General features: G+C 35.8%; 7 protein-coding genes, 2 long non-coding RNA genes and 2 pseudogenes across 12 annotated transcripts; 8 read left to right on the top strand and 3 right to left on the bottom strand.

The window, feature by feature from the left end:
- The first annotated feature begins 800 nt into the window (after positions 1-800).
- Positions 801-3982, top strand: LOC142545734 (serine/threonine protein phosphatase 2A 57 kDa regulatory subunit B' beta isoform-like). The gene is made up of 2 exons (XM_075653088.1): positions 801-2336; positions 3401-3982. Exons 1-2 carry the CDS (start codon positions 1173-1175, stop codon positions 3698-3700), a joined length of 1464 nt encoding a protein of 487 aa, XP_075509203.1. The 5' UTR covers positions 801-1172; the 3' UTR covers positions 3701-3982.
- Positions 3983-5593: 1611 nt separating this feature from the next.
- LOC142545736 (uncharacterized) lies at positions 5594-8372 on the top strand. Its single transcript, XR_012820352.1, has 3 exons — positions 5594-5909; positions 6333-6479; positions 7107-8372. It is a non-coding gene; the product is annotated as an uncharacterized LOC142545736 (long non-coding RNA).
- A 208-nt stretch (positions 8373-8580) lies between these two features.
- On the bottom strand, positions 8581-11795 carry LOC142545735 (E3 ubiquitin-protein ligase RZFP34-like). Of its 3 annotated transcripts, XM_075653091.1 has the most exons (14): positions 11651-11732; positions 11307-11341; positions 11056-11172; positions 10814-10901; positions 10658-10717; positions 10135-10167; positions 9951-10028; positions 9821-9864; positions 9691-9731; positions 9522-9604; positions 9342-9433; positions 9200-9269; positions 9066-9107; positions 8581-8970 (listed from the first exon to the last, which is right to left on the bottom strand). In XM_075653091.1, the coding sequence occupies exons 3-14, from the start codon at positions 11139-11141 to the stop codon at positions 8818-8820; spliced, it is 870 nt and encodes a 289-aa protein (XP_075509206.1). In that variant the 5' UTR covers positions 11142-11172; positions 11307-11341; positions 11651-11732; the 3' UTR covers positions 8581-8817. The 3 variants fall into 3 exon arrangements, with proteins under 3 accessions (XP_075509206.1, XP_075509205.1, XP_075509204.1); XM_075653090.1 differs by lacking the exon at positions 11307-11341 and having other exon boundaries at positions 11651-11795; XM_075653089.1 differs by lacking the exon at positions 11651-11732 and having other exon boundaries at positions 11307-11632.
- Positions 11796-14527: 2732 nt separating this feature from the next.
- LOC142544618 (uncharacterized) lies at positions 14528-15984 on the top strand. Its single transcript, XR_012820070.1, has 2 exons — positions 14528-14644; positions 15664-15984. It is a non-coding gene; the product is annotated as an uncharacterized LOC142544618 (long non-coding RNA).
- A 1461-nt stretch (positions 15985-17445) lies between these two features.
- On the top strand, positions 17446-20846 carry LOC142544617 (zinc finger protein ZAT5-like). Of its 2 annotated transcripts, none has more exons than XM_075651648.1 (2): positions 17446-17599; positions 19843-20846. In XM_075651648.1, the coding sequence occupies exon 2, from the start codon at positions 19891-19893 to the stop codon at positions 20710-20712; it is 822 nt and encodes a 273-aa protein (XP_075507763.1). In that variant the 5' UTR covers positions 17446-17599; positions 19843-19890; the 3' UTR covers positions 20713-20846. The 2 variants fall into 2 exon arrangements, with proteins under 2 accessions (XP_075507763.1, XP_075507764.1); XM_075651649.1 differs by lacking the exon at positions 17446-17599 and adding an exon at positions 19150-19256.
- Positions 20847-25993: 5147 nt separating this feature from the next.
- Positions 25994-28006, bottom strand: LOC142545733 (uncharacterized). The gene is made up of 3 exons (XM_075653087.1): positions 27713-28006; positions 26431-26761; positions 25994-26247 (listed from the first exon to the last, which is right to left on the bottom strand). Exons 2-3 carry the CDS (start codon positions 26710-26712, stop codon positions 26143-26145), a joined length of 387 nt encoding a protein of 128 aa, XP_075509202.1. The 5' UTR covers positions 26713-26761; positions 27713-28006; the 3' UTR covers positions 25994-26142.
- A 2458-nt stretch (positions 28007-30464) lies between these two features.
- Positions 30465-33057, top strand: LOC142545732 (pentatricopeptide repeat-containing protein At5g03800-like; annotated as a pseudogene).
- A 2086-nt stretch (positions 33058-35143) lies between these two features.
- On the top strand, positions 35144-37962 carry LOC142544616 (putative glycosyltransferase At5g03795). Its single transcript, XM_075651647.1, has 4 exons — positions 35144-35792; positions 36226-36473; positions 36787-37135; positions 37222-37962. Exons 1-4 carry the CDS (start codon positions 35463-35465, stop codon positions 37891-37893), a joined length of 1599 nt encoding a protein of 532 aa, XP_075507762.1. The 5' UTR covers positions 35144-35462; the 3' UTR covers positions 37894-37962.
- A 751-nt stretch (positions 37963-38713) lies between these two features.
- On the top strand, positions 38714-40764 carry LOC142545731 (uncharacterized). Its single transcript, XM_075653085.1, has one exon. The coding sequence runs from the start codon at positions 39184-39186 to the stop codon at positions 40621-40623; it is 1440 nt and encodes a 479-aa protein (XP_075509200.1). The 5' UTR covers positions 38714-39183; the 3' UTR covers positions 40624-40764.
- A 5970-nt stretch (positions 40765-46734) lies between these two features.
- Positions 46735-51460, top strand: LOC142545730 (uncharacterized; annotated as a pseudogene).
- Positions 51461-52239: 779 nt separating this feature from the next.
- On the bottom strand, positions 52240-55735 carry LOC142545729 (leucine-rich repeat receptor-like protein kinase PXC1). The gene is made up of 2 exons (XM_075653084.1): positions 54036-55735; positions 52240-53957 (listed from the first exon to the last, which is right to left on the bottom strand). The coding sequence occupies exons 1-2, from the start codon at positions 55360-55362 to the stop codon at positions 53284-53286; spliced, it is 2001 nt and encodes a 666-aa protein (XP_075509199.1). The 5' UTR covers positions 55363-55735; the 3' UTR covers positions 52240-53283.
- Positions 55736-58252: the final 2517 nt, after the last annotated feature.

Raw genomic sequence — 58252 nt, 5'->3', positions numbered from 1 at the left:
TATTGATTATGATTGCAGAAGCCCAAGCCCTTTAGATTTTATTAAAAATCTATAAATAAAGGAGTTTCCGGAGAATTGGAGGTATGCTCTCATTTTTGTAAAATTTCTCTTGTTCTCTGAGTTTTCTTTGAACTGCTTACTGACTTGAGCGTCGGAGTGTCTACGTCCGGAACCCTCCCGACGCCCACTTGACGAGTGTTCGTGACGTAGGTGACGCCCCGCAAATTAACTGTGTATTGTCTGCGTGGATTCGTTTACCAGCCAGATGAGCTTATTTACAGGCCAAGTAGACAAGTTTACTAATAAGTCGGATCTCGTGTACGCAGTCTACGTGACTCATTTATTTTAACTGCATCAAAATGATTAGTATGATTTTCAGCACATTTATTTTATTTTTATTGTACACATTTGTTGCTATTTTTTTTTAAAATAAATATCAATTCTATTTTATTAAAGTTGAGGATATGATAGTAACCACCTAGAAAAGACACCAACTTTTTTTTTTCAATTTTATCCTTATATTATACTAATATTACATTTTTATTTTTTGTGTTTTTGTTTTAATCTCAACACATACTTTTATTTTTATTTTTTTTATTTCAACAATTCAAATATAAATTTAATCTCTACGTGGTTTATCAAAATTTATTTTAGTCAATCGACTGCACACACATACAAATCCAACGTGGAGAATAACTAGTATACGATAAAATACGAGGGGACGATTTAATATTAATATTAATAAGTAATATATGTTTAAAACGGAGGGCGTAAATGTAATAAATATTAGTTTATCCACCACCTCTCTAACAAATATAGATGGTGTGTATATATATACCTGCACCGCTCGATTGTGTCCCTCTTCCATCATTTGGTCGCCGGAATATTCGGTTGCCGGCGATTCTTGATTGGCTCCCCGTCCCATCCTCCGTTCCCGTATTCGTCATCTTCCAGCTTCTGCTCCCCGTAGATTAATTTGTTGGCTCGTTTGTCTCCGCAGTTATCATTTTTATTATTATTAATATATCTCTTTTGATCGTTACCCTTTTTCTCTCCCATTAATTGTTTGTCAAATATTCTGCGCGGAATTATCTGTTCATTTGAATTTAAGATGAGAGGGTGCAAATGCTTTGTTTAGGGTTAGGGTTCTGAATGTAATTCGGAGGGCGAGGATGTTTAATAAGATAAAGATAATGAAGAGAGGCCACCGAAAGGTGGCGAAATCCGACGCCGATTATGCCTTTGTGTCCCCGAACCGGAGCTCCGGCTCGGTGTCTACATCTGACGTCGTAGTGAACCATGCCTCTCGGGGCGGTGCGGTTGCGAATTCACATCAACCGCATCATATGATTTCTGATGCAGTGCCTCCTCCGGGTTCCATTGAGAATCAACCTATGTTTAGGGATGTCGCTGTCACCGAGCGTCAGAGTTTGTTTATGCGGAAGCTGCAAGTTTGCTGCTTCCTCTTTGATTTCTCGGATACACTGAAGATTGTGAGGGAAAAAGAGATTAAAAGGCAAACCCTTGCGGAGCTTGTGGATTTTATTCAGGCTGGGTCAGGTAAAATAACCGAATCTAATCAAGAGGAGATGATTAGAATGATATCTATTAATATATTCCGTTGCTTGCCCCCGGCCTCCCATGAATATACGGGTTCTGAGAATGCTGACCCTGAAGAGGAGGACCAGTACCTTGATCCATCATGGCCACATTTACAGCTGGTCTATGAACTGCTCTTGCGATATGTAGTCTCATCCGACATTGATACAAAGATTGCCAAACGGTATATTGATCATTCTTTTGTTTTGAAGTTGCTTGATCTGTTTGATTCTGAAGATCCGAGGGAGAGGGAGTATTTGAAGACTATTCTGCATAGAATATACGGGAAATTCATGGTGCATAGGCCATTCATTAGGAAAGCAATAAACAATATCCTTTATAGGTTCGTATATGAGACAGAGAGGTTCAGCGGGATTGGAGAGCTTTTGGAGATACTGGGGAGCATAATTAATGGTTTTGCCTTGCCAATGAAGGAAGAGCACAAATTGTTTCTAGTTAGAGCTTTGATACCACTCCACAAACCCAAATCGGTAGCCACGTACCACCACCAGCTGTCATATTGCATCACGCAGTTTGTGGAAAAGGACTACAAGTTGGCTGATGCCGTCATTCGGGGTTTGCTGAAATATTGGCCCGTCACCAATTGCCAAAAGGAGGTTCTCTTTCTGGGCGAACTTGAGGAAGTGTTGGAGGCGACACAGGCGGCGGCATTTCAACGCTGCATGGTCCCTCTTTTTCGACAGATTGCTCGCTGCCTCAACAGCTCTCATTTTCAGGTGTAAGAATTTACCCTAAGTATTTTGTGTTACAGTTGATTTCTGCTCACATCAATTCCAATCTTGTGTTTATTTAATTTGTTGTTTTGTAGCTACATTTTTCTTTAGTTTGTTGTCTCACGTAGCTTGATCAACGCTGCTCTTTTTCCAATTTTATATGAGTCATTTTCTTAGAAATGTGAACTTAGTTTCCAGTGTTGTTTATGTACTTCTTACTTTTTCCTTTTAGATGTTCCAAAAACATATGTTTTTTTTAAGAAGAATTAAGGTGTGGTTAATGCTTTAGGTAGTTTTCTTAACTAACTTGCATTTTTCTTCCCAAAAAGAGAATTGGAGATTCATATCTTGGAAATCAATCACGCATACATGCCTCCATTGTTTTCACTTTTCATCCACCTTGTTGCAATGAATTTGGATTTGCTTTAATGATTATGCCCATATAGGAGATAGTCCGGTAAGAGCTTAATAGCATGCCCCTCCAATTGTTAATCTTCTGGCTGAGAGTAGGAAATGTGATGGCTATAGGATCGTTTCTGGTGCTTTTGGAATCACTTACATGATGAAAACGAGTATAACTTGATTGGAAGCTGCTTGCACGAATGTGAGAGATGGTTTATGGAAACAAAAGAATGCCGATTAACTCACGTGGCTTTTGTAGAAATTTGGATTAAGCTTGTTATGACGACTGAAAGGTTATGTTTGTCAAACTATAAGTTAAATTTTTAATTGGTTTATTACTGTAGTCATCTTCACCAAATTTTCTTGGATCATCGTTGCGCCATTCACTTTTACCGGTTGGAAGAATTCGAGTGAAAACTGCAATTTATATATGGTACAGAGTATGTAATTTGATTATTGGTTTTGCTTGCCGCGCTATCATTATTCTGTGTTAAAAGTTATCCACTGAAAAGCTATTCTCAACTCTTCTTCCAGAACTTAATGGATATGGCTACATGCCTGATCATAGCTAATTGATTAATAAAGAGGCTGCATTACCATTATTTTTATCTAGCATTGCGTCACCGTGATGGTATTTATGTGTTTATGACTTATGAACGTTGCAGGTTGCAGAACGAGCTCTCTTTTTGTGGCATAATGAGCATATTGTGTCCTTGATTGCTCAGAATCGTGGTATCATTTTACCTATCATATTTGAGGCTTTGGAAAAGAATATCCAATCCCACTGGAACCAGGCAGTGCATGGCCTAACTGTTAATGTCCGGAAAATGTTCTTGGCAATGGATGCCGAGTTATTTGACGAGTGTTTGAGGCATTATGCACAAAGGGAGGCGAAAACCAAGGAACTGGAGGAACAACGAGAATTCACGTGGCAGAGATTGGCAGCAGCTGCTCAAGGAGGCTGAAGTCAAATGATCAATGTCCCTGATGGATGTGTGTAAACTATGGTTACTCTTCTTGGCTTCTGTGGTATCCATTTATAAATCTTTCAAAAGATGAGTTTTCCTAAATCTAATGTGACAGGCAAAGCAGCAGGCCAAGTGAGGACATACTTTATATGTAAAATGTGCTGCATATTAAGATTGGCTTGTGAAGTGCCTTCATATATGTTTAGCGATTTTACTCTCGTATGTTTAAGTTCGATTACGATTATTTTGAGGTTGATAATTCGGTACCTCCTTGCGCGATTTCCTGCCAATGCCATGGGCTTTGCTCCAATTCTAGCAACTTTTCCTCTGAATATTCGTGGGTTTTAAGTTGTGAAAAATTTATTAATAATCGAACTTTTTAATTTATCATCTAAATAAGTGGTGCATTTTGTTATTTATTATTAATAATATGTTAAAGGAAGTGTCGATGTTATCGAAAGTATATATTCTATATAATCTGTATATTATGTAAATCTCTTTATATCAGAAAGTTGTTGGCAGAATGCTGTAGACGTCTTCCCGTGTGTCTCCCGCGTCCAGAGAGCGGGACAAAATAACTTAGCGTACTTGGAGAACATGGTATGTGGAGCCGAAATGTTTTTGGTTGCGGCTGTGAAAATAAGAGAGTAGAAGACGGGCCCTGAAATTTTATTTGTTATTGTGTACTCACAGCATAGATTTTCTGTATTATGTAAGTCTCTGTATGGAAAAAGATAAATCACCTTCGGATATTTACCATAACATATACTTAAAGATCACAATTGTACGTCTCGTTTGAATAATTGAGTTGCGAATTTACAATTCCCTTCGTTTCTGGCGGGGTTCCTTCTTTAATGAATACTCTGTCTGGTTGGTTAAATAAAAAAATGGAATTGGAATTTCGTATGTTTGGTAAAAGGTTAAAGTTTAAAATTTATTTCAAATTAGGGTCCCACGTTTAAAAAGTATTATCATATATTAAAAAATTATTTAAAACTATTTTAAATACCTGCTTTAATTAATTATAATATTTATATAAATACGCATATTTGTTTATTAAAACATAGAGGACAAAACTATTTTCAATTATATGAAGAAAAACCATTTGTTAATTAAAGTTTGTTTTAAGAAATAAAATTTGAATTTATTAAGTTATTAAACATACAAAAAAACTCTATCCGAGAGTCAATTTTGTGAGATGAATCTCTTATCTAATATGATATATTAAAATTATTATCTTTTTAATGTCAAAAGTAATATTTTTCACTTCAAATATAGACCGAGTCGATCCGAAATAAATCCGTGAGACATACTTAAAATTATGAAATTTTTGAGGGGAAGAAATAAATTATAGAATTGTTTAAAATAAAAATATTTGTAATTTGTTTTAAATTAAATGTATCGAAATACATGATAAAGTGCGTTTGAATTAATAGTATAATATTTTGTGGGAAAATTAATACTTTAGAAAATTTGAAAAGTAGATTAACAATTTGTAAAGAATAAATATTTAGCGTTAAAAAGAGTTTTGAAATCCAAATTTCATGAAATCAATTCAATTTTGAAGGATTTCACTCAAGGTAAAAACTTATGTGAGACGGTCTCACATGTTGTATGTTGTGACACAGATCTCTCGTTTGGATCATTAATGAAAAATTATTAATTTTTATGCTAAAAGTATTATTATATTTTATTGTGAATATCGGTAGGGTTGACCCGTTTAACAGTCAAAGATTCGTGAGATCGTATCACAAGAGACTTACCAGTCTTCACTTAAATCCCAATCAAATTCCAATCCTGTTTAAGAATCTCATGTTCCCAAACAACTAAAACGATATTTCAATTCCAAAACCGTCAATCTCCCAAATCATTATTTTATAATCCAACCGGACCCAGACCGAAACTAAACATATTTCAGTTTATTTTTTTAAAAAAGAATTTTTTAAAAAACGGAAGCTCTCCCCGTTCATAGATTAGGTACCACTCGCTCGCTCCAAGTAAAAATTTGCTTGAGCAAGTTGGAATAAATTGCTGTTTCTAGATTCATACACATATACAGATTGCAGTATTTATTGGTTCAAAATCTATAAACAATGTCAAAGAAAGGAGCAGCCACCCTGCAAAGCCTGTTCCGAAAATTCATCACTCGCCTGTTCTTTGTGTACCTCAGACTTCCTATTCAAACTGTGCTCTATCTGGTATGAAGGTGATCGTAGTTGTATTATATTTTTATTTGTATTCGATCTTTTTTTGTAAAGTCGCAGTCTTGCTTTGTGTTTTTGTATTTTTTTCACATGGGTTTTTTAGTTTTTGAATCGTAAAGGCGATTAAAAAGTGTATAAAGATTGAGGTTGATCGGTATTCATAAAAGATGAAAACTTTTGATTCTTTGAAGCTCTATTTTCTTTTCCGGGGAGTTGGGAAGTAATTTGAGTGTAATCACTTCTCATTTCTGAGATTTTATTTGGCATTGAAGATAATTACCATGTATTGAGTTGTGGATGATACATTATTATGTTTTTGAAATTGCAGTGTAATGCTGACTGTTCGGTTCCCTTCATACATTTCTTGTGAAGATTCTTATTTATTTGATAATACGGTTGCGTAAATATACATTCTTTGATAATAGATCGAAATGTAACGAGTTTGAGAAGATCATTTTTCAGCATCCAGATCCCATTGGAAATAGGCTAGGGATGGAGGCTGTAGTGGAAGCTGCAGGGCAGGATTACATTGTGCGAGGACAAGTGCGCCTATCAAGCTTCTTGGTCTCAAGGTGTGTTTTTGCCTCCGTCTGGTTTCATTCTCATTTTGACACCATCCCTTATGTTTCTGAACTGTAATATGTTTAAGAGGAAGAACTTTTTTCAGTTTGGTTATAGAACTTCTGATGCAATATAAACGTAAAGTGAGTGACACCATTTTGTATAACACGCGATGTTATATGTCTACGGCTCCGCTTATGGTGCATCAGTTGTCTCTTGCGTATATCTGCTATCTGTTTGTCATCAAGATATATCCTGTGTTCATAAGGATTTTGTTGTTTTGTGTTAATTATTTTTTTTTGTTCTTCTTCTTTTGCTGAGTGAATTTAGGGAATTTTGTAATCCATGGGATTGCTCATAATCTACATCGCCCTCATTCAGTGACACCTTTCAGTCTTGTTTAGTAGAAATGAGCAAGTGCATCATGTAAATCTTGTGGTGATTCAATCAGTCATGGTTCTTCCCCTACTTTTTTTCTGCCTAACTTGGTAATTTGGGCTCGAATCCAATTTCCTGTGTATACTGTTTTGTGTTTGTGATCTTCCTTTTAGATTTTCAAGTTTTCATGTATTGCATGTCCGTTATGTCCAATTCAATTTTATCCATACTTAGATACTCCACTATTGACCTTATTCCAGGCTTGAAGAACTCACTAAAATTTCACCACCGCATTTGAACATGAATTTATTTGACTTGAAATTATTCAACCGGTTTCGCGGGAACTCAAATCAATCGATAGGGCAGAACTTTTACTATTTTATTATTTTTTGTGAGCAAGCTGTTAAACTGTTCAATGCAGGCTACATATCAGCAAAACAAGGTTGTTGGGATTTTTCAAAATGACATTAATGAGAAAGGAGGTCGCGAAAAGCTTTATTCTACTTGTCATGTCATAAAACATGTAGCTAACAAGGAGCAAGAGTTCATCTTCCTTAAGTGCTTAGGTACAATTAAACATAAAAAAATTTCGACCACAAAAAATCATAGAAGACAAGTTTAATGTACTTATTCAGGGGATGACACAGATTAAGTTCTATATAATGAATATGAAGATCATACGACTGTAAAAAAAATTATAGGGGAAAGCTTGCCTCTAATGGCCATCATTCTCTCCACCATCTGGACAAAGCAGCATTTAAAAAATTCTGAACCTATGGTATCCTATGATCAGAAATCTATATCATGCAGGGAAAGAAGTCTATATCATGTAGTTAAGGTGTTGCCCAAATTGGATAATGGCTCACCCTTTAGCTAGATGATGAGGAACAAAAGTGGATAGTGCAACTTGATGGTTTTTTGAGTAACTATGGAATGCAACAAATTCTAATCCTGTCCACGAGTGGATAGTTTGTGAAGATAATTTAAGTATCATGAAAATTCATGTCCCGATCCCTTCTAGCATCCCTTTTCAAACGTGTCATAAATTGCTGGATATCGCTCCACATGCCACCACTCCACTCTTATATGTTATGTCTATACTTTTTCTTGTGGTTGCAGTTCATGGATTCGGCTGTCAATCTTATGAACAAATCGTTTATACTAGAGCTTGGATAACTGTGAAATGTGCTATGCTTGTGGTGCGAGAATAGTTAGTAATATGGCGTGTTTGGATCCTGGAAGCAGACATTCAAGGAAGTCCCTTCGAGTCTCCTCCTTGCACGGCTCCATTTTTCCTAGACATTATGTACTGTAACTGTCCGGACTCTGTACATGGAAGATTTCTATAAAATTTAATGAGATTATGGAAATCTTTCCTCTACTTTTATCTGTCGTCTGGTTTTTGCTCTCAACCTTTCGAGTGAGACTTCTCGGTAGGGATATGATTGTGGTTCCAGTCGCTCCCCAAATAATTTCTTTTTTCTAAAAAAATATTATGGGTTTTAATTAAAAAATCTAAGAGTGAATACTGTTTTCGCGCTCTGTTGCCTGGTGATGAAAATTTTAAATAAATTATATCATAATCGATCACGATTTTTTGGTGCGAATAAACTCACATTTAGTGCTATATTTTCTTTACGACATTCACTGATACACACACACGTATCACGTACAGAAACGTATCTGCGTACGTGTATGTATACACCAGCACATGCGCATGTAACACACCTCAAATCTTGAAATGACTAGGATAGATCTTCATTTCATATATATACAAGTAAAAAGGAAGTACTGCAAACGTGTGTTCTCCATAGGAAAGTTAAGCATACTGAGATAAACTTGGAAATTAGTAACCAACAAAGAAACAAAGTAACAAAGAAACAAAGTAACAAAGAAACAATTCGATAATTCACATCAACGGGTCTTGTCTCCATCTTCCTTGGAATATATTAATGCCGTCAAATTTGCTTGTCATCTAACAATCTCTGCTATTCTCGATGAGCAAGAAATATGGCTTCCTCTGGTCTGCCTTGTATTATACGAGTTGCAATTCATACATTTGTTCGCCAGAATGTGATAGTTCACCTCAGACGTTTCTCCACAGTCGTTGCAAAGGATCCAGACCTGAATCATCAAGAATTATTCATAGGCGAGTAATCACGTCTCCCACACAAAATAAGTCATAGGTGAGATAGGCAACGGCTAAAGATGTTTCTCACCATTTTGTTTTGATAAATTTCAGGCATAGGAGTAGCAGCAACCTGAAAATTGAGGCATACACGAGAGATGATCAGAATACAGTGATTAAATTACGAGTGTTAAACATTAATAGCTGTATCATTCGTGTATATACCTCTTGATCAAGTTTTTCCCAAACACGGGTCATATCACAATAAGACTTCGAGCAAACTGGGCAAGAATACCTGCATACGTATACTGTTAGCATAATAGCGCTGAAAAATGGGAGGAGGCCAAAAAGTACATTAAAATCTTACTGAAAATGGCGTTCCATTTCCTTGATGCAGTCAAGATGTATAGTGTGACCACACGGCAACACAGTGACGTCTCTTGTCGTGTCAAAAAGATACTGCAGTTGTGGATATTGGAAGTTAATAAAAAAGCGGTTCGGTTAGAAATATAATTTTCTTAGTACATTTGAACCTGCATGTATTTACCTCGAAGCACACGGGGCAATTGTGATGCATTGCTCTCTCTACACAAACATGTGAATCTCTCAATGAGTTTGAATAGCAACATTCTGAAAAGGAGAGAACATGCTTTCAACTCGTCTATATTACATCCAATGATTTAGTGAGCTAAATCCGAAAATTTAAGAAAACTTACCACATTTGTCGCAATGGAAGAAGTTTTCTTCACCGCCAGTTCTGTTTTAACCAAAAAAAGAAATATTACATAATGAAACAAAGTTGCAAGAAGGAAACGATAAAAGGCACAAGGAGGATAATATTTTCACCTGCAAATTCCACATTTATCACAGTGAAATTGTTTCTTGGAAACCTACAAAAATAGGTAGTGTGGTTAAAATGAATAACCAACAACAAATATTTCATTGTTCAAAAAATCATGACCAAAGAAGCGCTTACATCATCGTCAAAGAATTTGCATTTTCGGCAATAGTAATTCCCCATAACGACACCACAATTAATACACGTTTTTTGAACCTAAAAGGTAACAAAAAAAAATCAATAATTGAGCAAACTGATCCAAGTATGCTTTAAGCAATATGACAAGAATTACACCCTTATGAGTTTAGGGTATGAGACTTACTTGTTGTTCTGTGTGGCAGAGAGAGCAGACAACCTGAATACACATATTTATCGAGTCAAGTTAATCAAATCACAAATATACATACCATTCGAGAAAATTCATCTGTGTATGTGCACATCAAAACAATACAAAGTTGAGAGCGATCCCAATCAAATCAAGAATCAGACCAAGAAAATAACCGTGTCGCTCTGCTACAACATAAGCAAAAAGGGAAAAACAAGCTAAAATGAGTATCCATGGCTCATGCGCAAGAAGCTGCGGCATTCTTGTGAATCGGTGACGATTGCCATATGCTTATTCGCGCATCGAATCATTTTTGGACATGTAATCCAGCTGAAAAATTGACAGAAATGAATAAAATTTCTTTTCTTCAATTCCTCTTTCTACTCTAGATGACCAAAACGCAAAAACATTTCAATTCCTCAAATATTCAACATAGATGCTCTTAATGCCTCATAGTATTCAAAACACATCCAAGAGAACATTACTTATACGAACAAGAAAAAGGAAAACAAAAACTAACCCTCTCTATATCATGCCGCGGGATATCATGTCGTTCCAGTGGATCGACGTCTATTGAATTCTGTTTACCGAGAATACAAAATTTTAAGCTCTATTGAAAACAATAATAGCACTTAAATTTATCATGAATAAAAAGATTTGTAAACAGAAAATGGACCTTTGCATCATTGTGGCAGTGCCTGCAAGCAAATATCTCATTACAACAGGGTGCTACGATCTTACACTTCCTCTGGTAATGAGAGCACCTGAAATCCAGTCAAATATTTTCCCAAATGAATATTTATCTTCTATACACAAATTCATCTTACGAAAATGTGTATAACCGATCAAACATTATTTAAAAACAAAACTAAGATAAGAGGCTAGAATATTTAAAAATACGGAGACCGAGATACAAACCCATATTCAACAAAATCCATCTTCATCATGTACTCATCATTTGCTGAAGAATGAGAAATCATCTGATTCTTCAAACCACAGTCCATTCTGAATCCTTGTATGCTCACAGAATTTGTCCTGAAAAATCGCAAATAAACTAATAAAAATCACCAGTCTTCGCACAAAGCAACCAAAACAAGAAAATAACACACCCACAATAATAAAGTAGAAAAAAAAGGAGATTTGAAAAAAAGAAAGTTAACAAATCAGACCCTTAGTGGAGTTGCGATCAAGATTTGCTAAAATCCTGATGGGGAACACAAGAACCCTTCAATGATACAGCAACAAAGAAATGATTTTTATAACACTAATTGCAATATTATAAAAATATTATCAGGAGGGCCCCTTAAATTTCTCCATCTTTTCCGTTGAGCGTTACATTTATAATCCCACTTAGCCATTAATAAATACGAATTTAATTAAAAACCGCAATGACAAGGACTCACTAGGCAACACGCCAGCAATTGCCAGGCGCCATCTTCAATTATATACTTACCAACGCAACAGAAAAATTAAATAATTCAGAAATATTGGAGGCGGTGAAGGAAATGCATACCAAAACAGAGGGACGACGTCTTATTTACGGGAGTGGCGAGACGTTATTACAGTTGGGAAATCGGGATGTTCCACGGATGATGACAAACTCCATTGTTAGCGTAGTCGTATTTATATGCGGAAGAAGAAGCGCGTACGCTTTTTATGTGGGCCCTGTACATTTAAAAATCTTTGAATTTAAAAATATGTGTTTATTACCTTTTTTTGATTTTCGAAGAAAATACATTTACGTTGCTCCATCTTTTCCCACCATCCACGTGTATTTTAGTAGACACGTAAATTCATACTATCGAAACTTCGTGGTCTAATGTCATTTTTTATGAATATTTTTTTATAATTAATTTAATTTATACTAAATAAAAATAATATTGACGGATTAAGTTGAAATTATTATATATTTTTTTAATTTGAATTAATTATATTTAAATGAGGGTCATATTACCTGTAATTTTGAAATAATGAATTTAAGGAAAAAAAATAGACCTGTGATACCAAGTATTTTAGCTTTATTATGCCCATACTTAATAAATAGAAGATATTTTATCTCCCATGGTGGGATATTTTAGAATTTAGAGATTGTTATTAAATATCATACGTCAATTTTTTTTTCCATTTAAAAGAGAATTGTTGTATTTGTCATTTCAAAAAAAAAAGAAAGAAGAAAGAGTTATTGTATTTATACAGAAGCGTCTTCATCATTTTAATATTATTAATTATAATTATAACTATTGTTGTTGTTGTTAATTTATATATTTATATTTTATTAATAAAATATAACATTTTGTATTATTTTCATCATATTATGCGATTTTTTATAACTATCATAACAAAAAAAAAACTAATATAATGTCCAACATAAAATATCTTTAGTCATCTCTTTTTTTTCACAAATATCTTAATAATTTATTTTAAAAATAAGATGTTAGACCTCGTTGTTATCTTCGTAAGAGCTCGGGTCATAAATTATCCGAGAAACTAAATGGATAGCCCAAATTATAATCAATATGCAGATCACTTTCTCCATTAGCCGGGCATGAGATCACCAGGAATGTTTTCTACCCGGGCAGTCATGAGCCCGGGCTCTCGTACAAGCTCCCGGAAACTTTCTACCCGTGTTGCCTCGAGAAGTGCATCACAATTTCTTTTTTAAATAATGCGGAATGCCCCGATTCCATCTACCCGATTCACCCGGATTACATCACTCATATATAAGATATATTTTTTTTCCCAAATATTTGATTTAATTATGATTTTTTACAGCTAAAATAATATGTAAATAAATTGAAAAATAATTTATAATATCTATAATTGTCAGTTGAGAAAAGCATGAAAAATTGTTGAGATATACTTAGAATTACTATGTTTACTGTCACATAGTTTTTGAATTTAAATATATATAATTGAAAAGTAGTCGCGATAGATGTAAAAGAAAAAGATGGTGGTATATTTAGCAGCAAGGTGGCGCTCTTGGCATATATGGGAAGATTTGATGATAAGGAATTGGGTACTGTACGTTTGACATGTTATGTGACGCATCCTAGGCCCAACCCTGTCTCATTAATGCTACTACAACGCAACCTTACTTGTTTTGAAAGGGACATCCACTCTTTTTATATATCCCTTTGAATCATTCATCTATGCTTCCCATGATATATACTTAAAAGATGTTCATTGATAAATTTTCGGGTAAATTTCGGTTTTAGTTTTGTATCTTTTAATTTTTATTGCATAAATTTCGGTTTTAGTTTTGTATTTTTTGGTTTTGTTTAATTGAAAACATTGATACGACATCACACACGCACGTCATGTTTAGGGGAGGGCGTTTGGGTTCGGGTTTTGGGTACCCGAAACTAATACTTTTTCGGGTTGGTGTTGAGTACTGTTTTTACTAAGTACTCGACGCGTATAGGACACTGTTTTTTGTTATTCTTTTAGGTTTCATTGTTTCAGATTTTATTTAATTAATAATAATAATATCACAACATTACTTAAATAAAATAATAGTGACGAATTGAACCCGACATCTTTTGGGTATCCGGGGCATCGGGTTCGACGGGTTGTGAGTTTCTCTGTGTTCGGGTATTGTTTATGTTACTTGAAAAAAAAAACCGAACCCGATAAACCCGACCCCACTTATTGCCAAAAGTCAAAATTAATGTTAGCAGACTGAAATTTGACAATATGTAATATCAAAACCATAAAGAGTTACAAAAAAATCTAATTTTTTCTATATAATATCTTTGTGCATCAACGAGTTGAATTTTTTTTTTTAAAAAAGGATATTTTATGATTATAATTTACATAGATATGTGTAAGCCGTCGGGTTTGCTTGAAGAATCTAAGAATAAGTGTGGAGCTAGGAGATAAGGACCAAAAGTATCCGTATCAGCTTCATTTAACAGCTGGGTTGGAGGACAGCTCCCTCATGTTTATCACCATCTGCGTATTTGTCCATTTGAGACGATTATTTTGACCCAAAAAGAAAAAGAAAAAGAAACTTTTTAAATGGCACATAAGATAACAAGACCTGTTCCCCTAATTTCCAGCTTTGATTTCAGATCACTACACTGTTGCTTTCGTTCGTTCGCTGGTTTTCTTTATCCATCCGCTCTCCTTCTTTATTTCACCTTTTTTTTTAAAAAAATCGATGTATCAAAATGTGAGAACATAAATAATCCTATACATTCATGATTTTACGATTATTTTTAATAAAATCGAAGTACTAGTGATTAATTAAGTGGGAATGATTAATATGATTTCTGTCATATTTAATGATTTTCTGAATTTTTATTTAAAGAAATTTAAAAATATTTTTTGAATGAAAAAGATGAGTGTAGTTTATCGTTTGAGTTGGTGCAATGTAAAACCAGTTGCTTTTGCGAAGATCCCTTTATTTAGAAGCACGTAACCTGATGAAAGCTTAAGCAGGATTCAATTCCTAAGGTCAAATACGTGTAAAGTGTTAAATCCATACTCAGATACTCTCTTTGAATCTGTAAGTTTTCAAGATTTGGACTTTTTGTTTAATTGTAAATTAATTGTGGTGATCATTATAAACTTTTAAACAAATTGCATCTGAAATAATCCACCCATTATTGATTGTTATCAAACATTAAATCTAGCTATGAGTTTTCTTTTTAGTTAGGGGAAGTTTGCTACAAGTGTATCTTTAACCAGATAAATCGTCTCAAACTTAAAACTTCGGTATAGAAGTCATTGACAGCTACCAGCATTTACATCTTTATATATTTGTTAACACGCGATACTTCGTAAAATTTACTTGAAGTCGAACTTTATTGTTTGAAATAGAGAGCTTCAATTATGGTTGCCAAAGTAAATGATCAACTTATCTTTATATATTCATTTCTCGCTTTTCAAAATATGATCAATTTTTGGCTTAAATGTTTTCGAACTCATCCATTTTATTCTTCATCCTTATACTTTTTCTCTTCCGATAATATTTGTTTTCAAGTAAAAATCGATATCAATAAGTTTTCTTTTAGAACAAAATAATTAGTCTTTGAGAAGAAAATTACGCAAAAAAATAATCTATTTTTTCCCAAAAAAATATAAAGAAATTTTGATTCATATAAATTCTTTTAATCAAATTTTCAAATCAATTAAATTTTTATGTCATGTTCTATTTTGCTAAAGTTATATCGGACTCATATATTTTGAAAAACAATACAAATATAATATCACCTTGAAAGAAATTTTTTTTTTATACAAATTTTAGAATTATTTATTTTATTTTGACTTACCTAAAAATTGTACCAACTGTATGCACTTATAAATATTTTATGACGCTAAATAATTTGTTTTTTAACCTCTTTTCTGTACGCGAAATTTTGTTTCCTTTTTTTTTTTAGAAAAAAAGGTCTTGTGTGTTAATATTTATCTGAAAAGTATATATATGGATAATAAAAGATTATAAGGATAAAACTAAATACAGTGATTTTGATACATTTGGACTAAGATGATTACTGATGAATTTATAGACCAAAATTTTTTTAGGTAAATATTAATTAGGAGGATCAAAGAGATGTACACACTCTTGTGGAGGAAGAGTACTTAATATCAGAACAAGAGGGACAGGAGAGGTGGGTGAACGTGCAAAGGTAGGATTAAAGATTCCAAGTTTAAATTTTACAAAAGTTTTTTTTTTTTTTTTTTGAGCTTGTATGCAGTCTCTTTCATTTTTACCCGGTTTGTGTAGTTTGCAGGTATTGCACATATTCGAGTTTTACTCAGTAACCATCTGATTTTCAGTGCTACATATATTCGTTTGTTTGCGATTTTGATCATCTATACTATCAAAATATCGTTTTAGTTTTTTACCTTTGTATTTTTGCACTTATGGTCTTTTTTCCGACGTGGTGCTGATAAAACGTAAAAATGATACTAATCAGACATCGACGTGAAACACACGTGTTGAGTGTCACATTAACATTTTCGATTAAAAATGATTAAAACCCAAAAATTGAAATATTTGTGACTGAAACTTGATTTTGAAAATGTAAATAAGAGACAAATATAAAGGATGAAAAAAGCGATTTTTTAGATTGAAGATATACTATGTTAGGATGAAGACTTTGATTTTGTGCGAGGATTTCTTGGATTTCAAATTACTAAGTTGAGATTTGATTTGAAATTGAAACGAAAAAATATATTTGGCAAGATAAGAGATTCATTTTTGAGCTAAATTGAAACAATGTATTTGAGACGTAGATTTGAAAACAAATCATTAAAATGCAACTTTAATATATATTTTTATGGACTAAACTGGAAATACCTATGCCTTATAAATATTGCAAGATAACTGATGAGAAAGTTATCTTATTTCCAAAATAATCTTTCGCATAATTTCTTTTAAGGTTGAGATCGGTGTTAATTTTTTGAAATATATTTGTAAGTAACGTTGTTCGAGAGATGTAAGGTTATATAATATCAGTAGTGTAATGTTATGAATTTGTATTTTATCAGAATTAAGTATTGTGCCAAATGTTACAACATTTGAGACAACATGCAGCGGAATATTAAAATTTACAACACAAATTCACTTTAAATAAATATATGAACAAGATTAAATTTGCACAAGTATAAATACTTGCGTGATGACTCAGGGCAAAAATTAATCACTAGAAAACCAAAATGTTTACAAAAAAAACCAATCACTAGTGATTAAGACAAAATCAATTTCCTCAACACGTTGAGAAAATATACGCTTTCTAAAACAACTAACAATAATAAAGCATAATTAAGAAAGCAAAACGTGATCCTGAAAAGCACGAGCAGCTAAGCACGATCTTCAAACAACATCGTTATAGATGTTGTCTTTGGATGTATGCAACATTCAAGGGAACACAGCGATCACCACTCTTTCGATCAGCAACGGCTTCGTGAATTTAATTCTCTTAAATTTGTGCTGCGGCGAAAAACTCTACATTCTTCACATCAAGTCTCTTTTTTATAAGCCTAGGTTTACCAACCAAGGAATCCTACACAATATGGGAAGTAAGAGTTTTGTTAGTCACGAACTCTATTTAAATAAGGATATCATATCTCTATTAAATCTTAGCATAATTAGAATATTAAGTACCACATTATCTAGAAAGACAAAATCTCAATATTAATTAAATCAAATCAATTTAATTTAAGAAATTGTATCAATTAAACTAGTAAATAAAATTTCCCTTCAATATTTTTAGTAATTCAAATAAATGCTTTTTTAAAAAAGTAATGTTAATTTTTGAAAAACTATACTTCAATATCCAAAATTAAATTTACGAGATACATTTTTTTTAATTCGATTTATGAGATACTCTATTTAACATGAAGTCCAGGCGAGAAAACCAAAAGAACTAAAAGGCCAGAGCAAAAGTCGACTGGTTAACATGCACAGATAATATACATGCTGGCAATGGATACATGACAGCTACATATAATTCAGGTGTAAATTCTCACATAAAACATTCCAAGAATCTCTTTTACTCAATTGATTATTCCAAATATGTGTTTTGTGATGAGCAAAAATTCGAAAATTCGGGTAAAAACTTCAAATTTTGGAGCCAAAAAAAAAAAAAGAAAAATCATTTCATGAAATCGATATGCTCTTACTTGTTTTATGTGGATCTATCTGGGAAGTTTCAAGCTATTCGTAGAAAACTACAACCTCAACTGTGTATCTGAGAGTAATATTTAATAATACACGATAGGTCCACGTAAAATCAATGAACCTCACATGTATTGATAAATATTTACTATTATATGAATTCTTGGACTAATATCCTAAAAGTAACATCTGATTTCCTGATCTATCATAGGCTATAGCGTCATCTGTATTTGCTTAATTATTGTACTTAGTTAATCATTAAAGAAATTTCTTAATTCTCAATATGCTGACCTATCTTTATATTATTTATAATATAATATAGATTTCCACTCGGAACAAGAAAAATAAAAGAATAAACATGGCTGGATCAATTATCTAACATTTTTCGCTTAAGAATCAAAGCGAAATTAAAGAGAGACATCTCAGGTTGGACTTCTTTTAATTAAACTCTGTCCCTAGAAGGAAAAAAAAAACAAATCGATAATATATACTTGGTGACAGATATCATCAGTATGATTGAGCAATTTAGGACAACGTCGTATCGATGTGTACTTTTACCAACTCTTAATAATTGGCTGAAATTTAATTAAGTAGCTAATTATTCCAAAAGTTTACCTATTTAATTATTTGACCGGCGAGGTTTTTGGGTCTTTAAGTCATTCATTTTACAAATTTGGGGCCAATGCAGAGTACCCGAGTCGACAGTTTGTGCATCAACTCCACAGGGAAATTCTTTATTAGTTTACTATTGGAGAGTTCAAAATAAAGTCAAATCGGCCCAAATGTAGTGAATTGTGATACCTCGTCAACAAAATTATGCCTCTAAAAAAAATAATATTTATCAAAAATTAAATTTTTTTTATCATATCGAATTACATGATCTGTTATAAAATTTTATTATGTATTAAAGCTGAATAATTTTGATTGAGGTACTTTTGAAAATACATGTTTATTTACAAACTTACAAAAACATAAATACATAAAAAGCTATGTTAATTCACAATAAAACTTTAAAACAGTTCAAGAAATTTAAAATTAGTGGAGTACAATAATTATCTTGTTGGGTCAAAATATTGTGATTGAAATGTTGTACGATTTAAAAAATCTGAGTTTTATTATTATCATTAGTTATAACTTTTGGTTAAACGATAAGTGACAGTTGTACAAATATTATAGAAAAATTGACTATATATATTTTAAGGGTACGTGCTTTATGTATCTGTATCACTTGGTTACTTACAAGTTATAACAACCAACGTGGGTATTAATAATAAAGCGAACATCAAAGCACCGATTAATTGAGATAGGTACAAAGTCGATATATAATGTATTAGTTACAAGGACAAGATATGAATAAAGTAATTAAAAATAATATAAGAAAATTATATTATATTTATTAGAATAAAGAGGGAGTGAGGTGGTGAAGCGGGATTTCTGTGTTGCCAGGCTTGCTTGCACCCTAATCCTCCACAAAGAATCGTTGCCAAAACAAAAGGTAATAAGTTTGCTTCAAAGCCAACCGATTCCCACTTCTTTCCTTGGTTGTCTGTCATAAAAATTCTCTATTTTTTTATTATATATAATTTCTATTCGCTGAAAAGTTTAAGGTTCACAAAGTTCGAGTCTAACTTTACCCACATCCTATATTTTCAAAATTTATAGATATGAAGAAATTTGATTCTTATATAAAAAACGATGTTATGAAATAATGTTATCCCGAGACATTACTTAATTTTATTGTGTTAAATTAAGACTATGTTTTGGAATAAAAATTTGATTTAATACATGTAATATTTGGATAAATTAAATTATTTAATCTTAATTAGTCTGTTAAGTTTCATAAATAGTACTTTCTGCTGCATATTTCTATATATAACATAAATTATAACATTGTCACGTAAATTTTCCATAAAAGTGCTTATATTTTATCCAATAACATATGAAAATTAATTATCTCAACGTAAGTGATTCCAACCCTTGATCAAGTCATTCCCTTCTATAAATACAATCTCTATCACACTTTTGAATAGTCCCATGCATGACAAAGTTCCCTTCATCTTATTTTTTTTAATTAAAAATAGGAAAAAAGGGAAGCTAAAAAAAGTAAACAAGGGAACGACACGAAAAGGATGATGCAAATTCAAGAACAAACGACAATGGGGGCCAAGGATTACAATGATACCATGAAAGGAAAACGTGGCAAGAAACCAAGATCGGATTCGCCTCTTGCCTTAACCATGGCCACATGCTCATCTAGCAACGCCAACATCGGAAGAAGCGGCGGAGGTTTTAGCACCGGCAGCAGCGATATAAGTGACCTTACTGGCAGTTCTGATCATCACTACATGACGTTAACTTCTGGTGAGTTCAAGCAAGGCATGGAAGAAGAAGAAGAAGAAGAAGAAGAAGAAGACATGGCGAATTGTTTGATTCTCTTGGCCAAAGGCCGCCGCCAGGTGTCATCTCCGCGGTTTCCGGCAGCCGGGAACGAGGCGGGGGCTGCAGAATTTTACCGCTGCAAGACTTGTAACAAGAGTTTTTCTTCATTCCAAGCATTAGGTGGCCACCGAGCCAGCCACAAGAAGCCCATTATCAAGACATTACCAACAACTGCAGAGGACGAGAACCCATTAGCGGAAAACAAGGAAAAACGTGTTGATCGCACAATTCTTTCTCTCAAAATCAGGAGCAGAAGCCTAGCCTTAGGCGGCGGCACGCTAAACAGGTGTAGGGTTCATGAGTGTTCAATATGTGGAGCTGAATTCGCCTCCGGCCAGGCCTTGGGTGGCCACATGCGGCGGCACAGGACACTTCCGCCATTGGAAAACAGCAGCCGCAGCGAGCCCCAAGAAGAAAAGAAGCCCGGAAAAATGTTGGCATTAGACCTCAATCTTCCGGCCCCGGAAGAACTAGTCTTCTCCGCCACCCCCCTAATTAATTGCCATTACTAGCTAGTTATCATCCATCAATTCTTTTCTGTATTATTGTTTTTTAATTAATCCTGCAAATGAAATTGTGAATCAATTATTTGTAAAAAAAAAATTATCATTGTTCTATACATCATAAAGATTATCGATCATCAATTGAAATAGATTCTTTTGCACATAAAAAATTAATTAATTACTGATCAATAATTGATTATAAGTATGGCTTTCCATTGAATTGTCCCATGACAGCATGTGATGACTGGATTGAATATCTAGTTAGGATCGGTTTCACACAAACTAAAGTGGTGTGCTATCAAAATTATTGCTATTTTTCTCTAACAACACAAACTTTTATTAGATTAAATAATTATGTTTTCACATGTGTAATAAATTTTGACATCTGTTTTAGTCTGTCAACCATTGGATTAGGAGCGATTTCGGCACAAATGATTATAATAGAAACCGAATCCATCTATTATTTTACTTTTAAGCTTGATATCGAACTTAATTCAAAACATAAAAAACAAATTATCCAAAATTAATTTTCAGATCGTGATATTACTTTGCTCAAACGTTTTGAATAAGTGATTTCGATATATTGTAAATTAAGTTGGGTTGACAAAATTCGGGTATGGCTGTGTAATAATTTTTTTTTCCTTAGATTCCACAAAATGTGTTTTTAAAGGTTTCGGCCACGATTATTAGTTACGTGTGTACGTCAGTTGCCTCAAATTCAATGGGACAAAATTAAACACACTCCATGTTTCATGGCTTCTACGAAATATGATTAGATACAATGTCACGCATATACATTTAATGTCACATTTTATGTCACTCGATCAAGGTTTTGGTATTAATTGATGGAGGGGTGCACATGCTTCTTGCTGTTTGTGCATGAATTTCAGTTACATCGTATATTAATGCTGTCACACTCTTTCATGATTGCCGCACAAAACAATTCTTGGCTATCCTCCCATCCAAGATTTGTGGCTCAAATTCGATTTTAACTAACATAGCAACAATTTCTTTTGCTTAATTTTAGTGTATATATGTTACTAAAAGAACGAGATAAAAGATGAATATTGGATATAACTATAACATCGATTGTTTTGAATATGTGTTACAAGTGTTAAGAAATATATATATTAAATATATTGAAATCGTCACACACTACAACAAAAACGCTAAAAGACAACGGATAAAGTCCGTTGTCGTAGGTCATTTAAAATTGTACTGACAGTGTTAGTTGAAAGTGCGTTTAACGACAACGGTTTAAAACCGTTGTCGTAGCTATCATATTGCGACGGTTTTTCAAAAATCGTCACCTTCGCTAATTAGCGACGGTTTAAGAGCGACGATTTTTGACTAAGCTAATAATATTCATGATCTTAATTAACACTTCAAAATTTACCAAGAATTGAAGCGAAAAAAATCATCTTAAATCGAAACTAAAATCGTCTAAGAGAGAAAAATTTATTGTAGATGTGAAGCGGTCAGGAGGAAATTGGACTGAAAACGCGAATATTTATAGACAATTTGCAACGGTTTATTTTAAAAATTGCAACAGTTTTAATAAAACCGTCGCAATTTTAAAAATTGGACAAACGACAACGGTTTTAGAAAATCGTTGTGGATTAGCATGTTTTTTGGACAAACAACAACGATTTTAGCTAATCGTTGTTGATTAACGTGTTTTTTGGAAAATGAAAACGATTTTAGCGAACTGTTGGTAATTAGTGATGATTTTAGAGAATATTTAGCGCCGGTTTTATTTAAACCGTCGCTATCTGGTTTTGTTAGGTTTTGTTAAAACCATTGTTAAAAGTAAAAACACAACGATTTTTCAATAAAACTATTGTCTTCTGAGTGTTGTTGAAGACATATTTTCTTGTAGTGATACAAATTACATTGTAAAATATACGACTTTAAGAGTGTGAGGTAAACAAGTTTGTTGTAATTTATGAGTTTCAGAGTTTGACAAACAAATCCGTAAGAGATTTGAAAAATCAAACTGAACTGACACAACTGAGAGGTCATAACTGAAAGAAGACTGGTCGGATTTTAATAGATTAAGAACTGAAGTAAATACATTAATGTTCTTATAAGTATAAATAAGTCATAGAACTGATGATTCGAAGTTCGCTAAACATACTGAAGATCAGAACTGAAAACTTTGCAAAACTAAACTGAAATGACCTAACTCAACTGAAATGTTCAAACTAAGAAGACATCACTTAGAACTAATATAGTCCAGCTGAACTGATCAGTCAACCAGTTTGACTCCTGATCAGTTAGCCACGTCATCAGCTGTAATTTGAATATCAGCAGACAAACTGACAGTCCGTACCAAAGTAGAACAGATGAAGCAGAGCAAATCTGATTCATCGTAACATTGTCAGTCGTCTACATGGACTAGAAAACAATTCAACAGATATTAATCATTAAATGCATTCAATATGACCGTTGGAATCGATACTATTTATAACTGATGAGTTCAGTTAAAGAAAGGTGACGAAACGAAATAATAACCGAACAACACTCACGAACAACTATCAATCATCTGCGATTTATTTTTTACTTTGACGAATTTATATATATTTTCTTTTGATAAACTTTTAGTATAGCTGATAGAACCTAACTTGTTGCCTAGGTTGCAGCTTATGTTCTTGTTTTGGTTGTTGGTAACTGTAAGAGTTCTGTTTACTCGTGTAATTGTGGTTCGGTCCTGGTATATCCCACAAAAAATACTTGATAAATACTGTAGCAGCGGTTGGTTATTGAGAATGGTAAGCTACAGACTGCTCTTCTGATATCAACGACCAGATTCATTGTTGGAAAATTTTAGTTTTGCTATCCTTGCAGGTTGAGCTTGTCTGTCGAGTTGCTACGATGATTTTGCAGATCAATCATAATCAACTATGTGTCTGCCAGACCCGCATTAATATCCATTCTGAAAGACATCTTGCATTCAAGGATCAAGATGATTTTTGGAGTAATGTGGAATTATACACTTATAGTAGTGCTTGCGCCATACAGTTACTCAATTCCAATATTTTATTTTGCATGATGTATGCTAGTGGTAATTAGCAAATACCTGAATTGCTTGCACACTCTAGTCATACAAATAATAGAGGTTGAGGTCACTAAATATTATGTTCAACCTGTGCCTATGGTAATAATGTTTTTCATCGTTCTTTTGATATTCTGACCGCTACTTATATCTCCCAATAATATTTTGGCCCGTGCCTAAGCCATGAGTTCAACTTTTTACTGACCACTCTATCCATTTTTTCAATTTCTCCCCATAATCGAACCCCTTCGTGACCCATTCAGCACTCAAAATGTTTGGAAAGAGCCACAGGATGGGGACACATGCTTTTTTTTTTTTTTGTATATATATAGATTCTGGTGAAATTTAATAATTATATTCCTCTTAGTGCTTTAGCAGTCGAACCCAAAATAAGAGCTTATTTTTCTGCCCATGTTTTTTATGATTGTTTGTGATAGCTAGGAATGCAAAGATACCTTGGGCGTCAATTTAGCAGCAATGGTCAAGGTAAAGTAAATTCTGGCACTCATTTTTGCAGCTAGATGCTCGTTTTTGCAGCATATTTCCCAGCCTGGTTCGCAATACAAGCACTGAGATTATTTGTTGAGCTTTCAACTTCGATCAAGATTACAGATGGTTTTACGTCGTGATGTAGATTGGTGGACAAGGTAAATATCAAGTCTCTAACAAGTAACAAATAGCTGTGTTTAATTTGGTGGTGGTTTTACGTGTAAGGTTGTTTTTTTATCCCAAATTTGTAACGCGCAATATGCTGTTTTGTTAAAATAGGAAATCTAGCGATCAAAATAGGGATCATGTTTGTGTAAACTCATACCATCATGAACACAATACAATTGAAGATATTTTGGGACTATGTTTCGTGAAATCAGCGTTCTTCCATCGCTGGTGGTGATCCGGAAACTCAGGTTCTGGCAGACGAGCTTTGCATTAGTCTCCCATTTCTGACCCCGGCCGATTGCGCTTCAAAGTAGTCCAGTTCTGGCTCTCATTGCCTCGCACCTCCACGTTCGTTACATCCCCGGCTCCTACAACGTTCAAGACCGAGACCAAGTTGAAGATTGGATTCCCCTGTTATTTTGAATCGAACTCCTCGTTTCTTGCATGGAACCCTGCAAATGCACTCAAATTAGTTATGGCCACGCTTTCTTTATAGAGTCTTTAAAAAGTCATCTATTCTAATATCCCCCCTTTCACCGTTGTTTACTTGCTCAGAATAGACGAGCTATACCTGCGATAATGCACAGGAACAATGCCAGCCTCGTACCGAGCAATCTGAAGAAATGAAGGCTGAGACAGATCGAAATGCTTGCGAGGTACGTTGCACCACACCCCCTATTGTCATTGGGCTGGCTTGGGTTCGGGGGACAGAAATTGGTGGCGGTAACGAAGAGGGACAGCTGCGCTGGCCTGCACCATTTGCTCTCGTTGCGGCATTTGATCTCGTAACAGGCTCCAAATGCTTGTCCATCGTTGAACAAAATGATGCTTAATGCTGCCGTCTGTAAGCCATACCCATCTTTGCATAGATCTTCATACTACAAGCTCTTCCTATATTATTATATACTCTTGTTTAAAAAAAATCAAATTTATCAATTATGAGCTTGTGGATGTTATGTATCTATCAAAACAACATAATCAGTTTTTTTTATATATAAATTAGTTAATTAATTTATAGTCTACTAAATTAAATTAATTCCAAAATGAATTTATTTCGAAATAAACATAAGCGACGGGACCCTGATCACTGTGATAATGTTAGAGATGTTTATTTTTGTCAGGATGATTTATTTTATTTTTATTGATTTTTGAACTATTTTAAGGCCATTTTCCGAGCTATATTAAACTTTATTTTAAGTTATTTATGAATTTTGTCCGTCTAAAACGTTTTTTCCATGCTCAGCGGCCAAATCGGACTAGCATCTAACACGAACGTGTCATCTTCAAAAGTATTTAAAATTCAAAAAGCTTGGTGAGATTCAATTTCAGTTTTTTGTATAGTCATAGTATAGGTTTTCAAATCGAAATTTATATTTAGTAATGTAGTGTTGGTGTTCAATTGAAGAATGATGCAAAAAATATTTAAATATTAACATAGGATCCATTGAGTAAATGGCTGAATGCTGAGGCGCATATCAATAACTAAATGAGATGGATGGATGATAGATTTTATTTAATGGAGTCGCGGCCTTTTTGTAATGTCAAGATATTGAAACTTATACATTAACACGACTCTAAAGTTCCAACGAAAGATTTAAAAATACACTTGTTTACTACATATTCAATTAATGAAGTTTTCTGAATCCCAAATACCGCAATCCTATGTTTTGCAAGTCAACAGAACAAGACATGTGAAGTATTTCTCGGTTGTATCATAGAAATATAAACTATTTTGCGACCTGAGTTTCCTCTTGCAGCCGATCTAATTCCTTCTCCCACTTGAATCCAAACATTTGGCGGCCAAACGGAACAATGAGGTTGTATCGAAACACCTACAAGACACCAAACATACAGTCTAAGCAATAAAACACGGACAAAATATATGATTTTGCGAGGATGGAGTAATAATTGATGTTGGTTCCAGGTCCGAGAAACAAGTTGCCACAAATTTTTTATTGGATTAATCGTCACATGATCCTGCAGGTACGTTACTAAGCTAAAAATGAAGAGCGTACCATGTTGTTCAAGTCGCGCAGTTGAAGTTTCAAAGACTCTGACAACTCAACCCATTTGGAATCATCATGTCCACCTTTAAACATCCAAGATTTCTTGAGGGCCAATCGCCAAGCAGCAATTTTACTTCGTATATCTTTGTTAAGTTCAACCCATTCTGGTGCACATCCGTTTTTATTGAGTATCCTGTACAAGGTGTCTTCAGCAGGATCCACATGAGGATTACTGGTGAGGTCCAAGGGCTTTCCTTTACCAGGCAAGTTTTCAAATTGACCTTCTTCCATTGCATGCCACACTCGTCGCTCGACGACATTGATAATCTCAGTTTCTGATCTGCTAAATGACAAAGATGATCATTACCAGCATTTATGGTCATTTTCAATTTAACAAATTGCAAGACGGGAAATTAGTTATAGTCAAATTTAGATTGAGCTTCAGTAGTCACAGCTGCTGCAAGTACTCAGGCCCCCGCTACTTGGCAAAGTAATCAAAATTTCTGATGTAGACGAAACAATTACTAGATAAATATTAAAACCTGAGTCTGGACAGCAAAAAGCCGTTGCAGAATGGGTACCTTATCAAACAAAACCAATTATTGTAACAAGGGGTACAAGTATCAGCATTGAGACATCAGACCGAATTTAGCTCATTAATGAGAAAAAGCAAAGTCTTTATGAGCTTTTGACATTACAACTATTTTAAACTATTATCCACTACGTTTTGATAGGAATCTAGCTTACAATCGAGACTCTATGACAAGTGAAATCGATGTCATAACCAAGCCAAAAAAGTTTATCATTACATGAAAGTAGCGAAGAGTACATACGGCATATCAAAACTAAATATAAATGTTACTCTTGTTCACATGATAAACGCAGCCGTTAACTTAATATTAACTATAAGGAGAGCATTTTTCTATCTACATGTCCTAAACATGAGTCCAGATCAAACCTAATCCCAGAACGTTATCGGAATATTCAGGTCATTGGCTAGAGATATATGGAATTGAATATATTTCGAGACATGCAGTTGAGGCACTTACATCAGAAATATCAACTCAAAAATAAACGCGATAAGCTAGCTTTAGAGCCAAATTCAATATTAGGCTCCATAGTGTATGCATCAGTATCATTTGTCACAATATAACCAAACTCTTGTCAGTAGACAAATTTAATTCACATAATTTCTTGGAATACCCTCAGCAATCAGCAAACCCTCGACGCAAAATTTAAAAAGTGAACTCAAAATCGAGAAAATAGTTAAAGAGAATTTATTGATATTGACCTGACACCGTTGCGTTGTCCACGAAGCTCAGGTGGCAGCTTTCGGTCATTGACGGAGTCAATAACGGCGGAGAGACGATCGCCATTGATTTTCTTGCTCCGATTAGCCAAAGAAGGTTAAGGTGAAGATGAAGAGGCGGCACACCCATGTCCCTGCGAGCTATGGCTGATGGAGGCCGTTGATCTACGAACGACGGCGATGATCGAGAGATGACTGAAAATCGTTCTCCTTCCCACGAGACTAATCGCCATGGCCGCGGGAAGGAAAATCGGAGAGGTGGGAATTATTGGACATGCTCTTTTTACAGATTAACAGGCCCAATACAAATGCAGATTTAGCCCAGCCAAGCCGAAATATTAGACCATATATTTGATCTGGCGAGTTTATTTTTTTAGCAAAAGATATTATATTTAAAGCACGAAAATTTAAATCGAGGTATGTTTGCATTTGAAATTAGTTAGATACTTAGACATGTAGAATTTTTTGGTGGGTTTGGCAAATTACCAACCCACTTATTTTAGCTAGAAGGACAGGATGATCCGATCAGCTTAGTCAATTTTGTATGTAAATTAGGTGTTGCGTGGGTCAGGCTGAGCAATAATCCGTTGAGAAATTATCAACACAATTCGTCCATTTTATTTTATCGAGCAGGCTGATCCGACATACCTAATTTATTTTAACAACTCTATAATTAATATATATTTTTAGGATCACATATTTCCTATAAGATTATTATTAATTAAATAGGTGAGTTCGATTTATATTTGATATGTTTTTAAAATAAAATAATTTCGGTATCTATTTTACGAGCAAATGATCAATAAATCATCATCTAAATAGTTAAATGTTTGTTTAGTCTTCGTTAGACTGAATCTTTTTATTTAGTCTCTGTCAGATTGAATCTTTTTATGCGGTCTCTAACTAACACAAAAAATATTTATGCACTCCATGAGCCCACATACGTTTTTCGAATGAAATTCGTTACAAAATATTAAACATCTAGAATAAATATATAATATTTCAGAACTAAATGCTTTAGATATGTAACTAATACATGATTTTTGAGTAGCCAAACATGTATAATTTTTTTTGATATTAATGAAATGTCTCTTTCAGATGAAATTTGTACAAAAATTTTAAAAATTATTATTAATATATGATATTTGAGTATTAAATGCGTTAAATATGATTTTCGAATATCAAACATGTATAAAAAAATTTGATATTAATGACACATCTTTTTCAGATAAAATTTTGGTACAAAACATTGAAATTTTAGTATTTATATATGATATATGAGTATTAAATGTTTCAGATTTGATACTAATATATGATTTTAGAGTACCAAAATATGAATAACAAATTTTGGTATTAATGAGACATTTTTTTCTGGGATGAGGGGAACAAACAAATTGAGTTGGTTCATAAAATTTTCTGTTGACTCAAAAAATATTTAATTCGTAATTTAAAATTATTAAATTTGAGTCACACTTGAATATATTCGAACTTTTTTTTAACTAAAACTGAGCCAAAATTATTTTGAGTTTTAATATTTTTTATTATAATATAATTGTATATTAAATAAATATATTTAACATTTATTTTTTAATAACTTACGAATATATTCAAATATTTTGGACTCAAGTCAAATCGAGCCTCAATTCGTCCAAATTCGAATTAAAATATTAAAATTTCGAATTTCATATCGAAATCGAATACGTCAAAATTGAATGATTAAAATTTTCTTCAAATTCTGCCTCAAATCAATAAACATGTTTTTATTCAAGTCCTTAGCTCTAGTGCATAAATGGATTACAAAGAATCGCCAGGTTTCAAACGATTTTCCGGCAAGAGCTATGATAAGAGTGGCCTAGCGCCGCTACTCTTTCATGGCAAGCCTTATACATTTTGAAGACCTTGAAAATCAACATGATTTAGTGACATAAAAAATGTGATTTAGTGGATGAATAATCATCGCTTAAGGAACATGTGTTCATGAAGTAGTGGCTTAGTGGATGGACAATCATGAGATCATGGCATGTAGTGAAGTGTCTTACCAATCCTATTAATATTGTCCAAATGCTAGAGAAATCACACCACAAACCTCTCCAAGTTGCTGTGAATTTTCGAGTACCAAAATTCTGCCCAAATCCAGACATTTTTCTCATCGTTTTAAAAGTCCAAATCCGATCTTTATTGTTCAAAATACACCTACACGTGTTTTGAGCAACATATCCAAATTTCAGATCGATCCATCAATTCAATTGGGTGTAAACATTTTTTCAAGGTGACTGATTTTTGGTGTCAAACTGTAAATTGTTCATCTCAAAATTTTCAGAACAATTTCTCAGGTAAATGGGTTTTTGAAATAATTTTATGTGCACTTGAATTTCATAAGTATACTATTTGATATATGTAAAATGACATGTTTGTTTTTCATAAGTGTGTCTATGTTTATACACAAAAAAAAGTATGTAAGTTTTGAAATTCGGCCGACGTATATTAATCCTTAGATTTGTTAAATGACATTTGAAAATATGTTTGAAGAAAATATTTTCGAGGACACATTTTTTATTCGTATTTAAAATGATCAGGAAATTCCGATGCTTGCTTTAATCATCTTATTTTACCTGGCTGATTGAAATAAATTTCTGGCGCGGTGAAGATGTCGATTCAAACGAGACTAATCATATTAAACTGATTTGGATATTTGATTATCACGACATTGGAAATTTACAAATTGAGTGATTATGGTGTCAACTAACTATCTTGTCGATGTGTGACATACACCACCACGGCCAGCCGCCGCCCTTTCCTCTCACAAGCGTCAGCATAGACACTTGATTCGTCCATTGATCGCAAGCTATCTATTCCTTCTCACACTCAAATGCCCCTCTTTCCCTCTCCTATGGTAAATCCGAGCTCTTCTCAGACCCTTCACCTTCAGTCTCCAAGAAACCATCATATCCAAAATGCTCGTGAAATCCCTCAACCGCTCTCAGAATATTACCGTTCATATTTCCTTCGATTATCCGTCCAGTACTCTGATGTTCAGCTCAGTAAAGCGGTCCACACTTCAAATCTCAAAATTGTAGAAAACACCCGCACGTTTAATCCTCTCATTACATCTTATCTCGAATTGGGTCACGTAGATTATTCCCAAAAAGTTTTCAATTCTCTTTCATCCCCAGACATTGTGTTGTAGTCGTGAGAGTGAAGCGGTGGAGCTCTTCTTTGAGATGAGAAGCTCTGGTATTGAACCTAATGAATACACCTTTGTTGCATTGTTGACTGCTTGCGTGCGTTTATTCGATTTAGAGTTCGGTTCCCAAGTTCGCTTCTTTTTTATTGAATTGGGCTACATGGATTCCAAATATGTAATGAATTCACTGTTGGCATTGTATGGTAAATGTGGTTGTTTAGAGTTTATGATCAATTTGTTTGATGAAATGGTTCATAAAGACATCGCTTCTTGGAATACTGTCATGTCCTGTTTGGATAAGGAAGGTTTGTACGATAAAGCATTTGAATTGTTTCGTAATATGTTGAGACTTAGTAGATATAAAGTAGATTATTTTACTTTTTCAAGTCTCTGGATCTCGAGTGCTAGATGTTTTGCGATTGGGGAAGGCAGAGAAGCTGATGCAAACGCATATAAGATTGTGTATGAAACCAATTTGAGTGTTAATAATGCACTTCTTGAGTTCTATTCCAACTGTGGATGTACGAAAGATGTGGAGACTTTGTATGAGAGAATGCAGGTGAAAAATATTTTTACTTACAATGAAATGGTTAATGCTTACATGGGATTTGGGCTTTTTGACTTAGCTGTGGAGGTGTTTCGTGGAATGCCTGAAACATATTGTGTGTCCTCAATTCTCTTTTAGCAGGATTACGTCAAAACAGTTTGGGTTTCCAGGCTTTAGCATTGTTCTGCAGAATGGCGAAGGGGGCTTGGAGTTCACCGACTTTACCTTGACGAGCGTTTTAAATGCCTGTGGGTTGATGATGGATATGAGAACCAGCGAACAGATTCACGGGTTTTGTTTTAAGGTTTGGTCTTGGTTCAAATCACTGTATTGGAACAGCACTACTTGATATGTGCAATAGGTGTGGTAGAATGCCTGATGCTGAAAAGATATTCCCCCAGTTTATGCAGGATTAGAACAGTTCATTTATGCTGACATCAATGATATGTGCATATTCTCGCAATGCGGAGCCAGATAAAGCAGTTTCTTTAATCTGCCGGTGGCATAATGAAGGACATGGTGTATTGGATGAAGTTGCCTTAGCCTCAATTCTTGGCATAAGTGGAGAGAGTTAGCGTTTCTGAAACTCGGCGAACAATTTCATTGTAAGAGTTTAAAATATGGTTTTTCTATTGATATAGGTATGGGGAACGCCTTAATTAGCATGTACTCTAAATCTGGTTACATGGAACTAGCTATGGATGTCTTCTATGGTGTGTCTGAACATGACATAGTTTCATGAAACAGTTTGCTGTCTTGTCATATCCTTAATGGGCAGGGAGAAAAAAGCCTTGAACGTGTGGGAAGATGAAGAAATCCAGAATATCACCTGATACCATCATCACCTTTAGTTTAGTTATTTCTGCTCATCGACACGCCCACTCAAATTTGGTTGAGAGTTGCTGCGACCTTTTCCTTTCAATGAAATCCACTTATCAAGTCGAACCTGATTCAGACCAATACGCTTGTTTGATTAGTGTTTTAGGTTACTGGGTCTTCTTAAAGAAGCAGAGGAAGTAATCAACAACATGGCGATAGCTGTAGAACACACGCGATCACCTCTACTGGGAAACGAGCTACCAAGAAAATATTCAACATAGAGCCCCAAGATCCCATAACTTACATTCTAAAATCAAATCTTTACTCCGCTTCAGGGAGATGGCAGTTGCTGAACTCATCGGGGAAGAGATGAGAGATCGAGTATTGCGAAAATTCCCTGGCCGAAGCTGGATAATACATCAGAACAAGATCCACTCGTTTTTCGCGAGGGACAGATCTCATTCTCAGTCGAAAGAATTTACAGTGGGCTCGAAATATTGTACTCGGAATGTTTGAAAGCCGGTTATACACCTAATACGAGCTTTGTTATTCATGAAGTAGAGGAGCATCAAAAGATCAATATTTTGTTACACCACAGTGCAAAACTGCCTCCGGTTTTCACCGATTTTCAATGGGTGAATGTTCCTGCAAAGATTACTTTTGAAGAACGATCAAATATCAAGTCCACTACATTTTTATTTTACACGTATATTGTTATTTAGCTGAAGCTAATTTTGTGAATATCGTAGTGACTTCTTTTCACAGAAACTTGGAAGTTGAAATATATCCATCCATTTTCAGTCGGGTCGCTAAGCCAGATATCTGAATCTAATTTCTCTCTTAACAAATTTTATGTGTGAAAAGAAAAATGAACTATATCCAATCACGATGTAAAAATCAACTTCTAGTAACTTGATGCCTAAAAAAATTATGAACCAACCAAGACGATCAACTGCGGAAGCATATAAACGAATATGTTTTTAGATATAAATTGTGGTGTAGTTATTAAAAATGGTCAAGATCAATTCCTAAAATTAAAATGGAACATTATTGCTGAGAACAAGAAAAATGAAATCATAATTTTAGGAATTGATCTTGACCATTTTTAATAACTACAACATTATTGCTGAAAACAAGAAAAATGAAATCATAATGCAAAGTAGAAAAACATCACACGTTGTTTAAGATTAATAAGAAACCTTAAAAAGAGTGGCGCAAGCCATGCATTATGTCTCAACTCTCCATCCCTCCATCTTTTTAACTGATCAATCTCACCATGTATCATGTCTCTGCAGTATGGTCAGACTCACAGGAATGGTTACGTCACACGTAGGAAGAAATTCATTATGCTTTTTGTAAGTAAATAAATAAAGAATATTTAAATTTCAAATTTCATTTTCTCCTTCGACTATGCCAAACGTCTACTCATCTATATATCATTAACTTTTCTTCGTTTTGAATAAACAAGTTTTTAGAATTTTAAGTTTGATCTCTTAAAATATTAATATTAAAGTACCCACTCATCAGCATCGTGAATAAATCTTTTTATTGTCGCAATCTTACGATTTGGGCCACGGAATAGTATGCATGCACCTTTTCTTTTTTTGTTATTTTCATTTTTTGATGCTTTGACGAGATTAAAATTCAGTGGAAGAGTACAAAAAAAATAAAAGCATGAATTTCGTGAAGAAACAAAAACAAAACAATTCATTTATTTTCATTCAACGAGAGGGAAAAATACTTTTTGAAATTTATATATATATATATATATTTGAAAAATATATATTGAGACGTGTGGGAAAAATTAATCAGGATTTAATGGTCCAAAATAGACTAAAGGTACTTATTAATACTGTTTAAACAAACCGCCAAACTTTTGTCAAGCAAAACTTGTCAACTTAATGCCATAATAAATTAGCTACACACCTCACACATATATCTTTAACTGCACTATTCAGTAGTGATTAGTCACCACAAAATTCACCGGTTTTCGAACAACGAAGCCCCATCCGCCGCCGTCCACGACGGACCATTTGGAGCGTCATGGCTACGCAGTGGGCAACAACTTTACACGAGAAATTTGCTGAGTGAAGTAGTCAAGTAGATAAGAAATCACGAAGTAGAGATACAGATAAGTTTTTTTTAACTAACTAATATAATATTATATATATAAATATATTTATATATCATAATATAATTAATTTCACTATCATATAACAATTAAAACAACTATATATATAGAATTTTAATATACTTGCGTTGCATGAACATCGCAAGATGTTCTTGATGTGACATTACACAAGATATTCACATGAATATCTTGGAAACATTTAATCCAGTTTCTCGAAAATCATTGATGTAACATTCACAAAATGTTGACACCCATGACGATTAGTCCGAAGTTCCCAACACACACATATATGTATGTATCAAGTCCTAAATGTAGAATTTTAAGCTTGTCGTGCTTATTAAAATATACAAAATGAATATTAATTGTTACTCACATAGTCACATGCTATTTTATATTAATCTGTAAAATATTCCTACAGAATAATATATTAATAAATGCAAATTTGGAACATATCTAACTTCTGTTTAATAGCACTTTATATCTTATAAGACCATTTAAGTTGTGGAACATGTAATTTCTAAATGGGTATAAATCGTAAAAATGCATAAATTGTATAATAAACTTTGAATCAGATTAATAAAAACGTATAAAGGATAAAATTTGGATAAGACAATAATATAATACAATCATTACAATTATGACCGGTCTAAATTAATTAATATTAGAAAAGGACATATAATTTTGCATGAAAGGGAGAAAAAAAAACTATTATACGGGCTGAGGTAGGAGACGCTTGGCTAGTTGGCGGAATCAGCTCTCACCAATCGTAGCTTCCGCTTCCACTTCATGCCTACTCACCTTCTTAATTTCACTCACTGACCTATACATACACAAACATCTATATATTTAAATTTGCACTCTGTGTGCGTGCGTGCGTGTGCGTATACATATATAATATAGCTTCATAAAGTGAGAAAGTTTGGAGAGAATCAGAGACAAAGATGTATAGAAGTTAAAAGAGATTGAGATAATTTAGGTAAGTGCTTGAAAATAAAGATTTTGAAAATCAAGAGAAGGATATGGCTCATATCATGAGATTCATCAGAATTGTATGAGAAATAAAGATTTGTGCAGCGTTATGATGGAAAGTAGTAAGAACAGGCTGTGTTTGTGCTGGAAAACATCATCGTATTCTACGAGACTATCGGTGATCTTGCTTCCATTGGTGTTGGTTTCTGGGCTGGTGGCGTTATTTTGTGCGAAATCGTCGAGTTGGATGTTTGTCCGGAATTACTATGATTCGAGCGGTACTATATTATTGAAGGGTTTTGTTCCGGGCGGGGAAGGAATAGAAACGGGAGACGGAGAAAGGGCGGAGGTGCTATCGAGGGATCACAACAGTCTCAGTATCTCCGGCGTGCCACCGGAGACGGCACAGCCGGTACGTTTCTTAACTCAATTCGTTGTTCTATTCATCATGTCGGAAATGATTTCTTTGCTATTTGTCCTCTTTCTAAATTAAAATGAATACTTTCAATCCTTAAAAAATAACATAACAATTGTAAAATGAAAATTAACTTTGCTAACAAGTTAAATTGAATGTGTAACTTTTCTTATATATATATATATATATATATGGTTTATTTTACAATTTTTTTACGGAGAAAGAAATTTCAATATTTCCGTAAAAAAATTAACCAAATGTGAACTTTACACCATCGAAAATAAGATATCATATTTCAACTAGAAAGATTAACGTTGTCACATCCATGATATGATTTTACCCCTTCTAACTAATTCATCAATCTTGACAGTTCTAATAATGATTTCCTACACAATTTTTATATCATTGTTCTGATAAATTTGTGAAACAGTTACATGACAAGGAAGAAAAACCCTTGAGCACAGAAACTAGATCCCAAGCTGTCACATTATTCAATAACACTCTTGCTCCTCCATCAAGTGTAAGAATCAGCAGAAACATCAGCAATTTACTAAGAGTCGAGGCCATGCTGCAGCAAGCTCGAGCCGCGATTAGAAATGCAGGGAACAACAATCATACAGAGGATACGGACTACATCCCGGATGGTCCAATTTACCGGAATGCTCTTTTGTTCCACCGGTACCTATATTTCCTTCTCGGGCACCACTACGTTGCATTAGTTAAAAAACTAGACAAACAGTGGATGAAGAATAATATTGAATAAGACGAGGATTTCGGAACGAGATGTATTCTCATACTTGCTATTATTGATCCTAGAGAAGTTTTTCTTCTGTATATATGAGCAGAATATAAGTAGGACCTTGTGAACTACAACTAATTTATTCAACCATATTGCATAATTTGTAAATACCTGATAAATGAACCAAACTCATTCGAAAAAGCTTGGAATTGATTCATTTAACATGTGGAAATGTTCTTGTTGGCGTTTTAGGAGTTACTTGGAGATGGAAAAGAAGCTCAAAGTATTCGTATACGAAGAGGGGGAGCAGCCCATTTTTCACAACGGTCCTTGTGGAAGCATCTATTCTATAGAGGGAAATTTCATGTCCAAGATTGAATGTAGCAGATTTCGGACAAGGAATCCTGAGAATGCACTTGTTTTCTTCCTTCCATTTAGTGTGGCATCCATAGTCCACTTCATTTACCAGAAGAATATTCCGGATCAATGGCAGCCGATGAAGCAGACGGTGAGGGACTACGTGGATCTGCTCGCTGTAAAGTATCCTTATTGGAATCGAAGCAGCGGATCCGATCATTTCATGCTTGCTTGCCATGATTGGGTAATGTAATTATACTTATTTCTGTTTTTTTTTTTTTATTGTACCAAACCGAGCAAATTTGAGTACCTCATCCCATGATTATGCAGGGGCCTGAGCTTTCGAAGTCTGTTCCGGAGCTATTCAAGAACTCAATTCGAGCTTTGTGCAATGCGAACACATCCGAAGGCTTCCAGCCCTCGAAAGATGTATCCATACCTGAAATCAACCTCGTAGGTGGCGTAATGCCCGGTTTGCTTGGCAGCCCAGCCCCATGGAAACGCCCGATTCTCGTATTCTTTGCGGGAGGCCTCCACGGCCCCATCAGGCCTATTCTTCTAGACCATTGGGAGAACAAAGATCCAGACGTTCAAGTTCACAAGTACCTACCAAAAAACATGTCATATTTCTCAATGATGAGACAAAGCAAGTACTGCATTTGTCCCAGCGGGTACGAGGTCGCGAGCCCGAGGATGGTCGAAGCCCTGTACATGGGGTGCGTCCCCGTGCTAATTAAAGATCACTACGCGCCCCCGTTCGGCGATGTCCTAAACTGGAAGTCGTTTTCGGTGGAGATCTCGACGGATGAGATTCCTAACATGAAGAAAATTCTACAAGCAATCCCTATGAGACGGTACGTGAGGATGCACAAGAGGGGTGTGCAAGTTAGGCGACATTTTGAGGTCAATTTGGTTCCTCAAAGGTACGATGTGTTTCATATGACTCTTCATTCCATTTGGTTGAGGAGACTTAACATTCTACTTCACCAAGAATGGGGATGAATGTTTTGTATTTGTTCTTGTTTTGGTGAGTGAAATTATAAATTTTGGATATATGTAGCGTGGGAGACATTTTTGGGAACATAAATTTAATGTAAAATAGGTTATTCATTCACCAATAACCAAATTTTTCATATGATTACTCTTTTGTATGTTAACCAAAATTTTTATTTGTCCATAATACACACAATAAGCATAAATTGAATATTTAGCCTAGTGTTTTACAAATTAAAACATTTTTGGTACAAGAAAAAGTTGAAATATCCGAAAAATGTCTTGTAGTTTCGTACAAATATAAAAAAAATATACATTAATCAAATAATAACGTTCGTGTGCGATATCATGTACCATTTTGACATCTCTCTTTCGGAAGGGAAGAAACGCATTGAATAAAAATTGTAAAAATTGAATTTATTTCGAAATAGTGGAATTAAATCGAATTGTTAGTAAAAATATTATATAAAAATCAAAATAATCTAACCAATTTTATGTAAAAAAACAAAATGCCGAAAATGTTTAAATAATCTTAATTAAAACAATAAACAAATCAAAAAATATTATAAAAACTGTTTTCTTCTCATATAATTTTTTTACGGGTTCGTTAAGTTGTTGAAATAAAATCAAACCAATTTATATATTTTAAAATTTAAAATCTTTTTAAAATTATGTTGATATAAAAAAATATATCAAATTGGGCCAGTCGCCCGGAAACATTTGCACAACGGGTGCATTTTTGGCTACCTACTACGAATCTAAAAATCAACGGCTCAGATTTATCCAGTGGCAGGAATAGTATAGGATGAAGATGGAAAGCAGAAAATATATCTTATTGCACAGTTCTGTGGATTCTCTACTCTCTCTCTTCTCCAGAGTCCACTGCAGCAGTGGAAAGAAAACCAAAACCATGGGCATGGAGCGGTATAGTTTTTGAAAACTCCTCGCTGCTGAAACCTGCTGCCATCTGTCGATTCAAGACCACATTTTGTTTCCGCTCTTTCTTTTTGTATCGAGCGTAAATTCTTAATTTATGATCGCTGCTTCAAACTTTTAGTTTTCTCTGCTTTGACATGTAGGGTTTCTGATCAATCAAGAAAGATTCTTCAGCCTACGAATTCGTGCATTGCTTATGTAGGGAATGCTTATTTTTTGGTAAGAAATTATCATTTGAAGAAGTGGGTGACTTTCTTGAATGTTTTTGTTTTATCCTGGCCCCTTCTTGTTAGCTCCGCATTAAGTACGAATCTTTAGTAGTTTCCATCAATTTCCCACCTGTGGCAATTCGAGATTTGTTGTATGGAATTGAATGTTATGTCTGGTGGAACGCACCCAAATGGTAATCCTGATATTTTAGGCCTGGAAATGTCACTCCACCACCACATACCACCACCACCACCACAAAACTCTCCCCTTTTGCCGCAGCAACAGCAGCTCCCCCTGATTTCATATGGGCATAATGAAGGCGATTACCACCCACAGACTCAGAAATCTTTGAAACAAGGGTACCCATTTTCAGTAATATCCAAGAATCAAACTTTAACATTGAGTGATGATGATGAGCCTGGACTCGCGGTTGAGAACAGTGCTGATGATGTGAAGAAGAAAACTTCGCCTTGGCAGAGAATGAAGTGGACTGATGATATGGTGAGGTTATTGATTGTGGTTGTGTTTTATATTGGTGATGAGGTTGGCTCCGAGGGTAATGATCCTGTTAATAAGAAGAAAAGTGGAGTGATTTTGCAGAAGAAGGGGAAATGGAAATCAGTGTCGCGGGCTTTGATGGAGAGGGGACATTTCGTGTCTCCACAGCAATGTGAAGACAAGTTCAATGATTTGAATAAGAGGTACAAGAGGGTTAATGAGATTCTTGGAAAGGGAACGGCTTGCCAAGTCGTGGAGAACCAGACTTTGCTAGATACAATGGACCACTTATCTTCTAAAATGAAGGACGAAGTCAAGAAATTGCTGAATTCCAAGCACTTGTTTTTCAGGGAGATGTGTGCTTATCATAATAGTTGTGGCCACGCAGGTGCTGCCCCTGTAAGTGGTGGTGTTCAGCATTCGCCTCTAGAGGTGGCCGCAGAGCCAACTCAAGGTCTAGTACAGTGTCAGCAGCAGAGGTGCTTCCACGCGTCAGAAAGCATACCGGTCATGCCTAACATAAATCGAGAGGAGAATCACGAGGGATCTAAATCGGTAAAAGGGATATGTGTTGAAGATGATTACAGCGACGAAGATGAGGAGGATGAAGATGAGGATGAATCTGACGAGGTGATAGGTGGAGGATCACGATGTCATGACCGGGCACATGATGATGACATCAATGAAATGGATGAACGATCATCAAGAAAGAGAGAGAGGGAATGGCCTTGTCATTCTGCGCCTCTGATTCGACAACTGGAATCTGAGTTAAGTAACACATTGCAAGATGGTACTAGGGGTCCCTTCGAGAAGAGGCAGTGGTTGAGAACAAAACTGATGCAATTGGAGGAGCAAAGTGTCGGTATCCAGTACCAGACTTTGGAGCTGGAAAAGCAACGTTTAACATGGCTGAAATTCAGTGCCAAGAAAGAAAGGGAAATGGAGAGGGAAAAGCTCTTGAATGAAAGAATGAAGTTGGAGAATGAGAGAATGGTTCTCTTAATTCGGCAAAAGGAGCATGATTTCCTTGATCATCCACAGATTCCGCAGCAATCCTCTAACAAGAAGAGCGACCCGTCTTCGATTAGTCGATGAACCAGTAGTTACGAGGTGTAATAGAGGAATTAGATATCTGACAAAAGAAGGTGTTCTTTCCAGTTTGCGTTAAATAGTTGACTGTTTCTAAAATTGAAAGGAAGTCGTTATATTAATTAAATTAAAGATTATAAATATCTCTCGGGTGAAAATGCTCAATGTTATATCAATTGGAAAATTATGAAAAAATTGGATGTCCTAACATACACAAACTAATTGAATCTATGTTTTGATATATTTTTTTTTTTTGATCAAAGGGGAGGGGGACACCCAAAAGAAAGTGCCTAACTAATTGGCACTCTCCTATCGATACTCACACCGAGCTTATCTTTTTTTATTATCTCTTTCAATCTTGTCGAAGGGACTACAATTTCTTTTCAGCCTCTGTCATAATTGAGATGTCGAAGCCAAGAAATCTGCTGCTCTGTTTTGTTCTCTGTAGATATGCAATGCTTTGACTTCCCACTCCCAATCTAGTAGATTTTTACATTTGAAGATCAAATTATACAGTGAAGAGCATAGCATCCCTTCTCCATGTAGCCACTTTACAGCAACCTCTGAGTCTATTCCAAGCTCTACTTTTTTATATCCCAGCTTCCAAGTTAGTTCCAATCCTTTATATATTGCCCATAATTCTGCTTCCTCAATGGTACAGATGCCTATATTGTAAATGAATCCCGTAATCCATTCCCCGTTTGAGTTCCTTAAGATACCACCTCCACCTGCTTGTTTACCCTGAAATTTGACACTTCCATCAACATTTAAAGCACACCAATCATTTGGTGGAGGTATCCACCTGATTCTTCGATATTCATATGTAATTCTGTTATGAGGTATAACTCTTTTTGTTAAAAAGACTGCTTGAACGTCCAGATACTGGTCCTTTGTCCACTTTGCCTTCCTCTTGACATCCATCTTCTTATTCTTAAACACATATTCATTCCTCCATTTCCAAATCCACCAAATTGCAATTGCGAACATACTGTTCCAGTTGAAATCAGTATCTTTCTGTGTGGCTTTAGCTAGGTTCGACCACATCCAATCATTAAAAGGGAGTCTTAAATTATCTTTATTCTTGCTTTCGGCAAGTAGCTCTCTCCAAATCCCTTTTGCCTCTTTGCATTTTCTGAAAATGTGGTCTACATCTTCAATTTCCTCTGTACATAAAGGGCAGTGACCCTCTGTAGTAAATCCTCGTTTGACTCGTTCTTCATTGCTCATGATCTTTCTGAGAACAACTAGCCATACAAAAGCTCGAACTCGGTTTGGGACCTGAAGGTTCCATATGGTTTTCCACTTGTTTTCTTGTCTGTTGTCAACAGAATCATTAACCATCTCATAATCTGACTTTACTGTGAATAAGCCATTACTAGTTCTTCCCCAGCAGCTAATGTCCTCAGCATTATCATCGTCCAAAAGGATGTAAGCCGCCAATTTGTTTTGGACATCAATTGGCAAGAGTCCTTCTATTGCTTTCCAGTCCCACCCTTCACCACTTCTCCAATAAGCATTTATTTTCTTGGTCTGATCCATTTCTGTAATGTTCTTGAGAAATACATTTTGCAAAGGTTCCTCAATTAGCCATCTATCCGTCCAGAAACAAGTAGACTTCCCATTTCTAGCAGCCATTTTTCTACCGTTATCCAGCACTGTACTAATTTTGAATATCCCTTGCCAGGCATTTGATGCGCCATGTTTTGCTATGATATTGTTCGGATTATTTACATTGCGCATATATTTACCTTTCAAAACTTTCGTCCAAATGCTGTCTTTTTCCTCTAAAAGTCTCCAGCCCAGCTTAGTCATGAATGCTAAATTCATGTGGGCTAATTTTCTTATACCCAAACCACCATTACTCTTTGATTTAGTCACTTGATCCCATTTCACCATATGGCATTTCCTTTCTCCAATTTTTTCCCCCCATAGAAAACTTCTGATGATTTTCTCTAATTTCGAACAAATGCCTTTTGGTAAAAAGCATGTTTGCATAGTGAAGACTGGAATAACATTTAGTACTGATTGTATAAGAACTTGTCTCCCTGCTAGGCTTAGGTATTTTGTTTTCCAGCCCTCTAATCTCGCCTTTACTTTTTCCAAAACTTGCTTGAAAAGGCTTCCTTTCACTCTCTCATGAATCGATGGAACACCAATATACCTGCCCAAGTCATTTGTTAGAGGAATACCATCAAAAGTTGATATAGAATTGTCAAAGTGATATCGACATTTTTAGAAACGTAGATTTGTGATTTTTGACGGTTTATTCTTTATCCTGATCCTGTGCAGAACTTATTCATGCATTCAAGAATAACTTGTATCTGTTCATTTGAAGCCTCCGCAAATAGCACCATATCATCCGCAAAGAAAAGATGCGAAAGAGGCGGCCCGTTTCTTGAAAGCTTGATTGGTTTCCACTTCCCTGAGTTCACTGCTTGACAAATGATATGACTTAGCCTCTCAATACACAAAACAAAAATGTATGGAGACATTGAATCACCTTGTCTAATTCCCCTTGTAGGTCTGAACCAATCAAGTTGCTCCCCATTCCAACTTATTGAAAATCTGCTCGATTCGATACAGCTCATGATATTTCTTGTCCATTCTTGGTTTAGGCCTACGTCCATGAGTGTTTCTCGGATGAAATCCCAGGAAAGTCTATCATAAGCTTTTTCGAGATCTATTTTTATTGCCATATACCCTTTTTTCCCATTCTTCTTCCTCATTGAGTGCAGGATCTCTTGGTATATCAATATATTGTCTGTGATTTGTCTTCCTGGTACAAAGCTGCTCTGAAAGTGGCCAATGATATCAGGCATAATTCCTTTGAGCCTATTCGTCATTGCTTTGGTGAGAATTTTATAGCTAACATTACATAAGCTAATTGGTCGGAATTGTGTTATCATCTCTGGATGCTGGACCTTTGGAATCAACGTTAATATGGTATCATTTATGCCTTGGGGAATACATCCTGTCTCAAAGAACCTGAAAGCCAAATCACAGATGGAAGGACCAACTACAGACCACATGTTTTGGTAAAAGCCATCATGTAGGCCATCCGGGCCCGGTGCTTTAAATGGAGACATATCAAAGAGTGCTTGCTTTATTTCATCAGTAGAGAACTTACCATGGATATAATCCAGCTTTGATTCATCCACCCTAGGGAAAAGTCCTCTTTGCAAAGAGAAAGAGTCTTCGCTCGGACTTGCTTGAAATAGGGATGTAAAGTACGTTTGGGCAAGCATTCTAGCATTCTCTTCCTCTGTAATCCATTGACCATTCACATCCTTAAGTGCGCCAATCTTATTATTACTGCGTCTGACAACGGTGGAGGCATGGTAGTATTTAGTGTTTCCATCTCCTGATACAATCCAATCTTCCCTCGATTTTTGGTACCAGAGCAGTTATTCATGTTCTAGTACCACGTCAAGCTCTTTTTTAAGTTTATTCTCAAGCTTGAGCAGCCCCTGCCTCGGAGAAATAGCTAAAATTCTCTGGATGCCCATGATCCTTGAAATTAGCTTCCTCTTTTTAATATGAATGTTGCCAAAAGTAGATCTATTCCAGTCTGACATAACCTGTGCCATTTTTACTATATTATCTTCCAGATTTTTCTTGTCATCCCACTCTTTCGCAATAGTTGTCGAGAAATCCTCATGAGTGAGCCAAGCTGATTGAAATCTGAACAGACCCCTACTTTGTAAGCTTTTCTTTGCCTTCAGCTTAATAAGTAAGGGAGCATGGTCTGATTGAATAATTGGAAGGTGCTCAATCTTGGCTTCAGGGAACATCTCCTTCCACTCCAGATTACAAACACCTCTGTCTAACCTAGCTCCTTTATAATTTGCAGGGGTTAAACCCCTTCTCCAGGTGAATTTCGCTCCCTCAAACCCCATGTCTATCATTGCTTGGTTAAAGATCCAGTTGGAAAAGTCTGTGCTTCTATGGTGTGCTGATCTTTTTCTTGAGGAAACTTCATCATCGGAGATCACTGAGTTGTAGTCTCTTACTGAGCACCAAGGTCCTTCAATGTTCAAATTTTCAACAGTAAGGTCCTGTCATAATTTCTTTCTAAGGATGGCATTGGGGCTGCCGTACACGATTGAAAGGAGCCACGGATATTGATCGTCGTCCATTACCTGAAATAAGATGAATTGAGGGTGGGTGTAAACTATATTCACACATATATTTGCTTCCCAGAACACCCAAATACCACCGCTAAAACCAACAGATTCCACTCTAGCCCAATTCTCGAAACCCATTTTCTTACAAATTTCATCAGCTTGTGAGTCAGAAACACGGGGTTCGAGCAAGCCTAACACATTCGGCATGAATTTTCTTCTCAAATCCTTAATGACTCTCCTGGTAGGTTTCGAGGCTGCGCCTTGACAATTCCAAACCATAATATTCATAGGGACTATTAAAAGAAAGACACCACAGGTGGTGTAATGATACCTCAATACAAACTTGATCATTGTGACCATCTATGGTCCTGGAGACCATCCAAAGGAGTCTCCATGACCACTTCATCCATACAATTTAAAGAATTTTCTTCCATTCTCGTATCCTTGTCTCCATTGAAATCTGGAGGGTCTTGATGGTGCTCTTTCCCAACTAGTGCCTTAAAAATGCTACAGTTTTCCATAGCATCTGGTGTTTGTGTATTTTTAATCACTCTTCGTTCTATAATTTTCCCACCTTGAGTTCCTCGGATGAGTGTATGTTCCTCTGCTGTCGCCGCTTGTTTTTATTTTGTTCTGTCATGGAGCTTTTCTCTGTCAACGTATCTTATATGGCTCTGATTCACCACCTCTTTCGAGTTTGCCATGTCAAATCCCATATTGTCCAGCTCTTTATAATTGACTTGCACGTTGGGCCTTCTCCCTTTCCCCTCTAATCCTTTATGCTTCGTCGGGCCTATTTTTGTTTGCTCCCCCTCTTCTAAAAGTGGGTCCATTGCTGTGTCATCCCCCACCTCCAAAGGCAAGGAATCAAAACCAGATTTATGCTCTTGTGGTGTAATTTCTCCTTTATTCGCCCATATCTTTCTATTATCGAGATTTCCGAAATTCGTATATTTTTTATCATATCTTTTTTCAAAACTGCGCGTATTTCGCCTATCCACCATCCATGCACCAAATTTCTCCTTAATTTCTGCTGGGTGAGCATTCGTTTCCGTCAGCTTTTCACCGGAGTCTTTCCTCTTCTGTTCCAGCAACTCGCCATGTTCTCCGTCACCAAATAAATCTGGGCATCTTTCTTTGTGGCGGCCATGGATTCCACAATTAAAGCAAATCAAGTGCAGACCCTCAAATTCGATTTTCATGATTCTTCTTCTAATTTTGAATTTAGCCGATAGAGGCTTAGTTATGTCAACTTCAACGCAAATTCTAGCGAACTTACCTCTTGAGATTAGACTAGTGGCCTGGTCTATTTTGATCGGTCTGCCGATTTTGCTTCCCACTTTCATCAGAAATTTTTTATCATAATACTCGATAGGAAGGCATGGAAATCGTACCCACGCAAGTAATTTCTCTGTGTTGTCAGCAAGGAGATTGAAATTGGGAGACCATTCCTTTGTAATCAAGTAGTGATCCATTATCATCCACGGTATCGAGGCTAACCTGACTATGTAGTAGTTATTCTCAATAGCGACCATCTCAATAGCAGCCTTAGGTCTACATAATGCTTTAATCCTTCGAAACAGATAATTGTATCCGATTGTTCTTCCCAGCACTTTGACTATTAATGTTTTGCGCCATGGCCTACGTAGTCGAGCTTTCTCCTCCCTTGAGACTTTAATCTTTGGGCACCCTTCATCTTCCACTTCCTCTTCACTGTCATCGTCATCTGAGACGACGCCTTCTTCCTCAAGATAAATGGCCATGTCCCTGGTTTTATCCTTTCCCAGGAGAGTCTCCTTAAATGAGATTCTGGCTCTCGTATCATTGCTAATTGGATTATCTTGGTTTATCATATGGATGTTTGACTGGACATTTTTCATTATCGCATCTTCGTATGATCTCTGCATTTGGTTCTCCTCCAAAGAATGCTTCGATTTCTTGACTACCAAAAATTATAAGCGACATTTAACTAATCTATTTGAAAATTTGAAGCCGTAGTAGCAATAAAAACATAATTAAGGGGCAAACGGTATTTCACGCACGTGAACCTCCAACACGTGCCTACCTAACGGACTCGTCACGAATGTAACGCCACTTCCCCCAACCCCGCGAAACCATCCAAACCCTAACTCCTTTTAACGGCGGCAAACTCCGACCGTCTTCTTTTTCACATCCGTCTTGACGCCGTCCATGGCCTCTTGTGACGACGATTATTCCCTCCTCGACGACCATCAAACCCCCAACCCCGTCCATCCCTCCGCCTCCGTTGCCGCTCGAACGCCGCCTTTTAACATCAGCCCGTACGAACATGATTCCGATCAGTTCGATTCAGAACCTGACCCCAACTCTATCTCCGGAAAACGCATCACTGATCGGGAAGATATACACGGTGTTACCTCTAAAAGAACGAGATTGCATTCATTCTCTTCCACCCCCGGAGACTGCAGGAAGTACCGGGAGGAATGGAGTGACACCGCGATCACGTGTTTGCTGGAGGCGTACTCGGAGAAGTTTGTGCAGTTGAATAGAGGGAACTTGAGATGTAGGGATTGGGAGTAGGTGGCTGCGGTGGTAAGCGAGAGGTGCGAAAAGCAAACGACGACTGTTGAACAGTGTAAGAACAAGGTTGACAATTTGAAGAAGCGGTACAAATTGGAGAGGCATCGATTGAGCAATGGTGGCGTATCGGTGAGTCACTGGCCTTGGTTGAAGCAGATGGAGCAGATCGTGGGCAACTCACTTGCAGCCTAAGCAGCTGCCGAAGAAGAGAAGTCCCCCGGTGGATCCCCTTACTCCATCAAACAGTCCAAAAGGTATAGAGCTCTAAAAAACACGAATTCTTGTTTATTTGCTACGAAAAATGAATTGTTGGTGTCATTTTTATCTTATGTAAATGTTCCAACGGGACGGGAAAAGAGTAAGTTGTAATTCGCGATTTTATTTGCTTTGAAAGTAGCATCTTTTGATAATTTGTGGATGCGCAGATAGTTTGCATTTATGGTACCAGCTCCTCTAAACATTGTGAAGAATATCTCCAAGTCTCGTGTCTAATTAGGACAGCTAGACTAATTAGATGTAGGACTTCTAATGTTGATAGGAAACTAGAGTTTGATTACGATGGGGAATAAGTTATACAATTTGATTTGATTAAGGAGTCGATAATTCACTACAAACACGGTGTTGTTTAACTTGTTATTAAGTTGTTGAATGATATAGTCATATTTATATTTCTGGAATGATGACAAATAACTTGTTTATGGGCAGACTAGGAACATTATCTACCAATCCTGGTGGTCATGTTATGAGCGTGAAGCCAAAATCATCGAGTCTTAGGTGGCGAAGAGTTGTGTTCAAACTTAGTGGTGCTGCTCTGGCTGGTACTGCTCCTAATAATATGGATCCGAAGGTTTATTACCGACCTGGTTTTTGACTTGTTGGGCAATCAAGTCCATTTATATTGTCCCCAATTAATTATGTCATCATGAGTTTTGTCCTCGTTTCAAGTAGTCCTATTTATCCCCTATGTTGAAGCCACTTGTTGCCATTTGATGTGTAGGAATCTTTTTGAAACTGAATGGTTTATTTACTGATATCATAACATGATTGAGAAAATCGAGTTGCGCCAGCACTTCAATGGAAACTTTTTGAAACTGAACTGATTTCATTTCTTTTACATCCAAATGAAAGAAATATATAAACTGGAAAGAGTGGTTTTAGTTTCCAGTCTTTTGCTTATTTTTTATGTATCTCACCGGCAGTTTTGCCAGTGGTTGACCTGCAGATCGAAAAATTTCAGAAATTTCAAATGTAATTTTTCTAAAATTAACTTCAACTCCCCCTCAGGGAGATGTGAAGTTTCGAATGTGTTTTTTCTGAAATTTCGAATGTAATTTTTCTAAAATCAACTTCAACTCCCTCTCAGGGAGATGTGAAGTTTCAAATGTGTTTTTATTTGTGCTACATTCTTTTCATGTAGAATGCTGTTCTGCACAGGTTTCTCTCCATGAAATCAACTTCGCTGACAACATGGAAGGTGCACGTACATGTAAAAGACCTTTTGGTGACGTGTGTTTATTTTCATTGTCTTATTGGACATAAGGAGAAGAAGGCGTATATGATGAACAAACTGACAGTTGGAATCAATAAGCTAGAAATTATATAATGTTACCTGTTTAATTTATGCAAATCATTCTGACATAATAAATATCTGTATTTTCTCGTACCACTATTTACTTTCTACATAATAAACAGTTATGTGAAATCATCAAAATCACCCCAATTCTGGGCTGAAAAAAATTGTAAAGTAGACAGGTTCTTCTTTCATCACTGAGGACTTATTATCCTGATTTTGATTAATTTTTTTAAAATAATATCCATAGATGGCCATGCTGGTTGCTAGAGAAGTCTCGCTAGCTTGCCGTGTTGGTGTCGAGGTATCATTAACAGTACGGAATAAATGTCGGCGGCGACGACTTCATCATTTTTCTTTATATAAGTCATGCAATTTTTCGTTGTTTCATCTGTTTTAACGTGCATGTTTTCAATTTTCATATAGGTGGCCATTGTTGTTGGTGGCCGCAATTTCTTTTGCGGTGACACATGGGTAACATCGACTGGTTTGGATAGGTGTACTGCTAATCAGATAGGGTAGGTTTCTTGGCGTGAAATTAACATTTATTTTAGTATATATGATTTCTCAGTCTTGTTAGATGATGATGCTAAGGGATGTTGCTGAAATTCGGGATGGTAGCTGGGAGGTCGAATCTTCACTTAGGAGGCTTGAATCGGACCTTCGAAATCTAGAAACACAAACAAGAGCGTTAGAAGTGGGCCGGAAGGTTGTTCCGCCGTGGTCCCTCCGACGCTCAAGTCAGATAATAGAGAACAGAGCGAATATTGTGTGTGTAGAATTAGTGAATGTATAAATAATTGAACAATTAATGGAACCTGATATTTGTAGAAGAATAATGAAGTACTGATTTGGTAGGTCTAGATTCTCAGAATCTTGGACAAGATCAGATTAAATCTTTGTAGGCTTTACCTTTTTGGCCTTTATTTCTGTGGGCTATCGTTAATTTATGAGTAGGAGCTTTCCTATATAGGAGCCCGTCTATAATCTGGATCCTGTGAAAGCTCGGCTCGGGAGCTCGGCCGAAATATTCCCAATCAACACGATACCATAATCGTGGAGGTCGGCTCGAGTCATGATGGGAGGTCGGCAGTGGAGGTCGGCCACCTCCTTATTGACTAGATTTCGGCCGACCTCCCGGATGACCTCTGTCGTGAAGATGACTTTCCGGGATTTTATGAATACAGGGCCCAAATCCACCAGGGCTACCGAGAGTGGGCCAAACCCATCTCGGGGGTATCACTAAGTGTATTGATTGACAATCTAATTTGATGTGAGATTTAACCAAGTGGTCCGATTGGAACTCCATTTTTTTATCGTTTTGTTTAGCACTAATGAGTAATCACATGTTGCAAAAAATGGAGGGGTCTTAATTCTTAGTTTTTCTTTTCTTGTTTTAAAGTTCCACATAGCTGTCAATGGTTTATGTCTTCTCATTCATGTTTTTACTGCCAAAAGAATGATGGCGACTGTGATGAATTCCGTACTTCTCCAGTCAGCATTGGAGAAGTTGGGGGTGCAGACACGTGTGCAGAGTGCATTTTCTATGCCTGAGGTTGCTGAGCCATATGGTAGGCAACGAGCCATCCGGCATCTTGAAAAAGGAAGAGTAGTAATTTTTGGCGGCATTGGGGCTGGCACTGGAAATCCACTCTTTTCCACTGATACGGCTGCAGCTCTCCGGGCTTCAGAGAGTATGTATGCATGATCTTGGTTCATGGTTATGGTCTATTCTATGGTTTTGCGCATGTCTTAATAGAGATTATTCTACCTCGATTTTCTCCAGTTCATGTTGATGCGGCCTTGAAAGGTACAAACGTGGATGGCATCTACATTTGTGACTCCAGAAATGAAAATACTGCAGCCGAACACATTTCTTTCAGAGACTTGGCTTCTAGAGGTGCATCTCCTATGGACATGATGGCCATGACATTCTGTGAGGAGAATATAATTCCAGGTATTTGACTTCTCGTGTTGTGTTTAAATTTTCCCTGTTTCTCGCATTTTAATTTAGTTTCATTTTATTCAAAAAATGGCTATTTGTTCGTTCTTGATTAAAATGAATTACTTTTTGCAGTTGTCGTTTTCAGTCTTCACGAGCCTGGAAATATATCAAGGGCATTATGTGGAGAACAGGTCGATACTCTAATAAGTCAAACTGGACCATAAGTTAATGTTCATTTTCAGCTGCTGCATCTGGCATCTAGTTGCATGTGGTGATTGAACTTCTTGTTCTGTGAAAAAGCTTTCTGCAACTGACATTCCTAAAACAAAGTTTGGGTTGAAGTGACCCAATATAAACGAAATAACTTGTGTAATATGTAGAATTTGGGAGAAGTTCCAAAAGGTTATGTTGGATACTTTAGGCTCCATTCTAATGGTTAAATTTCATAATTCAAACACATATGAGGTACCTTTTCACGATTTTGAGTGTTTCTTGAGTGTATACCTTGTTGTTGTTCTATCATTTGTTTTTCCTTAAATTGGGCTAATCTGGATTGTAATGGTGTTCTTGACATTTTAGTTAGCACTTTGTATCTCTAGGAAAGATATCTGGTTGAGATTTGTATTTCTGATATCAGCTTGGACATACCTCATGTATGTGTTCGCATTTTTAATTTTTTTTATGAATTTAATGAACAGTTTCGCATCCTATAAACAGGACTGGAGATGTATATTGTTTTGTTTGTACGAGACTATTACCATTTGTTCTTATTGCATGCAATATGGTTTTACTCATTGAGTATAAAAAACAGGTTGTTGTCATTGTTAAGCATGACAGTACCCAACACTAATAGCAGAATATGGCTAAAATTATCCTGTCATTTGTGAATTTTTGTTAGTAATAGTAAATATTAGAGGTGAGAATGAGTTGAACTGTCTCGGATATATTCTTATTTCCTGTCTGGACTTCCAATTTCATCGAGCCAGATTGAGCTTGACTTGCGTCCATTATTTTTAAAAAGCAACGGTCATATGACATATATACATGCATGTACTTGTGCATATATAGCTTCAGCTCCTATTTACATGTGTATTACATATATGTCATTTGGTGTCTTGTTTTGGTGACTGAAATCCGTAGCACTAAGAATGGATCAGTAGGATAACCTTGCCTAAACCTAGCTGTGTATATGGGTCGTTTGTATGTTTCTTAACCTCATACGTGTTTGTTATTTGCTTGAAGGCAAAAACTTGTGTGAGACGGTCTCACGGGTCGTATTTATGAGACGGATCTCTTATTTGGGTCATCCATGAAAAGTATTATTTTTTATGCTAAGAGTATTATTTTTTATTGTAAATATCGGTAGTGTTGACCCGTCTCACAGATAAAGATTTGTGAGACCGGCTCACAAGAGTATCTTGCCTGAAATGGTTAAGGCCATCACGCAAATGCTTCTGACATATATTTCAAATCTTTTGAGGGGCGGACATCAGCAAATGGATAGGCCTACTTTATTCTATGAATCCATAAAGTAATCACAATGTTGAGTAATTATGAAAAGGAAATGATTAACAATCATGATTTAGTCGGACAAAGTTGTTAAAACATCGTCTTTGCCTTCCTTTTTTTGAGGGGGTATTCTCAGGGTACGACGGAAAAGTTCTTTTACAAATGTTTTCAGTTGATTAGAGACATCGGAGTGTTTATTGTTTCTTGGACAATTGTCTAAGGATTCAACAGTGAGGTGAGGAGATGAGGCTTCATAATCACTCAAGGTAGGGGTAGATCAAGCATAGGATCGATTGGTTGCCTATTAAGGAAAAGAATTTTAAAATGTAGGTTAATTTTCTTAGAAAATCAGGTTTCATCTCCCAGTATCAATCTAGCTCGTCAAACGAAATCTTGGGGTCTCGACCTTTAGAACAATTTTGTTATTGTTGTTGATTATTTGACAAGGCGACATCTATTCGAGTAGACATCTAACTAGATTCTTTATGCCAATGATACCTTTTAAGTGTCTTTAATATTATTTATTTCGGCTTAAGACCCAGGCGTAAGGGGGACATGATAGTTTGCTTAGAACACACAGCGGGCAGTGTGATATTCGAAGTCAAGTTTTTCTTTGACATTACTCATCCGCTTTCTACATAAAGTGTCATTTGAATTGAAATGAAATATTCAAAAAGAAAATAAGGATCTCGAATCTGTTATTTCTGCTTAAATTAAATAAACGATTGATCACAAGTCTCCTATCTTTATATTTAATGAAGAGACTTGGTGACTTGTAGGCAGGACACCAATGGATGATAATCACTGATAAATATAACGACGCTGACATGGAAATCACAAACTATAAAGCTACGTGGAATCAAGAACCCTTATCCTCAAAGCAAAGAACTTGCAAAAAAGACAAATTTGCAATAAAACATTGCACATTTAAGAAACTGGTAGAACCAAGTCAGGCAAATTCAAGCCAACGCATCTTCCGTAGTCGGAAGTGAGGGGGAAAGTGAAGTACGTGATTCATCATACTCTTCCCCTAAAGGAGATTGCTCCACCCTCATCTCCTCTATCATTTTAACAGCTTCAGCCATTGTAGGCCTTTTTTCAGGCTGTGGCACCACACAAGCCATGGCCACATGAAGCATCGATACCAATTCTTCCTCAATATTCTTGTACCTCAACAATTCTGGATCGAACACTTCAGCTGTCCACTCATCCCGCACAACAGACTGAACCCATTTTGGTAAATCAACTGATGTTTCCTCCTCTCTAACTCTAGCCCGATTCAGGGAAGAATGCTGTGATGGAACCTTCCCTGTGAGTACTTCTAGTAACAGCACTCCAAAGCTGTAAACATCAGACTTTTGTGAAAGTCTCTTGATTTCTGCTTGCTCTGGTGCTATATACCCTCCCAATCTAGCTATGGCATGAACGGGACTCAAAAGTAACGACAATCCGAAATCCGAAATGCAAGAAACTCCATTTTTATCTAGTAATACGTTTGATGATTTCACATTGCCATGAGGGATTTTGGAAGCTGCATACTCTTCATGAATTCTTGCAAGCCCTCGAGCTGCCCCAAGAATTAAGCTGATTCTTGTTGTCCAATCCAGTGGGATTCTCCCAGGTCCTCTGTTTCCTGTCATCATCGAGAAATCAGCACGGGAAAATTTTTATATATATTAATATTAATTATTAAAGTTCTCAAATTTCATACCATGGAGAAGTGAATGTAAGCTCCCATCAGGCAGATAATCATACACAAGCAACTTCTCTTCCCTTGCATAACAATAAGCTCGAAGTCTCACTACATTAGGATGTCTAATCTTCCCAATCACATCCATGTACTGCTCAAACTCTTTCCTAGCACAAGGATTTGCATCCTTGAGCCTTTTTACAGCCACGATGCATCCATCATCAAGCACGGCTTTATACACCGTCCCCAGACTCCCTTTACCAAGCATTTCAGCCGATGCCCGGAGCAAATCCTCGAGTTCAAATTGCTTTTTTCTGTCAAAAAACACTAGTCTACTCTTATCAGTGGCATTTGTACCATCACTATCTCCCCCTCCCTTATTAGCATACGCTCTCTTTTCTCCCGAGTGCCCATTTCTTCTCTTCGCACCCTCACTTCCCGTCATTGAATTTGAGTCTCTCGGGCACTTCCCACAGTAGTATGCTACCACAAAAGACCCTATCACCAGTAAAAGGGCTGAATTAGCCACTACTATTGCTACCATTGCTCCGTTGCCGAGTCTTTTGTGATGCATGCTTGATGATTCTTCAATTGTTGTACTTGATGAGGAGGGAAGTGAACTGGGATTGAACAGCACAGTTTGTGGCGATGCTGGTCGTGTACCCGTGTATGAACACGGCGGAAAAGGGTTGTTCCCACAGAGCCCTTCATTGCCAGAAAAACTGGTGTCGCCGAATTTTGATAATAATGACTTTGGAACCATTCCATGTAGTTCATTGTTTGACAGATTCAATTCTTTAAGCTGTGGAAGTGACTCAAGCAAGTCTGGAATTGTCCCTGAAATCTCATTGTTTTGGAGGTGAAGAGTGTGCAAGCGGGATAATTTTGAGAGGTTGGAGGGGATTGGACCTTGGAGATTGTTGTTGGAGAGATCAAGGCGAAGGAGCCGGTGGAGGGATGAGAACTCTAGAGGGATTTCACCGGAAAAGTCGTTTCCGGAGAGGTAGATGAACTTGAGGTTAAGGCATTGGGATATCGGAGTGAGGGTGCCATTAAGGCGGTTGCCACGCAAATCAATGAAGCGTAGCTGATCTAAAGATGAGAGCGCGTCCATGGGGCCGCGGAGGTTGAGGTAGGGGAGGGAGAGGGTGGTCACACGGTTGTTGGTGCACTTCACTCCTGCCCAATTGGCCGTGCATGCTGTGGTGGTGGTGGTCCAGTTGGAGAGGAGTATTCCGTGGAGGTCGGCTTGGGACCGGAGGAGGGAGAGGGCAGCGGTGTCGCTGGTGGCACCTGTACCGCTGAGGAGTGGGAGGAGGAAGAGGAAAAAAATCAAGTAGAGGTCCATATGTGAATGCAGCACTGAGCAGCGATTGCATGGGCGAATAATGTTATTAGCTTTCCACTGTCGCAGGATATTACGAATTTCAAAATTTGGGGAGAAAAGTAATTTATAGATATGAATCAGAAATACTTGAATGCAAAATTTAGATTATTTTAAAGAAAAAATACACAAATTATATATATTTACTATTCGATTTTAGTAAGGGAAATGATTTAAGGAGACAAGAAGCATTTGGAGGGAATTGATTGCTCAAATGATTGCGGTTCTCCACTCCTTTTAATGGGATTGTAATGGAGTACAAAAAAAAAAGGTGTGAATAAAGGCAAAAAGAAGAAAAAGGTTATTTATAATAATCGGGTATTCGGTCTATTATCTTCTGTTATACTGGGATCGACAGTGAAGTTCATGTAAAAGTAGAAGCACGCCCTTCGAGATAATTTTCAGAATTTTCTTTTTCAGTTTTCACCATATCCTCCCCTCATATATATTAAATATAATTTTGACATTTCACTTTCTTTGTTCCATCTAGAAATTGTTTTTCTTTTCTTTTCGTTTTTCACTTGTTTGCAAAAGAAAAGCAATTACTTTAAGTGAGAAACAAACAAATTTGTGTCGCCAAACCCGATGAAAAAAGAAAAGGCGAACGAACAAAGTTGTCTGATGAAATCCTAAAAATATCAATTTAATTCAGAGAATTTATGTGAGAGCTTTACCCAGAAAAATCAACATTGACCATATTCTTTACGTTTGATCATTTCGATTTATTTTGTTTAGATATGCGTAACATATTTAAAGAAAATTCAATTTGATTAGGATGAATCTAGTAGTATATGATAGTTCAGTTTGATAGCTACTAGAGTCAAATACTTGGCCTGAAATTTATTGTGCAAATTCTCATGTCAAACAGTGGGTTATCATAAAGAATTCTTTTGTTGTAACCAGTGTTCTCAGAAGACCATTTAAGCTTGAAGACCATTTAAGCTTGAAGCTAGACAAAAACGTCCCGCTAAAAAAAACGGTTAAACTGTAGTTTGATCGAATTAAACGTAATTAATGTGTTTAATTAAGTGTGTTTATTTTTTAATTTTAATTATAATTAAGCATATCTAATAATGATTTGACAAATATTTAGCATTTTTTAATGTGGTCTAGTTGCAAAAACAAATAAAGATTGCAATTTTGATATTTTATGCTTTTATAAATATGAGAATTGATGCATCAGACTTAAATTTATCAAATTTATGTATTATTTTATCTATTTATTGGTTTGAGATAATTACAATTACACTAAAAATAAAAAACGTTTTTTCACGCTTAACTCTGTGCTAATCTCGCTTAAACTTGAAAAACTTGGAGCTCGACATCTGCGTTTCGGAGCGCTTCACGCTTTTTAGAACCTTGATTGTAACGAGATGAGATTTGATAATTTTCACATCACTAGAGACTACACAGGCGAACTTGAAAGCGTAGAAGAAAAACTAATCATTTCTTCTGTATTAACGCTTCGTTTCATACTCGCTTGTAATCCAATTGATATTTGATAATACAAAGTTTATTTATAAATTTTGACGAACATGAAAACTACGACGTGCTATTTTATAATTTAATTTATTGTTTGATAGCACGTGCCTGTCCCCCCCCCCCCCCCCCCCCCCACCCCCCACCTACCTAACGCGGTAACGATTGATAATGCATGACAACAAACATAAATTTTTTTAAGAATTGATTTCGGATAAGATTCTGACTGATAATGCTAAATTCATCAATTTAGAGGTCATATTTTGGGAAGAGAACTGTAAATATAGCCGTACAGCCACAAGGATCCTGAACTAATGTATTATTGCGAGCAAGATTCTATGTTCTACTATTGTATTATTAGGCAAAAACTTGTGTTGTGCGATCTCACGAGTCGTATTTTGTGAAACAGATCTCTTATTTTGGTCATCCATGAAAAAATATTATTTTTTATGCTACGAGTATTATTTTTTATTGTGAATATCGGTATGGTTGACCCGTCTGACAAGAGACCTACTCATATTGTTATTATTATTATTATTATTATTATTATAAGATAGTAGGCTCACCGATAATATATAATTTTGGCCCAACAAAATTAAATTAAGTGAACCCGGAAAGGAACTACAAATATCGAACAGATAATATGCTTCGTAATTTACATTACATGGTAAATTAAATTACACTCGCAGGTAGGTAAATAAAAGTCTTCCAAAGCGAATCACCATGGTCATCAGCTTCGTACCGTTTGACGCAAATTATGAATAATTAATGGATTATACATTCTAGCTTGTTTCAGTTTTGACCTAAGTTTCACGAATGATTGGAGTTCATAATTATTATGTTATCCGTGTGTATGTATTATATATAATCGACATATAATATATGAATCATTTACCATCTCATCCATCGAATATCACATCTAAAAAAACAAACCCTTATAACTAGTTGACTAGTTCTTTCGGAATGAGATTTCGTAATTAGGGTTGGCAACAAAATAAGAAAAAATACACAGTAGGCTCCATCAAAATTCAGACTAAATAATGCCAAGGTTTGGATATAAACATTCATGAACATCCAGCGAATTAAATTAAAATCTGGGGCTTATATAAGCAGCCGAACCCGAGGGTGGATGGGCGATAAAATTTATGGATTTTATTTTATACAAAGTTTAAAATTTTCGGAGCCTCCCAGAAAAAGTTGTGTATATGATTTGGTAGGTATCGAAGATTCAAGTTTTGATCAGTCCATGAAATCTACACAATGGTATTAACTTATAACTCATAATTATCTTGCATGCATGCAGTCGCATTCACTCTCTACGAAAGAGATTAAGTTAAATAAACGATCTTGTCATATATAATATCATAAAATCGTT

The sequence above is a fragment of the Primulina tabacum genome, chromosome 5 (genome assembly GCF_025594145.1).
Source record: "Primulina tabacum isolate GXHZ01 chromosome 5, ASM2559414v2, whole genome shotgun sequence".
NCBI classification, from domain to species: domain Eukaryota; kingdom Viridiplantae; phylum Streptophyta; class Magnoliopsida; order Lamiales; family Gesneriaceae; genus Primulina; species Primulina tabacum.
The sequence above is the reverse complement of the archived record's forward strand: the minus strand, read 5'-3'. Positions and strand labels throughout refer to the sequence as shown.

What these genes read in the sequence shown, in the direction of transcription:
- LOC142545734 (XM_075653088.1), top strand. Translation starts at nt 1,173, where the DNA reads ATGTTTAATAAGATAAAGATAATGAAGAGAGGCCACCGAAAGGTGGCG. An exon ending in TCAACAGCTCTCATTTTCAG is followed by an intron (nt 2,337 to 3,400) that starts GTGTAAGAATTT and finishes TGAACGTTGCAG; the next exon opens with GTTGCAGAACGAGCTCTCTT.
- LOC142545735 (XM_075653090.1), bottom strand. Translation starts at nt 11,141, where the DNA reads ATGGACTGTGGTTTGAAGAATCAGATGATTTCTCATTCTTCAGCAAAT. An exon ending in CGCGGCATGATATAGAGAGG is followed by an intron (nt 10,168 to 10,657) that starts GTTAGTTTTTGT and finishes ATGTGTATTCAG; the next exon opens with GTTGTCTGCTCTCTCTGCCA. An exon ending in GATAAATGTGGAATTTGCAG is followed by an intron (nt 9,732 to 9,820) that starts GTGAAAATATTA and finishes TGGTTAAAACAG; the next exon opens with AACTGGCGGTGAAGAAAACT.
- LOC142544617 (XM_075651648.1), top strand. Translation starts at nt 19,891, where the DNA reads ATGATGCAAATTCAAGAACAAACGACAATGGGGGCCAAGGATTACAAT.
- LOC142545733 (XM_075653087.1), bottom strand. Translation starts at nt 26,712, where the DNA reads ATGGAAGAAGGTCAATTTGAAAACTTGCCTGGTAAAGGAAAGCCCTTG. An exon ending in TGCGCGACTTGAACAACATG is followed by an intron (nt 26,248 to 26,430) that starts GTACGCTCTTCA and finishes GGTGTCTTGTAG; the next exon opens with GTGTTTCGATACAACCTCAT.
- LOC142544616 (XM_075651647.1), top strand. Translation starts at nt 35,463, where the DNA reads ATGAGAAATAAAGATTTGTGCAGCGTTATGATGGAAAGTAGTAAGAAC. An exon ending in AATGCTCTTTTGTTCCACCG is followed by an intron (nt 36,474 to 36,786) that starts GTACCTATATTT and finishes TTGGCGTTTTAG; the next exon opens with GAGTTACTTGGAGATGGAAA. An exon ending in TGCTTGCTTGCCATGATTGG is followed by an intron (nt 37,136 to 37,221) that starts GTAATGTAATTA and finishes ATGATTATGCAG; the next exon opens with GGGCCTGAGCTTTCGAAGTC.
- LOC142545731 (XM_075653085.1), top strand. Translation starts at nt 39,184, where the DNA reads ATGGAATTGAATGTTATGTCTGGTGGAACGCACCCAAATGGTAATCCT.
- LOC142545729 (XM_075653084.1), bottom strand. Translation starts at nt 55,362, where the DNA reads ATGGACCTCTACTTGATTTTTTTCCTCTTCCTCCTCCCACTCCTCAGC. An exon ending in CTTACATTCACTTCTCCATG is followed by an intron (nt 53,958 to 54,035) that starts GTATGAAATTTG and finishes CGATGATGACAG; the next exon opens with GAAACAGAGGACCTGGGAGA.